Source organism: Vulpes vulpes, unplaced genomic scaffold, assembly GCF_048418805.1.
Source record: "Vulpes vulpes isolate BD-2025 unplaced genomic scaffold, VulVul3 Bu000000700, whole genome shotgun sequence".
Classification (NCBI taxonomy): domain Eukaryota; kingdom Metazoa; phylum Chordata; class Mammalia; order Carnivora; family Canidae; genus Vulpes; species Vulpes vulpes.
Window position 1 is genome coordinate 675,276 of NW_027325673.1, and position 72,089 is coordinate 747,364.

General features: G+C 43.0%; 3 pseudogenes; 2 read left to right on the plus strand and 1 right to left on the minus strand.

Annotated features, from left to right (window-relative positions):
* LOC140596494 (dnaJ homolog subfamily A member 1 pseudogene) overlaps positions 1-1,493 on the plus strand; it is a 13,330-nt pseudogene extending 11,837 nt beyond the window's left edge.
* Positions 1,494-2,482: 989 nt separating this feature from the next.
* Positions 2,483-3,518, plus strand: LOC140596500 (microtubule-associated protein RP/EB family member 1 pseudogene; annotated as a pseudogene).
* An 11,082-nt stretch (positions 3,519-14,600) lies between these two features.
* LOC140596495 (transmembrane protein 19 pseudogene) lies at positions 14,601-46,415 on the minus strand (annotated as a pseudogene).
* Positions 46,416-72,089: the final 25,674 nt, after the last annotated feature.

Consider the following 72,089-nt stretch of genomic DNA (forward strand, 5'->3'; position numbering starts at 1 on the left):
AAGTCACTCCTACTCCTTAATTGCCAAAGATGTAGAATCATCTGACTTAACAGATGTACAGTTGAATCCTAACCAGAATCTTTAAAGCATCATCCAACTCTAATACAAAGTTATTGGAAACAGAGCTTGTTAGTTCTTAGAGACCTAGTAGCCAGGGACCTAGGTTACTAAGTGCTATTCATGTTGAATACTGGTCCAAAAATACAGCTGGGTCAGTTCTAGAAAGCCAGGTGGTTTTTGTTTTTGACCTATTGACTTGTTCTTGACCATATTCTAGTTCCAGCAAGAAGCATTTGTACTAGCTCCAATTCCTCTTTACCCAACTAAGAACTAAGTATAATTGCTCAACTATAGCTAGTGAATTTATATTTTTGGGCCTCTAGACAAGAGCAGGTGTCACAAGTAGCTTTTTTTTTTTTGGAGGAGAGGAGTTACTGACCACCTTCCATTTGTATTATTCTTATCATGGGAATCCACGCTTGTGTATCATGCAGGAGGGAAGTATCGGTCTTAGAAGTTTTCCAGTAGCCCGTACTTGCCTTAATTTGGGGGCTTCTGGATATCCTTAGGGAAGGACAGTCTACTGGAGGGGAGAGCATTTTAAATATCTGGAAGTCTAACAATCAGCCCCAATAGAGGATTAGTAGGGAGCAGGGGGGCAGGCAGATTTAAGCCTGGTATCTGCATAGCAGTAGTACCCGATTTGGATACATCCTATTTTGAGAGTACAAGTATTGTTTATCACAGACTTAGCCTCAATCTTGACCTCTGCTTCCATGGTGAGGGAGACCAAGAACCAGGACTTGAACCAGGAGATATTATCATTGTTTTAGATCAGAAGGACCATGCTGTTTTTACTCGACGAGGAGAAGATCTTTTCATGTGTATGGATATACAGCTGGTTGAAGCCCTGTGTGGCTTTCAAAAGCCAATATCTACTCTTGACAACCGAACCATCGTCATCACCTCTCATCCAGGTCAGATTGTCAAGCATGGGGATATCAAGTGTGTGTTAAATGAAGGCATGCCAATTTATCATAGACCATATGAGAAGGGTCGCCTAATCATCGAATTTAAGGTAAACTTCCCCGAGAACGGCTTTCTCTCTCCTGATAAACTTTCTTTGCTGGAAAAACTCCTACCTGAGAGGAAGGAAGTAGAAGAGACTGATGAAATGGACCAGGTAGAACTTGTGGACTTTGATCCCAATCAGGAAAGACGGCACCATTACAATGGGGAAGCATATGAGGATGATGAACATCATCCTAGGGGTGGTGTTCAGTGTCAGACTTCTTAATGGGGCTGGTGAATAACACTGCTGCTGGCATTTTATATGCAGTAGTGGATGAGTGAAGGACTATAATCATAGCTCACTACTTGCTATTGTTTTTGTTTTAATATTCAACTATAGTAGTGTTTTAAAAGTTAAATGAAGAATAAACTCAAATATAAAAGCTCTGACTTTGCCCTGTATGTATGATGACTTCAGTGTGCAAGATTCTGAGTGGATTAGAGCATGTTGGAAAAAAAAATTCTTCCATTTCTGCAATGGTCTATTTGATTCCTTCGAACCTAGCCCACCACTAGCATATATTCCTGATGAACTGGCTTTGGCTGATAGGGTTGGAATGAAGTCAGCAGCAGTCCTGATTATTGCAAGAGGCTTAAAACTGGAGGTAGTATTAATGATAGGAGGGGAATTGGGGAATTGAAGTATTAGAGGAAATCTGTAGAAGGAAGTCTGCCTTCTGAAGTGTTTAGAGGTGGTACTAATTGGTCTGAAGCATAAGGGTAAAGACCATGGTTCTTCCAGAGTGGCTTAGGCCTAAAATAGAGACCCTGTGTTAAGAACTGTCTTGTTCCCTGGGGAAGATCAGAGGGCCTTGAATGGCCTTACAAGTTCCCCACTAGACTCTGCTCCTGTGGAGGAGGCCCCCCAGCTAGACAACCCTTCTTGTTAAGGGACTAGGCACAGCTTCTGCTTATCCCTAGGTGTCTGGTTTCCATTCCCTGCTAGCTTATAGAATTAGACAAAACTTAAGACATCTTCCATGGGAACCAGAGGACACCCACATCCTTGTCACTACAGAGCCAGCCTTTTACAACTCCTGGTTGTCCCTGTTCCATATGGCCCACATGGCATGTGTCCTCACCTAGGCTGTATGTAGGACAAGTTTCTGATATCTCATTATATCCCCGTACAGTGGTAATTGTTTACTTGCTCATCCATGGGTGAATAGGAGATTAAAACTGTTATATTCACAGCAGTAGTCATGGTCTGAGACAACATTCAGGATAGCTTTGTTTTTGCTTAAGTGTCAGAAGATGGGAATGGGGGCCAGAAGGATGAAGATAAGCAAACCAAAAGGTTTTTGTACTTTGATAATACTTAGCTGCCAACTATAGTTAGGAGTAAGGAGAGATTCTGGGAAGTATATATTAAAAAAACAAATTCAGGGGTCGGGCGGTTTGAACAAGACGAAGACGGAATCGAAGCCGGGCACAGGCAGTGGACGCGGTCCCGCCGAGAGCCGAAGATGGCAGTGAACGTATACTCAACGTCCGTCACCAGTGATAACCTAAGTCGACATGATATGCTGGCCTGCATCAATGAGTCTCTGCAGCTTAATCTGACAAAGATTGAATAGTTGTGCTCAGGGGCTGCCTATTGTCGGTTTATGGACATGCTATTCCCTGGCTCCATTGCCTTGAAGAAAGTGAAATTCCAGGCTACACTAGAGCATGAATACATCCAGAACTTCAAAATACTACAAGCAGGTTTTAAGAGAATGGGTGTTGACAAAATAATTCCTGTGGACAAATTATTAAAAGGAAAGTTTCAGGACAATTTTGAATTTGTTCAGTGGTTCAAGAAGTTTTTTGATGCAAACTATGATGGAAAAGACTATGACCCTGTAGCTGCCAGACAAGGTCAAGAAACTGCAGTGGCTCCCTCCCTTGTTGCTCCAGTTCTGAACAAACTGAAGAAACCTCTCAGCTCTAGCAGTGCAGCTCCACAGAGGCCCATTGCAACACACAGAACTAATGCAACCCCTAAGGCTGGCCCGGGTGTGGTGCGAAAGAATCCTGGTGTGGGCAACGGGGATGATGAAGCAGCTGAATTGATGCAGCAGGTCAATGTATTGAAACTTACCGTCGAAGACTTGGAGAAAGAGAGAGATTTCTACTTTGGAAAGCTAAGAAACATTGAATTGATTTGCCAGGAGAACGAAGGGGAAAACAACCCTGTATTGCAGAGGATCGTGGACATTCTCTATGCCACAGATGAAGGCTTTGTGATACCTGATGAAGGGGGCCCACAGGAGGAACAAGAAGAGTATTAACAGCCTGGACCAGCAAAGCAACATCCGAATTCTTCACTCCAAAACATGTGCTTAACTGTAAAATATCCCATTTTATTATTCTTAGAGGACTCACTGGTTTCTTTTCATGAGCAAACAGTACTTCTTCTTAAAGTGCACTTTGCAGAAGTTTCACCCCTTTTCCAATGAGTTTGAGTTGGGAGCTTTTACCCTGTAGCAGAGCAGTATTAACACCTAGTTGGGTCACCTGGAGAACAGAGAGGCTGACCATGGGGCTCACTGTGTGGATGCTGGTAACACTCACTGCTGGAGAAGGTGCTTTTTATGTTATACACTCAGGTGGAGTCCTCAGTAGAGAAATGTAAAGACTGATTTGAATTTTAAGCTAACGTGAAATCTTGGCAGAGAACGTTTTAATAAATAAATGCCTTAAGAGTATTTAAAATATGCTTCCATATTTCAAAATATAAAATGTACCATGACAGGAGATGTTACATGTTTGACAAGGTGTCTGGGAAGGAAGGGCCAGACCTCTGGACCTTTGGAATCTGCTGTTCACAGGCCTTGCAGGGCTGCTTGAATCCTCAAAGACCTAGACATTGGCTCAAAAGGGAAGTTTAAAACGTTGCTCTGTAAAGCCATTTGGTGTCCTTGACCAATCGTATCCCTCCTCTAAGAAGCAAGAGGCATTGTTGCCTGGATGAATAGAGGGCACGCTTCAGCCCTGAGATGTTGAAGAGCTTGAATTTCATTGAACATTTCTCTGACGATTTTTCCAGTTATCCCTGAAATTTCTATGTATTGTGTTTTTGGGAAAGGAGGTGTGTCCAGTTTCTAAATCTAACAACTACTTTTGGGGACTTGCCCACATGTCTGGGATTTGAATGGAGCTCATGTCCCATTTTACTGTCTTTTAAGTTTACATTGAACATGTTTCTCTTCTCGGCTCCCTGTGCCCACTGGGGACTCCTCTTTGGCTCCTTAAAGTTTGCTGCTTAGAGTGTAAGTTCAGCAGGCAGGTGGTCACGCTGCAAGTCTTTCTGGACCTCTGGCAAAGGGAGTGACTAGTGAAGGCCATTGCTACCTTAGGATCTGCAAGGCTGGGTGTTCTCGGTACCTGCTGTCCACCACCCTCCACTGTTATCGGAATACTTTGCCAGTGCACTAATCTCTTTGGAGATAAAATTCGTTAGCGTGTTGCTAAATGTTCATTTTCTTTTGCAGAAGATACAGTACCGTGTCTGAATTAATTATTAATATTTAAAATATTTCATTCCTTAACTCTTCCTCATTGCTTTGCCCCTAGCCTATTCAGTTCCTTTGTTTGGCAGAATTCTGCAAAATGTGTGTCACCCACTACTGAGATTGTTCAGCCCCCAATGTATTTGTGTTGATTTGTTCCTGGTGGTAGCTTGTCCTAAAATGTGTGTAGAAAGCAGATATTTTATGATAAAATTGTTGTGTAGTGCATGCTCTGTGTGGAATTCAGAGGACAACCCAGATTCAGTGATTAACAATGCCAAAAAAATGCAAGTAACTAGCCATTGTTCAAATAACAGTGGTGCTATTTCTCTTTTGTGGCCTTTTAGACTTTTGTTGCCCTAAAATACCATTTTATTGGGAACCCATTTTCCACCTGGTCTTTCTTGACAGGGTTTTTTTCTACTTTAAACAGTTTCTAGATAAAATTCTGTATTTCAAAAAAAAAAAAAACAAAATTCACTCTTCTTTCATGGTCTTGAGTAGTCCCTGTTGTCAGCAGCTTAATTTTAGAGTGGTGGCTGGAAGTGACCTATTCCCTGAAGAAGTCCCCTGCCAGAAGATTCTAGAATAGAGAAGTCAGCATACTTGCTAGGGATCTTGAGACATGAGCAACAAACCAGCAAAAAAAATTTCCTGGGTGATCTTCTAAGCTCCTAGATGCCCTTGCCTGGGCGCTGCAGATGTCTGCAGCCAGGAGATGCCAACAGGCACAGATAAGAAATAGCCCCAAGGAATAACTCCAGCCAGAAGCCTGAGGCAAGGACACCCAATGGGACAAGAGTGCTTTACTGGCACCTGCCCATTCTTGGTGAGAGGAAAACAACCCAAGCTCCTTTCTGACCATAATGAGCACTACCACAGCAGAGTTCACAGAAGAAGCTGTTCCCTTTACAGTTATTAGGAGAGGGACACCTCCTGGAGTCTGGGGCAGCAGCACACTTCCCCCTCCAGCTAACATGGAGGGAATGACTGGAGTCTTGCCATCTGGGCAACACACCTGGAGACCGACCAGGAGAGCTCTGCAGGTGCTTAACTGAATGGACATTTGTTTTTGTTTTTTTTTTGTTTGTTTGTTTGTTTGTTTGTTTGTTTGTTTTTTTTGAATGGACATTTGATCCACAGCTCGTGAAAGTGATGTACATTCTGGGCTGATTAACTACCTGCTCAAATGGGGACATAGGCCTGTTTTATAAGAACAGGATTTTAAGCCTGATTTCTCAATACAGCCGAAAATTACTCCTACTGAGAGCCAGGAAAATTTCAGCTTGAAGGGGGAAGACAGACAAGAAGTGAACACTGAGAACAGATTAGAACGATCAGAGAAGGGTTGTCAGATGCTCCAATGAACAGTTATGAACACTTGAAACAAATGGAAAATAGAAAATCTCGAAATAGAAGACGTGCATTTCAGTTGGAGAACTATTGGACTTTCCCAAGTTCTAACTCACTGGCTGGACTCGAATAGAGAGGACAGAAGAGAATTCATGAACTTGAGGTAGAGCAGAAGTAATCTGTTCAGATTGGGTCAATAGAACCAAGTGGTCTGCAGAACCAGGGCTCGCCTTGATATCATTGAGGTACCCCTAACTCTAGCAACATGCAGGAAATTGGGTCAGCCTTAAACTTCTAGGTCTATTCTCTAGTTCTACAGAGAATTTCATCTCCCAGGACGATTGTAGAACAGGCAGGTTAAGAAAGTCCCTTCAGGAGAGTTTGTCCTAGGAATACTGTAGTCAGAGCAGGATCATTGGAAAGAACATCTTCCCCAAGCTCCTGGCATCCTGTATCCCAGGATATCTTTGGTTACAGACCCAAAGACAAGCAGATGGACTTAGTACTGTATACCTCCTCTACTCAAGGACAGAACAGTGACAGACAGAAATAGCCACATCCTTAGAGGCCAGGGGTAGGCAGTAGGGAAGGAGTCCCAGAGGCAGCCCTGACCACTAAGCCCAGCTCTAGGCAAGGGCTTTCCCAAGCTGACCTAGTTCATGGAGCTAGCACCTCTGGCTGGTGAGAGGTCAGAGCTCTACTTGGTCCATGTCAAAAAGCCAAGGGACCTCTGATTTTTGGGATGGGGTGGTGGTGCTAAGAATCTGGCTGTGCTTCAAGCACATGCAAGGAGAATGCTCTAGGGAGAGATGTGCCTCAGGGTCACTACGGTGGTCAGGGATCTGGAACTGGTCAGGAGATACTTTCCAAGACAAGGGCAAGTTGCTGTCTCTGCACTAATGTGAAGAATTGGAAGACCCAGCACATTGGGTCTTGGAGGGCTCAGACCTGTGGAACAGTTCACCCTTACAGCTGCTATTTTGGAGTAGGATGCAGAGCCAAGGCGGCTTGGCTTCATGCAGGCCAGTATAGGGGTGGCCATGCCACGTAGTATACAACTTAACAGATAATATGGAAGGATCTAGGGCAGAGAGAATACAATATAGAGCTAACAAAAAGCCTCAGTTGATTGATCACAGATTCCTAGAGAAGCAGCATGCCTAGTCCTGCTAGTTTGATAGTCAATTCCTCTCATGCCAGGGTCCTGGGAGTGATACATGCCTAGAGAGGGGTCACTAAATGCCTGCAACTTTCCAGTGACTGAACTATCAAACTGGATGTCATCTGACACAAGTAATCACAAGCTCATACTGCATAGAAGGTCAGTACAACAAATTTGAGACCAAGCTAACTCCGAGGTCAAAAGACTCCAGTTTCACCAGGTTACCATCTTGCGTCTGAGGGTTATTCCCATTCAATCTCTGGTCCTGGTTTGAACCTTGATCCTAAGGCTCATGCTGACTTGACTTAGTTTGTGCATGAGGGTCAGGCCTGACTTGAAGTCAAGCTCAGCCTGACTTGAAGGCGTTTGAAGAACTTTGGCCAGACTCCATCCTCTGTACGTGTTGTGCTGAGGTCTATCACCTGGGGAGACCCATCACTGTCCTTCAAACCTCGGGGAGGTGGGAGTAAAGCGGTATTTGAGAGGATTCGGTCATTTGACCTAGGCCTGATGCATTCTTTAGAAGAACACAAGTTTGGCCTTGTGTGGCCCTGGAATCTCCTGTGTTCGATGCCTGTCTAGAGGCCCACGGAGAATCTGGTTTCACTGGACATCACCAGGGGTACCAGTGTCCTAGAAGTGGAGTCTATCCTGGTGGTAACTCTAGAGGAGGTGGGTGGTTTCAGACTAGAAGCCCCCCCGCCTTTTTTTTTTTTTTTAAACACCATACTTGGTTTGCAGACATGAACTTCCCAGCTTCTCTGGGCTTCTGGTTAAGATTTTTTTTTTTTAAATGGTATCAGCCAGCTTCCTTTCCTTCACTCCAGGGCTACAGGCTCTCCCTGAACAGAAGACTTCAGGTCACCTTTTTCTATTTCGCATTGGCTCAGCCTTCTTTGACTCTTCTTGCTACGGTCACTTGTCACCACAGATTGTTCTCTGGTTAACTTTCCCTTGTCTTGGTTCCCTGTAGGAACCTGTCAATGGTTTCTGGTGTGTGTGAATTTGTAAGAATATTCTTGTATAAACTACTAGTACCATGATCAAAACATGTGCCCAAACTCAAGGTATAACAAGCATGTGTAGTTTTTACATAAGATACACCTGAGGAAAAAAGCCCTCTTTATCCCTGACCCCTAAGACCCAACTATCTTGAATTCCAAGGTACTTCTCACCTTGTTAGCCAGTTAAAGACAGCATAGAGCTTAAGAAGCACACTTCTTGACCTTGCCAAGGAAACCAAGTGTTCTTGCAGAACACAAGACGTTGCTAGGTAGGATGCTCCTACTTCATCTACAGAGGATTCAAGCCGTGTCCTGTCCTAGTGAGCACAGTTATGATGTATGAAGGTCAAGGCCCACACTGTAGACCCAGAAGGGTTATTGGTCAGGTTCCTGAGTGAAAGCTGGCTCTCCACTCCATCTCCTTGATCTTTGGAGTGCTGTCATATTTGATTGTACCAGGAAACTGGGCATTTGTGGCCAAAGTTCTTGTTCCCTGATGGTACGTTGGGAGGTCCTTTGTTTGGAGTTGTGGTCCATGCTGGTGTTCTAGAACAAGACCACCTAGCATGAGGCGCAAGGAAAGGAGAAGCTCTGAGCAGAATTTAATGAGAATTTAAGCTTCAAGCAGTTCACTGTCAAAGCTATTTGCTCTTATTGATCAAGCTTGGTTCCTCACTCCACTTTCTTGAACTTTTTTCATACTGGCCTCCCTACCTCGAGTATCCAGCAATTGTTCATCCTTCCTGAAAAAAAGGTTTTTTGGGCCCATTCTCATTTCCACTGCCATGTACACCCTGGGCCAAACCACATCTTGATTTCTACATGGTGCTCTTAACTGGTCTCTTCCCTACCACCCGTCTTCTACAACAAGAACTTAAGGCTCTTAATGGCTATTTTTTCCGCATTGAGTGAAATGGGAATCTAGTGGTGAGCTTTAAGTAGAAGACCAAACACAAAGTCCTTGCAGGATCTATGACCTGAGACTTTCCTATACTCACTTGGCTATATGGTCTACACCACTGACTAGAGAAGGGGCTCCTTGCTGGTGGAGGCACATTTGCTCCCTTAGATTACCACTATACATTATAGGTACTCCATATTTGTTCATTTAAATTCGATTTGTCAACCTACTATAACAACCAGTGCTCATTCTATCAAATACCCTCCTCAGTGTCTGTCACAGCTACCCTATCCCCCCCACCTACCCCTCATTCTGCAACCCTTTGTTTCCCCAGAGTTAATCTCCCTCTAATTCCAACCCCCCTCAGATCCCCTCTTTTCAATCCCTTTCACTATTTCTTATATTCCATGTATGAGTGAAACCATAGGATTTGTCCTTCTGATGGACTTCACTCAGTATAATACCCTCCAGTTCCACCCACACTGAAGCAAATGGTGGTTGTCATTTTTAATGACTGAGTAATATTTCATTGCATATACAGACCACATCTTCATCCAGTCACCTGATGAAGTACATGGAGACTCCTTCCATAGTTCGGCTATTGTGGACATCACCGCTATCGTGGTGCAGGTGTCCTAGCATTTCACTACATATCTTTGGGGTAAGTGCTCAGTAGTGCAATTGTCGGGTTTTGGGTATTTGACTTTGAGGAACCTCCAGTTTTCCAGAGTAGCGGTACCAGTTTGCATTCCCACCAACAGTGCAAGAGGGTTCCCCTTTCTCCCACAACCTCTCCAATATTTGTTGTTTCCGGTCTTGTTCATTTTCGCCATTCTCGCTGGTGTCAGGCGGTCTCATTGTGGTTTTTGACTTGTGTTTCCCTGATGGCAAGTGATAGAGCATTTTTTCACATGCCCGTTGGCCATATGTAGGTCTTTGGAGACACTTCAGGTCTTCTGCCCCTTTAGTGACTGGATGGTTTACTTGGGTGTTGAGTTTGATAAGCTCTTTATAGATCTTGGATACTAGCCCTGTATCTGATAGGTCATTTGCAAGTATCTTCCCCCATTCTGTAGGTTGTCTTTTAGTTGGTTTCTTTTGCTGTTCAGAAGCTTTTAATCTCGAAGTTCCAAGTTCATTTTTGCTTTGGTTTCCCTCACCTTTATTAGATTGGTCTTGCAAGAGGCTGTGGACAAATTCAAGGTTTTTGTCCGTTCTCTAGGATGTTGTATTCTTGTCTCACATTTAGATACTTCAGCCATTTGGAGTTTATCTTTGTGTATGGTGTAAGAATGGTCCAGTAGCATTCTTCTGCATGTGGTGGTCCAATTCTCCCAGCACCATTTTTTTTTTGAAGAGTGTCATTTTTCCAGTGGATATTCTTTCCTGCTGTATCCAGTATTAGTTGACCAGAGTTGAGGGTCCATTTCTGGGTTCTGTTCCATTGATCTAGTGTCTGTGCCAGTGCTATAATGGTCTTAATGATCAGCTTTGTGATACAGCCTGAAATCAGGCATCATGATTCCCAAGCATTGGTTTTCTTCTAGATTGACTGATTTGTTGACATATGGTTGCTCATACTTTAAGAGTCTTGTATTTTTTCAGTATTGGTGATCTTTCATTCATGATTCAGTGTTTTTAAATAAGGCCAGACAAGAAAAAGGACCATTAAAGTGAAAATTTTTAAAATAGTAAAAGGGAAAAAAAAAAGGTGGAGTAGATAATAGAGTCTCCCAAAGGGGACCCTAGAGGGTGATCCTCCTGGTTTAGAATGGATTTCATTCTCTATGTTAGAAGATGCTCAAATCCAAATTTAAGTAAACCAGCAATACTCATCAACTACAAAAATGTAAAGATAGAAGAGGGGGGCAGACTGGGAAGAGACTGTAGTCTCACAGAATGAGCCAACATGGTGTTCCAATTGGTTTTGGGTGTATCTTGATCCAGGCGTTAGAAGGCATTAACTTTTATCATTGGAAAACAAAATGAGACAACCCGCCCCCCCATATCCCATGGGTCTACCAGAATTAAGCTGACTACATTGAAGGGAATCCAGAAGAGATCTATCTAAAACATGTAATTGTAGCAATATGAAAGTCCAAAAGGAAAAAGCTTAGAAACAAGTTGGTAAAATGTAGCTAAGGTGGGAAGAAAAAAATCTTGGGAATTTTTAACTTTATACAAAAAAAAGTTGTGATTAACGAAAGAGGGTGGGTTTTTTGTTCAAAATTTATTCGTGAGAGACACAAAGACACAGGCAGAGGGAGAAGCGGACTCCCTGCAAGGAGCCCAGTGTGGGACTTGATCCCAAATCCTGGGATCATGACCTGAGGTAAAGGCAGATGCTCAACTGCTGAGCCATCCAGGCATCTCCAACCCTCTTCTTTATGCTGTTTTCCCCTTCAGCCCTGGAGCTTTCCAGCGCTGCTTGTCCAGTGAGCTTGCTTTTCCTTTATTCTACTGGTAGTTCTGGGGAGGGGCCTGTTGCACGGATTCTCAGGTGTCTGTGCCTGAGAGGAGATGCCCTGCCTCTTGCCAGGTGCAGGACTCAGTATGAGCTGTTTGTCCTGTGAGGCCTTTGTTCCCTAGGTCTTGCCCCTTCCTTATGAAAGTCGAGGAGAAAAAAAAAAAATGGAGGCAGCCAGATCTCCAGAGCCAAGAGCTCCGTGTGAGTACTGAACCGGGGCCTCCTCGTCCACACTGGTCCAGATGCTCCCGGGGACAGGTGAGGATGCACCAATCTGTACAACTCGCAGGGTGCCCAGTGGCAGGAAAGCTCTTGTTTTCCTGTGCCCTCCGCATTTCCACCAGTCTCCCTGGGGGAACAGGATAGCCAGCTTTGTCCGCTTAGGTGTCCTCGGATCCAGGGCCTGTGCTCCTGGACCTACGCTCCCAGGGACCCCCTTCTCCTGAAGGGAATAGAGGACAGCCACCTCCATTGCTGGGCTCTAGGGCAAAGAGCTCTGGAGCAGGCCCATGTAACTGGCAGGCTTCTCCCAAATGTCCAGGAGGGTTGTGGTGCTCTGGCAGTATTAGAGATCAGGCCACGATTTGCTATGAGCTTTACCGAGATCAGGCCACGATTTGCTATGAGCTTTTCCTCCGGGTGCTCCTCTACTAGGGTCTTCAGGAATCTTGAAGCTTCACTGCCCCCTCCCCGAGTCTGCACTACTTCCCTGCTAAGCACTTTTCAGTCAGGGAAAGCTCAGGCATGGATTTTTTTTTTTAAGTTCCCATTTGCCCATGGCTGGGTTTTCATGCCTGGAAGCTTGTGGGGGCTTCACTTTCACCTAGGCTTGTCATGGTTCCCCCCCTTCCACTCCTTGTCAGGAGCAAAAACTGTAGCATTCCAGCTGTTCTCTTTACATCTCAGGTTGTATTCATAGGTGTTCAGGATGTTTTGAAAGTTATTTAGGGAAGTTTGTGGGAGCAGGAGTTGAGGACCCCTACACTTCCCCCATCTTGCCTTGACCACTCTAGGTACTCCATATTTGAATGGACTAGCATCCATTAGTTATAGGCCACATTGTTTCCCCCCCCCCACTAATGTTCTATAGGATACGAATGGGTTTTTCCCTTCTACTGAAAATACAAGCAGAAAAGTAGGTCAGTGGGAAACCCTGGTGGCTTTAGCTTTGCTGGTTTAGTGGTTTTACACTGGTAAATAAGTCTTAAGTTACCTGCCCAAACATGGTTAGGGCACCAAGCTGGGTTTAGACTTAAGAACCACATACAGAAACCCACTTGTATAGGTAGGAACAGCCATATTACTAGTTGAACTGGTTGGAAGCCCCACCTGGCCAGGCTTCCTAGAGCTCCAACATCAACCAAATAGGCAAGGACTTGAATGGAGACCTAGGAATTGCTTATTGGGCAATTCTTGAGTAGGTACCAGCCTCCAAGGGATTCTTTGAACCAGTGTAGGCCTAGGAGCCAGAGTCTGGGGAATGAGGTCTAGAGGAAAACAAGCTGAGTGAGTTGTACTGGCTGTGGCTTTCTCTGAACATTTTCAGCCTATTTCCTAGTGTCCTTGGAGGCCCAAGTCCCCTTCAGCTCTATACTTGTATAGACTTCTACAGAAGTCTAGAGACTTCTATAGTCTCTACCATGGTTGTCTTAAACTACACATAGTTCCGAGGATCCAGAGAGCCACTTGTGTTTTTACTACCCACGATGTGCCACACGGACAAGAGTCCTGCTCAGAAGACAGGAGAAAGCAGGATTCCATTTGCTGTTTCTGCAGCTGTAACAGAAGGTCACACGGCCTACTTTAGGACATCACCAGTGAAGCCTTTTCTTTCAGCCTCTCAACACCCGGGTCTTACCAGGCTGCAGACAAGATGAGAGAACACTTGCCATTATCTTGTTCTAGAGGCAGCAGGGATAATCATTAAGGAGTGAGGTGGTTAGGATAGTTGCCTTAGGCTCTTTGATCTTCACCTCCATCTTCAGAGGTGGGGACATGTTGAGGTGGAAGGAAAGGTGACCTCGTTTCCCTTGGAGTATCCCAGGAATCCCCCACTCCCACACCTATTTCTTAGCACGAAACACCTCCAATGCGTTTCCATCTTGAAAGATTGTACCAAGTCAACAGCAAGGCAGGGTTATAGATTTTACTAAGCCTCGGCAAATACATAGGAGTGTTCCAGTTGCTCTGTCAAAGTGAATTACTTTTTGGAAGGCCATTCCGATGTGTTCCCCTCACCACTTCACACTCTGAAGCCAGGCATGAAGCCTAGAACACGGGTTTTACTGCAGAGTGCATAGAGCGCATTTCTGTACACCAGTTGCCATATTCGACATGACAGCTTGGGGACGGTTACAGTTAGTGCAGCCCACTGAGTGTATGACACTAGAATGGATAAGCCATAGTAGGTTTATAATGAAATACCATACAGCGGTGGAGAACTGCTACAAATAATATGCAGAAGTTTCAGACAAGGGTGAAGAACTATATAGAAATGGAGTCCTGTGGTATATGAAGTTCAAAACCGTTTGTGTTTTCACTTTTTTTTTCATTTTAGTTGAGTCTGTATTGTACAGGAGAGCATAACTTAAGCTCAGAATAGAAGTCATAGCATCTTCCAATGAATTCTAGGTAGCAAACGAAAAAACTAATTACAATAGTTTTCCAGTGACTAACTATTCAGGATGCCAAAGTAAAACAGATTCCTATACAAATTTCAAAGAAAGCTAGAAAATACATTAACAAATATTGAATTCAGAATAATTTCTGCTCAGAAATCAACTAAAATGTAAGGTGCACTTTTTTAGATAGAAGATAAATCTCTTTCACTTAAAAATAATTTTTTCGTGCATTCCAATGGTCATATGAAAAAGACATATACTTTATTTTCATTCTAACCCTGAGGAAGGAAAAACAAATGTGGAGTAGCATACTAAGAACTTAAACTCCACACTTTTCACAACTGGAAATAGCAAGTAATGGAAGAAGTCCAGGACTACATTTATTCAGGCTTCCACACACATCAGTTTAAATTCCCCAAAACTAAAATTTGGGCAACTGGTACTAGTGGCATTATATTTTTAGTCCCTACACTGGTTTAAACAAAACAAAATTTGTATTTACCACGTAGGAACTTTCAGCTCAGCAATATATAGGGACATTATAGTTTCATTGCTTAAGAAGCTCTATTCAGAAGAAAAATATGAATAAGGTCTATGCACACATCTCTTTCACTACAAAGAGGTCAGCTGTTACAGGGGAGTTAATGAGAGGAAAAATGTGGAATTTCATCACAATGGAATATGGGAAGAGCTGGTATTTCCTCTTTGCCATTACAATTATTCTTCTTAGGATGAAACTTGGAATTGCAAATTTAGCTGACTTTGCCACAGTTTTCAACCTTTGTAAAGGAAAAAAAAAGTTCACTCCATGGGCCAGAAACCCCAAGCAGCAGTTGGGAGTAAGAGGGCAATAACAATGCAGTGAACCTGTTTTCTTCAGTTGTTATCAAGAATGGGTTTCCCCGCTATGTACTTCACCTCATTCGCTGGGCTGTTGACCACCATGCCTGTGCTTTCGTCTAAACCAGTAAATTGCATTGTAGCTCCTAAATATGAGTCCACAACTGATCCTAGTAATCCAGCCAGACCCCCAAATGCAATAATTGGCCACTGGGGAGCAGAAATGCCTAAATCATTAATGAAGACCAACTGTGTGAGGAAGTAGGTGATGCACACAAAGGTACCGCCAAGTAGACTGGAGACAAGGCCCACCACTGTGACCCCTCCATTGGTCCCAACTGGAACTTTTTCCCAGGTTGTTATTAGCCTCGGCGGGCTTTTACTCAGAACCGGGCCCACTTCTGAAGCCCAGGTGTCTCCAGCAGAGCAGGCCAGTGCAGCCAAGAGAGACAGACACATCCAGGAAGCGGTGTACTGCTTGGAAAAATCTATTGGGATCTCCCCGGGGCCATTTTCTATCATGTACAGCAGGGCCAGCTCTGTGGGCACAGCCCCATTGCAGAACACCTGAACCCAATTCCTCTGCCCACCTTCTTTGTATTCTGAATCTAGAGGCTTCTTTATTTCTCCCTTCCATTTAGTGAGTTTTGAAGAAGAAAGGAAAAACATCAGCAAAGAGGTAAAAGAGCTGAAATTTGCAATGCTTAGGATAAATCCAACCACAAGCCCTCCCAAGGCCCCACTGTGGTCTAGACTTTTCTTTTTAAAGCCATTGGAGACGATCAAATCAGGAACGACGACAGAGAACAGCCAACGCCAAGGAGAAATAGGGTGTAAGTTGCCGTAGTAGGTGCTGGCGGTCAGAGACACCACCCAGAAGGCCAGGGAGATGCAGAGCGCGAGGCTCAGCAGCTCAGCAGCGCGACGTGGGCATCATCCTCAGGCACCGCGTGCACGCGCGGCCGGCGGCGTCCGACATGGGCTCGGGCCCAGGGGCCCACTCACCGGGCGGGGTCGCCGGCCTGGGGCTCGCAGGGGCGCCAAGGCCAGGCCCGCATCGCCCGCGCCGCTCCCCTCCCTGTGTTTTCACTTCTATCACTTGATAAATCTTGCCTTTGATAAGGATCAGGGGCAGCGCAAGGAATGTGTCTGGGCTTGTCAGTAATGACTTCATCTTCCTGGATCAGTTATATGCAGGGGATTCACTTTAACACTTCACCAATGCAGTAGAGTAAGGTTAGAGGAACACCACTGGAAAGTACATAGAAGTTCAGGCTCAGTCCAAGCTTTGCAAATTTGCCTCTCAAGGTTTTTGCCCAGTTCCCGGTAATTGGGTCTTTGCAATGGGGCCCTGGAGATCCGGACTTCCCCCAGGAACCTGCTGGTTACAACGGAAAACACCCTTGGCTGGGCTGACCTCAGGGAAGTGGGGTGGAATTCCTAAGGCTGCCAGAACCATTTTGCAGTTGACTTCTTCAAGTTGTTGAAACCTGTAGTGCTAAGGAAGACTTGGCCTGTCTTCCGGGAAGAGAGGTCTTGTCTACTAGTTTGCTGAAATCTAGTATTTTTCAGCAGTATTAGGAGCTTGAAAAATTGCTACTAGTTGAAAGGACAGACATCCTGTGTGACCACACAGCCAGTCATTGACGTGGTGGGACTTTCCTGGACTCTTGTCTGCTTTGGACACTGGTGATGCACCAAGGAGCAACAGTGAGGACTTGTGTTATACCCACCTCCTCAGGCCTTGTGAGCCTGCTTTCTATGGTCCAGAAGGCCCTGCAGGAGGGGACTCCAAGTTGTTGGAACTCCAAGGTCTATTGGAGCTTGGAGTATAGAGAATGCTACCTCCATGGCCCCCATCCCGGTATAGCCAGCAAGTTGCACTCCCCTCTGCTCCTAGTCTGTGCAACACTAGCTCCTATCCACCATGCTCTTCAATTCTGCTACCTTCACACCTCCATCCTCTAGCGCAGATTCAAAGATCAGTTTTATGTCTGGAACACCCTTCCTTACCTCCTCAGCCCCTTGTTTTGTGTGCTTTTGGGTCTTTGAGCTTCTGCTCCTTGCATGGATCACGGTAACAGTGTGAAGGCAGGTCTGTGTGGACCAAAGCCTGGTCACATACAAAGGAGCTCAAGAGGTTCTCCAACCAAGGCCCCCTCAACATATTAGGTTTGAATTTGAAAAAACTACTCCATATTCTTAGGGCAGAATATTCAGGGAGATACCATAATAGTGGTTAGGTCATTTGTCTAAGCTCATTAGCCATGTACACGAAGAATTAACCCCAATATTAGCTATGGGCTTTGTGGGAGAGGTTTGGTCCATGTAGGTCCATTGGTGGACAGATGTACCATCTGGTGGTATATATTCACAGCAAGGGAGGGACACTGCATGTGAGGGAGGCAGAGGGCATGTATGGAAGTCTATAGTTCTGCTCAAGTCCTGTGAACTAAAACTGCTTAAGGTTTAAAAAAAAAAAAAAAAGAAAAAAAAAGCAATGCCTAAACTACATTCACAGAATCAGGTGTCTAGAAGACTGATCAAACTTTGACAGGCCTCACAGCATTTTCTAGGTTAGTCACATTCAACCATCATTGGTCATTTCAGTAGAGGGTTCTCCGGAGACCATGTTGGAGAAGTGTCTTGAGCCAGGATTGCCTTGAAGTCTAGTAATAAAGATCGTCAACATCTCCAGTTTTGATCAAGGGTAGTGCCTATCCTCTCCACTATTCAGTCATTCAACCAGGTGAAGTCCAGAACTGAAGGCTCCTGCCCTATGTGCTGGGACAACTTCCTCCTCGATTAGACCCCAGTCCTGTGGCAGGTAGCCACCAAGCCATCCCCTAGTCTCTCCTATGTACTGGGTACATGAGTATGAGACTCTAAGGCATCCAGATATCTAAGGTGGGAGCCCTTTTGCTGACAAGAGTTGGCTCTTTCTAAAGCCACGTGGCAGTAGTTCTACAGAGACTTTTACCAAGACAGCATTAAGTTTGGTTATCTGATAGTCCCTTGCTAAAGTTAGAAACATGGAGAACGTTTTGTAGGGAGGATGACTGGAAATGTTAAGTTTCAGTAGCAAAGTTGGTACTCAGGAAAGCCCCCTGGGGAACATCTAGGTACCACTGAATGGCTGCTGGCAGTGCCCTTTGACATGTGGAGCTTCAGTCAGGATGCCAAGGTAATTCTTTCCTAGCACCAAAAAACCCTGGTTTCTACTCCAATCTTGGGTTTCACATTTTAAGTGCTTTGGGGCATCCAGATTTTAAGTAAAATGTAATAGCCAAGAAGCTAGCATATCTCAAAGATGGTCCTCCTTACAGGTCAGTATCAGGAGTACCATTTGCCAGGCTTGTTCATCTGATACAAGTCACCATGGGCTTAATTTCACACATGGGCCTAGCTTTCAACCCCCTAAGCTCCTTCCCAGGATTCCCCATCAGACATGGATTTTGGAGGATTTGTGGAAGGGGTGGGGGGCCTGCTAGGAGATGCCACTGTATTTAGAAACCATGGCGGCAGCACCATTGCCCAATTTATAACCCAACAGGAAGGGGACACCAGCTCTCCCTCAGCCCCTTCTAAACTTCCGAATAGCTCCTAAACACCAAGATACCAAGAAAACCATCAGTGCAAGGACAGCAGGAACCTGAAGCAGCATCAGTTTTAGGCTTTCTAAAAATAAGTGTGGGATGGGGAATTGTGGAGATCTAGCTGGTTTAAGGAAGATGGTGAATCACAGAATCCTCCATGTTTGGAGCACCTAGGAAATTCTAGTAGGGACCAGTAGTAGGCATTACAACACACTGAATGGCAGCTCAGAAGAGTGCTACTGGAGGAGAGCGGGGGGCGGAGGGCAGGGAGAGCAAGCACCTAGCTGCTAGTTGAAGCTATGACGTCCTGAGACCAAACCTAGAGCAGGATAGGGACCAGCTAAAGAACAGCTTGCAAAGGAGACCTGAACAAAATAGCTGGAGACTTGTCAGTCCCTGGGCCAGGTGTCAGCTGGGCCAGAAGCGCTTTAGACCTAGATCTGTCAGGGAGATTTGAAGAGGTTGAAGTCTGTTTGGGAACATTCAGACCCCAGACATTTAGGAAGGTCTTGCAAACGTGGTAAGGCACTAGTGTTAGTGGGGAAATGGTTTTCAGGATAGAGATCCTGGTTTTGTGATAAGCTCAAGGTCTAGAAGGAGTTGAAATCCCTCCAGAAGATGGTGGGGGTGAGGGGTTAGAGAGAATCCTAGAAAATAGATACATTTTTCCAGGGCAGATAACCCCCAGGGAGTGACAGATCCCTTACAGGCTTTCTACAACCGAGAAGCCCCCCCTTGAGGGACCAGGAGGACCACCAAGGTATTGGCAGAACAGATATGGCGTCCTGGCAGGACTCCCTGAACTCCCAGGTAGGCAACCAAGGGATAGTTATTCATCCAACCCAGAAAACTACCGTTTGGAGCACCAGGCACAAGATGGTTTCCAGGTTCACCATGACCTGTACAATCAGAAGCCCTGTCAGCAACATTGGACACGTTTCTCTAGGCACACTAGTATGTGAAGTCCCCAGCGAGCCGCTGGTTTCCTGACCTAGTTCTCTGGAGGCAGAGAAGAGAGAACCCAAGAAGATACTAATAAGGAAAGAAGATCCAAGATTTGTCTGGGTCCCTAAGGTAGAAACTACGGCTCCCCCAGAGCCCTGAAGACCCCAGCCTTGATAGAGACTATAGCACAGATTCACCTGGATTTCACCTCTGGAGAACAGGGAGGCCCCGGCATAGAGTGGTGTCCGGTCCTCCATTCACAGGAAACGGCACAGAATTTAGGGTAGGAGGCAGCCAGCCCTGTTCTTCGGCAGTTGTGCTCCAAACCCTTACTTCAGGCATGTTGCCTAGGAGGATAATCCCTCCATGCTTTTGATCCCCTGAAAGGGATTGCAGATAGGATCTGCTTCTCGATCCTGGAAGAGGGAAAGTTACAAATGGAATGTATTAGGAAGACGAGGGCTTGACCTTTGCAGACTGATCTACAAGGTTAGGGCAATAAGTTTAGACTTTTTGCTTCTCACCACCAGGATTTTTTTTTTTTCTTTGAGCTCAAGTGACTGATGGAGATACTGCTTTTGACTCATTCAGGTTGAGCAATTCCCCTAATACTTTTCATCCCTTCATTCCTTAAGACCTTAAAGCCACCTGTGGCTCGTAAAAGCCAAGAAGGCTACTTCACCAGCTGTGCTAAGAATGGAGGAATCCGTTAGAATAGGGAGTCGGCTTTGTAGGTTTTTCCTGTCCCCCCCCCCCATTTGTAGCTTTAATACAGTCCATGCTGCACAACTTCAGCGGCAGTACTTCCAGCCCATGTTAGTGGGACCACCTCCCCTCGGAGGTCCCTAGTGTTGGGGTCTACTCTTGGACTCCATTCTCAGTACAAGCAGATCTTGTGAAGCTATTTTTTCCCCCTGACTGCTTGGCCATAGGCAGTTTGGGTTTTGTAGTTTCAAGAAGCAGGTACTTAAAACTCATCCCAAGAATGGAACAGCAGTCCATCTGTACGTTCCTGATCAGCACTTGTGAGGTAACCTGGTTGATGAAAACCTTGCTGCTCACTCCCTCACCCCCTAGAAGAGCTCCTGGCCTAAAATCTTTTATTCTGATTTCCTCACCCCACCTTCCTGCCTAGAAGACCATCCCAATTTTGTACAGATCCTCGGAGCAGCTCTCTACTTGTGTGGAATAGCTGCCTATTCATGAATGGGTTAGTAAAGCCAGTTAGAGCAAACAAAAAGTGTGGTCTGTGTATACTGCAGAATATTTCTCAGTCACTAGAGACGACAAATACCATTTGCTTCGATGTGGTTGGAACTGGAGGGTATTATGCCGAGTGAAATAAGTCAATCGGAGAAGGACAGACATTACATGGTATCATTCATTTGGGGGAATAGTGAAAGGGAATAAAGGGGAAAGGAGGGGGAAAAAAAAAGGAAATATCAGAAAGGGAGACAACATGAGACTCCTAACTCTGGGAAACAAACTAGGGGTTGTAGAAAGGGAGGTGGGCAGGGAGTGGGGTGACTGGATGACGGGCACTGAGGGGGCAACTTGATGGGACGAGCACTGGGTGTTATGCTAGATGTTGGCAAGTTGAACTCCAATAGAAGACAAACAAAAACAAAAACCCACCAGAAGCTGGGTGAGTCACTCTCAACTAAAGCCCTCATTTGAGGAAGAGCCACAGCTGGGCTCCGGAAGTTAGCTATCAGGATAGAGGGTTGAACAAGATCCTTTCATTTTAAAGCCTGGTCCTGATAACCCTCCATCACAAAAGGTACGCTCCTAGTACTATACAGGAGGATACTATGCTCACAAAGAGCCTCATTTTCAGAGCTGTCCTGGGATGGCACTGGAGATCTCTTGGGCTCAAGTTCTTGAAAGGAACTTGCTGCCTTGAAAGGAAGCTTCAAGGGAAGGCATAGTCACCTCCAAAATCCAGTCACAGGGCTAGGCTTTGATGGATGCCAGGTCATCTGGGACCCAAGCTAAATGCCTGTAGGGATCTTCTATCCATTTAAGTAGATCTTAATTCAAAAGTATCCTCCAAAGCACAGCTGGTACAAATATGGCCACATGCAGTATTTGTCAGACTGTCCCCTAATTGACATTAGGCCTTAGGGCTATAGTAGAAAGGCCAGCTAGACGTCAGCGCTCTGGACCCTGATATTAGGGAAAATGCTCTGAATGTGGTTACTCCGTGAAAGCACCCAGGATTCAGAGCTGTTATTTTTAAGCAGGCAGTTGCCTACTGGGCACACACGCTGGTCACATTTAACTCCATGTTCAATTTAGTCAACACCTAGAGCTTCATACCAGTGTCCTGTCCTGTTGTGCATGTTATGGGAATACTACATTTTTCAGGTCAGGAATCTGGGAGAGCTCCCCACCGCTCCTCTTCACAAGTAGCAGAGGTAGGGGGCAAGTGTAGTGTCTTGATATAGATGACAGAACCTGTTTCCTTAGCTCGGGTCTTTAAGTCTGGTCAAGTTCATTAGGCATGGACCAAGACCGACCGCAGGATTTGGTAGTGTACAGCTGATAGCCACCCCAACTTCCACAGCTCACCAGGGGACTTTAGGATTGGCTAGGACGAACCCCGTAAGACCTGGAAGTTCAGTGGTCCTTACTTGGCTTTAAACTTCATTGCCAATCTCCAACCACACCTGTCAGGAAGAACATGGATGCTCTTATCTGGAGGCTTTTCAATAGGCCCTTGCCTTCTTAGGAAGGCTTAAATAGGCTTATTCATGAGAAGGAGGCAGAGACAAGCAGAGGGAGAAGCAGGCTCCTTGCAAGGAGCCTGATGCAGGGCTCAATCCCTGGATCTGGGACACAGGATCACACCCAGAGCTGAAGGCAGATGCCCAACTACTGAGCCACCCAGTCACCCCCTAACGGAGCCCTCTGTCTCGCTGAAAGTAGACTAGAAGTTGCTAACCTTTTCTGCAATCAGCTGTTCATTTTATTGCTGCAGTATAGTCCGAGCCCAGGGTCCAACACTGGGTATTTGGGCCAACCTTTGCTAGTTTTTACCACTTGAATTCAGTAAAGACTTTCCCTTTACAAAGCGAATTCTTATTAGATACTAGGCTACACTCAAGCCCAGAACTGTAGAGCCAGAGGAACAGTTCTTGGGAGTCCCTGAAGGTCTTCAAACAGCAGTTAAAGAAAACTCAAGACCAGACAAACCACGGGTAAGGAAAGCAGAAACAAGGGAGCCTGAAACTTCAGGCAAACCCAATCCGTGGAGATCTGAGAACATCTAAGGGGGTACCCTGAGTGCAAACTTGAGTGCAAACTTGCTCAGTCCAGTATTCTGCTCCTGTTTGGAGGCCTTCTAAACTTTGCCAGGAGTATAGTCTAGCTGTGACTCATTCATCTGGAGCCCGACCAGATGGATTCATCTTAGAAGCAACCACTATTCTGAAACTGAACATAGTTCAGGGCAGATCCCCATGTCAGAGGCCCTCAACAAAACCCTGTGCTTAGGAGATCTGGTTTTGTACTCCAGGATCTGGAAAAGCACTCAGTTGAGTTTCAGAGTATTCTTATGGACCTAATACTCAAGTATTTTGAGAAGCTCCCCACACCCCCGCTTGGGAGGAGACGGCACAAGCTGCTCTACATCTGAGCCTGTACAAGCGTACCTTGGGTCCTTACACGCTTAAGAAAAAGTTTGTGGCAACCCTGCACGGAGTGCATTTCCACGTGCCATTTCCACGGGAAGCACGGAGACTGCTCAAGCCATTCCAGTTTTCAACTCCGTGATATTATACAGGATTCCAAAAAGTGTATGTTTGTCCAGCCAGGTAGCCTCTCCTGTATGAATGCAAAAAAAAAAAAAAAAAAAAAAGAAAGAAAAAGAAAAAAAAGCTTAATTCTTTGCAAAAACATAAAACAAAAGAAAACAAAACAAAAAACCCACAAACCAGTCTCTCACAAATATTTTTATTATTGAATTTATTGCTTCTTTGAAAACCTAGAGGGGGAAAAAAAAAAAAAACCCTTACCTTCCAGGCACGCTTCCTGCTTTTGCTATTAGTCAAGTATAGATGCTGCAGTGTTATTAATTTTAACAATATTTCAGCCTGGCTTAATTTGGCTGCCTTTTTGGTTCAAGGTGAGACCCCGGAGGGGGCGGGGGTTGGGAATCATCAAGCCAGTCCCAAAGCCTGTTTCTGGAGGCCGGCATTTGATCTGTTACAAGCCTCTCCTACCCTCCTGTGGCTTTGCTTTATACTCTCTCAGAACAATGCCTTCTCTGTGGCCCACTTTTGCTGCCCATTCTCAGGTCTGGGTCATTTGGCGCCTCCGATGGGTCAGGGTGTTGGGGTCCTGAGAGTCCCTGGTGACTCGCAAAAGTAAGACCTCATCCGAGCCTTTCCTCAGAACGAGAGTCCCAAATGGCCTAAGTTTTGTCAGCACACAGGAAGCTTCTGTTCTTTTAGGATTTGTGCCCAGATCAGGTCTACCATCTTGAATACTGTGCCTTCAGGGAGATTCTTAACCTCCAGGCAGGTTACCCCCAAGGAGGGTGTAATTGAGCCTTGTTCCATGAGGCGGACAGTGTGGAGCCACAACAAAGCGGCTCTCCTCCAGGCCGCTGCCCCTCGGTGCCTTAGGCCTGCTCCTCAGACCTCTCTACTGTGGTGTGGCTAACTGGTGACTGGAAGCAATTCGGCTCCGCTTCTCACTTGTTCTTAATCTTAGTGCCCCTGACTGCTGCAAGGCCATATTATCAGTGTTTACTTTTTTGGGGTAGTATAGAAGCTTTTTGCCACCCCCAAGCTCGAGGGAGCAACAGGTGCTAATGAGCAGTGCCCCCACCTCACCCCCTGCCCTCCAACAACACACACCCACACAGAGTCATATACACAAGACATTTAAAGGATTCTGAAACAAAACCAGAGGAGCAGTGTGAGTTCGAGGAGCCCTAACAGAGTATATACAATTTTCATGAAAACCTGCCAGAGGCTAAGAAGCAGCAGAGCATTGTGAACCAACACTAGACTGTCGTAGCCAGCTTTCAAAGGAATTGCAATGCTTCACCCTGGATCTGTTCCTCGGCAGCAGGTTCGAGAACCCAAAATGTGGCCTCCTCTAGCATGTAATCAGTATTTCTGCTGCATCTGAATACAAAGTGGTTGGCTTTGTCTCAGACCGAACTTAATGTAGCCTCACATGATTCTCCCCCACCTGGCTCCGGGAAGACTGCTCCTGGCTTAATAGAAAATGAAGATAAAATAATGCTCCAGATGTCTCCAAATAAAAATGTTCCATTTAAAAAAAACAAAACAAAACGGGAGTCTATCTGTGCCATTTCCACTCCCTCCTATACCATTCGTCTCTGCAGCACATTTTGATAGTTCATGAGATTTCATAATTATGATCTGTGATCAGTGACCTTTGAGATTATAATTATGGTTTCAGGTCACCATGAACCACAACATAGGATCGGAAACGGACAGGAGTGTTCTGACTGGTCCACCCACCTGGTACTCTTGTCTCGTCTGTTCAAGCCTCCCTGAGACAAGAGTAAGCCAGTTAATATACAGTGATCTCCGTGTGAGAGATGGAACTCTTCCTTTGCATTCACAACTTGTATAACTATCACAAGGCCCAGATTTGGGCCTATCAGCATTCAGTGTACCTTCTCTGCTAAGCTTGTTTTTTGACTTGAAGCGTTCAAGTGGAAGGAAAAGTTCTTGAAGTTGGTACTTCACCAGGGACCACAGGAAGGTTAAAGCCAGCAGCCTTAATGCAGACATGGATATAAAGTTCGAGTGATGGAGCTAGAGGGTCAAGTCTGGCTCAAAATTCCCTCAAACTAAAGCTTAATCCAGAGCAAGGCCAACTCTCCAATTTTGTGTGAGTGGAGGGACCCGGGGATGCTCAAGTTTGAGGCCGGCAGAGGTCCGTTCTTGAGGTTCAAGAAGTGGTCTCCATAATAGAAGCACAAGTGGATACAGCAAGTTCTCTAGAAGATCTAGCTAAGATAGTGAAGATTTCCACTATAGTGAGAACAGCTTTGTATCGTAGGACGCCATCTAGGGACTTCTAGTAGACTGGGGCAGGAGTTCTGAGAAACAAGCTGCCACTCTTGTCAGGGGCAAATGCAGCTGGTGACTAAATTGAAGCCTGTGTTCCTTGGCCATTCCAAAAATCCTAGGGCCCTTAGGAATTATGCTAAATTGACCCTGCCTGTGCTCCAAAAATGGAGCAACAAAGCCTGGATAGCCGATAACATGGCTTAGAGTATTTCAAGCTTACTGCTGAGACCTGCTACTCAAAAGATCCTTTTCTAGTTAACTGCTCATTGACAATGCATCTGGTCACCCAAGAGCTGAGGGGGGCCTACAGAGCGATTGAGGTGTTCACGCTAACCACCTCTATTCTGCAGCCCACAGTTGGAGTATTTCTGACTTAAGTCCTCTTAGGAGACAGTTTGTAAGGATATAGCTTCTGTAGACAGGGAGCCTGCAGGTGGATCTGGGCAGAGGAAGTTCAAAACCTGGGAAAGGATTCACTGTTCCAGAGGCCATTAACATTCATGATTCCTGGAAAGAGGTCAAAATGTCAACAGGAACAAGAGTTCAGAAGTGGATCCAACCCCCATGGATGATTGAGGGGCTCAGGACATCCGTGGAGGAAGCCCCCTCAGATGTGGTAGAGACAGAATTAGAAGTGGAGCCTGAACGTGGGACCACACAGCCATGATCTCATGCTAGAGCTAGTGGGAGAATAGATGCGGCTCGGGGAGGAGTAAAGAACATGGTTTTTGAGATGGAATCTACTCCTGGCGAGGATGCTGTGAAGCCTGTTGAAATGGCAGTTTGAACTCTTCCATAAGCCTACTTGATAAGGTAATAGCAGGGTTCAAGAGGACCGACTCCAGTTTTGGAAGCTCCGTGGGTAAAATGCTGTGGAACAGCAGCACATAGCCACAGAGCAATCGTGTGGGAGGAGAGTCCGTTCATGCGGCTAAGTTCATTGTCGTCCCAAGAACTCAATCAGTCGGCAGCTGTCAGCACTGGGGCAGACACTGCACCAGCAGAAAGACCAGCTGAAGGTTCAGGGGACAGCATTTTGGGGAGATTTAGTTCAGGCATTTTAGGACTATTGTACACTTAGTAGGCTATGGTGTAGTATAAACGTAGCTCTTACGTGCTCCAGGCAACCAAGAAGTTCATTTAGCCGCTTTATGGTGGTGTGCAAGAAACCGTGGTATCTGAGGCCTGCCTGTCTGAACAGACTTTTCATCTAGGATAAGTCGTACCTCACCGGAGACTAAGGGGGCTGTACGGCAGGCACCTAGAGCCTCTCAAGGCCCACCAGAGGCCACCTGCCCTTTATAGGGTGGCATCTAGAGCCCCAGCACAGATCTCAGGGGACAGCGTGCAAGTTGCCAGAGAAGCTCACCTCCCAGCTGCACATGACTTCAGAGAGCAGCCTCAACACCTATACTTTACATGCACTTAATTGTTGTATGAGTGGAGGGTGTAGTATGGCTGAGAAGATCCTTAGGATTGGATCTTAAGGATCCATCTAAGATGGATATATAGCGAATAGAACCAAGCACCTTCTACTCCACATTTCCGAAGGCAAGGTTAAGGCCAAACCACAAAGGCACTTAGGGGCTTAGCTTTGTAGTAGGATCCTCCCTAGAGGAACACCATGAAGACTAAGTGGTCACCCACCCACCCACCTCCTACTGTTTGGGAAGGATTACTTCAGCATGAAGCTAAGGACCACTTTTCTGCACAATGATGGATGGGGGAAATGGCAGCTTGGACACACTATAGGAGGACACCGGGCTGGGAGCAAGGCAAGAGAATCCATAGTGGCTTCCTCTAAGCTCATGAGCAGGACTGCGGCGTTCTGTGCACCATAAGGGGGACCTAAAGACCCCTTATGGTAGGACGGCTAAGCCAGACTATGCTCCATGCAATTTCACTCCCTGAGCTGCAGGCTTACAAAGGCTTCTGCATCCTCTGCATTTCCCCCTTTCCCACAAGGAACGCCAACATCACCTGCATTTAGAACGAGCCTCATCTGCTGGCCGCCTGTGGCGGTGTTGGCTGCTGCCTCACACAATCCAGCTAGCACGCCACTTCCAGCCGGAGGCCCACGCCAGTACCCACAGAAGTGTTGCAGCTAGCGCCCGGACACTTTGGGCACACTCCATGTTGAAGTGGGGTCTGTGAAGACCTCAAGAGCTAGCTAGTCCCTAACTCCTTGTTTTACAGGGGAGGGCAGCAGCACCAAAGCAGACAAGAAAGCTCAGCTTCACAGGCATAGGAAGGAGTCAGGCTACAACTAGATTCAGGTAGTTCCCAGCATCATGAAGCAAGATCTAATGAGTTGATTAGAACCGGGCCCAAATGCCTTTTCAAACAGGGACTTGTGCTTTGAGAAAGCCCCAGCTGATAAGACTTTCCCTCCCTCCCGAGGTGAGGATTAGGGGTTCTGTAGGAGAGAGTAAGTGTACAAACAGATCCTAGTTCCTCTCTTTTCTAGTGATCAGGTCACTTCATCCTTGGGGAATGAAACCTGACTAGAGAAGCAGAACTAGCAAGGAATGTTGAACCCTTGCCAGGTTAGAGGGGCTGGGGGAGAGCTTTGGTTTATTTAGTTCTAATGAACTAGTAGCCAGATAACCCTTCAGGGAGAGGAGCGGAGGTCCCTATCCCTCACGAGTTAGAGATGGCCTTAAGGTTTTCTGGAGGACAGCTACACCCCCCCCATCACTGCAGGACTAATCCCTCTGACAGCGTTGACAAGATTTGAGGAAGAAAGCCTATTTTAGTCACAGCCCAGAAAAGGAACCAGCTTCCTGAACCTCAAAGATCTTTGCCCGTCTCCATTCTGCTGAGCACCTCCTTAATCTGGTGCCGTGCGGAGCCAGCCCGCAAAAGGGTTGAGGGGTCCCTATCATCACAAATTCAGATCTAAGAAGCCACCTAGACCTCCAGGACCACAGAAGTAAATGAAGAAGCATCTAGAAGACCATGTCTAGTGCCCAGGGCAGCCAGTCCTGGTGCTGGGGAGGGAAGATGCCTGCTGCTCGTGGGTTGGGAGCTCAGGTTCACCTGCTCCACCATCACTAGCGCTTTGTTCTGACCTAGTTAATAATTCCGCTCATGAACGACAGGCACGGAGAGCTGCAGACTGCTGTACCGCAGACTCCAGGCTTCCCAACTTCTGATTCAGAGGCTTTGTGAGGCCCTGCCTATGGTTCCCCCACCAACATCGGCTTCCGCGTACCAGGGGGCTGCTCTTGAAAGGCTGCTTTAGCATTCCCTCCCAGGCTGGGCCCTTAGGGACCCAGCAGGCTCCTTCCCACCCTGTTCTGCTGGATGAAAGAGAACTTCGCCTTAGCCCAGGAGCCAAGGAATTGCTCCTACGATCCTCTTTAGAAAAGGAAAGAAAGGTCTTAGAGCAAAGGAGGCCTCAGACATGCCGGTGGAGGTGCGTTCGAACAGGCTTATTGCGGGCTGGAACCTCCTTAGGCTTCAGCAGAGTGAAAGAGAGCAAGAGAAAACAGGAGCTTTCTCAGGAGGAAGGAACCCAGAGGAAGAGCCAACCTTGCCAGCTTGAAAACAAAGGCCCAGCAACCCCCACCCCCCTCCCTCGTATCAGAGAGCTCCGGCAGCCCCGCTGGGACCACCAGGATCTGACCGCCCAGGGCTGGACCAACAGCTCACACCAGCCAAGATACCCACGGGAGGGAGGAGGCCGCAACCTGCCTCTTTATAGGCCTGCCTTCTCCCCACCCCCTCTATTAGCTGGAAGGACAGCCACCTGCGCCAGCAGCCTCTCACCTGCCCTGCCCCCGCCAACCTCCTGTTGGGTTTTGGGGGCTACTGAGGGGCAGCTGGGGTCTTCAGGGTCAGAGACGTGAACACTGTTAAAGCAGTCGGAGAGACTTGGCAACAGTTCTCTGCAGCTCAGCAGCTTACTGTGAACGAGGAAACCACTTTTGGGAGGTCCTCCCTGGCCCTGGGGACAGCCACGGTGGGGCAGGGGTGGGGTGGATTTTCCTTGGAGAGCTGAGGGTTCAGGTAGGGCAACCAACGCATCCCTGTCTGCCTGTGACTGTCCCACTTTTACCACTGGAAGTTCTGTGTGTCCTGGGACATCTCCTAACCTGGGCAAATTGGGGGTTGGTCATCCTTTTTTTTTTTTAATATGTATATTTATATTTTTTATTGAAGCTCAATTTGCCAACATACAGTCTAATGCCCAGTGCTCATCTTGTCAAGTGGTCATCCCTGCAGAGGAAGGTACAGTGACTTTCCAGGGTCTGGACTCCCGTGGCTGGTAGGGCTTGGGCTGGGAGCTGTAAGGGAGGGAACACTTTGCTTTATTTAAATGCCCTTGAGTGTTTCTAAACCACTTAGATTTACAAATCACCCTAGACATATTCCAACTCTGCCTATTTAAAGACCCGAAGCATTTCCTATTACTCTTAATTCACATTGTTTTAATTTGGGGGTAGAAAGGCTAAGAGTTTTGTGAGATTTGTTAAATGTGTACCTCTGTGTCTTAATTATGAACAAGCTCACCAGCTAGGCCCGCGGAAACTTTTTTTAGAAGTCTGATTACCTCCTATTTAAGGAGTTAAATGTCAGGTTTTTACTGTTAGGACCCCTTAAAAGATGGCAGGTAGTTCCAAAGGTGAAAACTGTAATCATACATTGTTTGTAGGGTTAAGAATTTGGAATCCAATCACTCTATGGTGGTGGTAGGTTTATCTCATTGTATTTATCCTCAGGACTGGCCAACGCAATGAGTTCAGTGGATTACACGGTTTGGGGTTCGGTTGCCAGTTTTGATGGGAGATCGAAGCTTCTTGAAATTATTTCATTTGTGATGCCTTAATTGATACATGTGCTGATGATTTTCGCTAACACGTTTTAAAGTTAATATGTAGACATGTGGTAAATTGTCTATATGTAGTTTAAATAAAAATATTTCAGTATAAATAGCATAAGGTGTTTGTATACCTCTAGTCTACACCCTTGGGGCCTCTAGGTAACTGCAGTCACTTTAACGAGATTCTACTCTCTAGAGAGGACCACCAAGCTCTTTAAATGCCTTCATCTGTTTCTAAGGGACGTTAGAAGTGACTTCAGCACCGTGAGCAATGGCTAAGCCACGTGGCCGGCTTGAAATACTATGTGGATGCCACTGCTGTTGGAGGAACAGGGTCTGAGGACCTCAGGACCGAGTGGCCCATCAGCCCAGCATCTTCCCTGCCCGCTGTGTGGAGAGCAGATTGCGGGGCTAGGTTCTCCTTCCTCAGCCTCTCTGCTTTTAAGGAGGTCTCAAATCCCCTGAAGAGATGAAAGGCTTGGCTCATCCTGCCTTCAAGAGACTGCATTTACTCAGTGAAAATTACACGCCGTTTCTGCAATGCTCGGGGACAAAGTGTAGGGAACTCTCTGAACTTGCAAAAATAGAGTATAGGGCTGCTTGGTGCTGATTGCTAATGCACGCGTGTGTGCTTTGTCAGAATGGGCTCTGAGCCTCATCTTTGCGACACTATTGGGTGCGGGTTGTGGGGGATGGGACGTACCTCCCACCTGTCGCTATTGCCTGATTATTCATTCAGAAACAACAATAAGTAGCTGGCCATCGTGGACTAATCGGATTGCTTAGAGTCATTTCGCAGCAGCATTTTCAAAGTCCTGTTCCCCTTCCCCACACACGTGGACGCTCTACACATTTGCAAAAGAGATGCTTTCTGCAGATGGTTCCTTGTGCCTAGGGCTCAGGGCGATTTAATTCCAGCATTTGCAGAATGAACGAATGGTGCTGCGCCCGGTGGGTGGTGTCTGGTTAGGGCAGCTCCCTGTCTGTAAACTCCTATCCCACACATTGGTTGAGCACCTCTTGAGTGCTGGCAGAGGATAGTCCCACTGTGAATAGAAGTGGGTCTGATCAACGCCAATCTCCGTGCTCATGGAACTGCCAGTTCAGTGGTAGGAGGTAGACAATAAGCGATGATTTATTTTCTTGCTTGTCTGATGGAGACGGTGCTGCAGAGCAGGTCAGCGGGGATGTGGGGGGGGGGTGCATGGTGCAATTTAAAATCGGGTCAAATGTAGAATTATGCGATGGTGGAAGGAGGGGTGTCTCGGCCCTGCATCTATTTAGGGGATAATCATTTAACGGAGGAGGAACTATTGGTGCAAAGGTCCTGGGCTTGGACCCTGCCTGGTTCAAGAAAGAGCCCTGCAGCCAGTTTCTGTACAGAGCTCAAGGGAAGCAATTAGGAGGCGTGGCAAGAGAGGTTATTGCCAGGGGGCCTGGGCCCTTGCAAGCCTTTGTCAGGACTTTGGGTTTTCCTTAACGGTGATGGAGAGCCCTAGAAGTGTTTGAGCAACACTTAAACATTCTTAGACGACAAAAGGCATTTTGAGCATGTTTGAGGTCCCCCAATCAGCAGAATCAGCTAAACCTGGGAGGTTCATAGAAGGGCATATGCACAGACCTCATCCCTGATCTCCGGAATCTGGGACAACCTGCTTTCACTGAGCCCCTCCAAGGGAGAGACAAAATACAGCATGCCCAGGTAAATTTGAATATGTTTGACAAACAATGAATAATTTTTTATGTAACTATGTCCTCTGCAATGTTGCACACTTATACGAAGAAAGTACTTAATTATCTGAAATTCAAATTTACCTGAGTGGCCTCTATTTTTATTTGCTAAACCTGGCAACCCTCCCTCAGATGATTCTGATGCATGCTGATGTCTGAAAAGCGCTGTTCTATTAGCTGTAGCTGACCCACCCAGGTGCCCTCCGCCTGGGAGGCAGGGTGTCTCCCACCCAGTGAGTGCTGATGGCTGAGGGCCCTCGGCTGCCACCTTCTTTGGGGTATCGCCCCATGGTTGACCAGATCTACGCTTGGTCCCTAGCACATGACCGAGACCGCTCTTGTGTCGAGGGCTGATGGCTCTGTTCATGGCTTATTCTTCAGTCCTCCCTGCTGTGGGTCAAGCTAAGGCCAGACTTCACTGAGACCCCATCCTGGCTCTGCTCTGTCTCCTTGTTATTCTGTGTCCCCTACTTCCCTACGGATTTCTTTTCCCCCCTGAGAGAACTCCTTCAGTATTTTGTGAACATCCAAATCTCTTTTGTAGGCTCTACTTATGGGGGCCATGTCTGAGCTCAAGGGTCACTCTGTCTGCTACTTTGAGGATAGCCTCTTGAAGCAAGCGTGAAGCAGGGAGACGTTAACATATTATTGCACAATCCAGTGGTCTAGAAGGGTGCTGGCAGCAGAGGAGTCAGTTTGGGTTAAGTTTGCAGGTACAGTCAACTGGACCTGCTGGTGAGTTGGAGGGAGGATGAGAGAAAGAAGCCAAGGTTGACTCCAGGGATTTTTTCCACTTACCACTTCCCCAAGGTGGGTAAGATCAGGAGTGGGGATTTCTGGGAAGAAAGATCCTGATTTTAGCTTTTTTTTTTTTTCTTTTATATGGCAAGTTTCAAATACCTTCAGCTCAGGCGAGCAGGTGTATTGAGTCAGATGGGATCACCGGGTTGAGGCCAGGAGAATTTGAGCATTTTCAGTGGGCAAACAGCCATGAATGCCAGCCATATTGTGGGTCAAGGTCACCCATGGCGAAGGGAGGAGGTGTGGTTAGGGAAGTCCAAATCGAGAAGGTGATAACAGATGAAAGGACACGGAGGAGGAGCTGAGAAGGAGGCAGGAGGACAAACCAGGGAAGTGCGCGCTCGTGCTGGATGGCAGGTGAAGCAGCTTTGTCTGGCGGAGAGAAGAGTCTGGGTAGGTGGCTTCTTACTGTGTGGAGACCACACGTGCTGAAGTCGGCTCGCTCCACCATGTGCACTAGGATGCACTGCCCACCTGCAGGCTTGCACCACCCTCACTCTCACACACTACTCATGTACTCACATGCTCTCACATCCACATACCACACTACACACGCCGTTTACACACTCATGCCCCCATGCCACTTACTCATGCTCTCACATATGGTATATCCTTACACTCACATGCTCTCACACACCATAATTACACATTCTCGCCACTTACTCATGCTTTCACTCACCCACATACCACACTACACACTCACACCCTCACATGCCACACACTCATGTTCTCACCACAGTTACCCGTGCTTTCACATTTGGCCACATTACACACACTGCTTACATGCTCACACATTATACTATACACATTGTCTCACACGCACACTCACACATTTCTCACACTCTCAATGCTGATGCCCATGCCATGCCCAAGAGCACCTCCTCAGGTGGCAGTGGCAGAAGAGGAGCAGTAACAGGACATCTGGGGGAGAGAGGAGAAAAGAGGTGGGGGGCTGGAAGGGGAGAGAGATTTGGAGACGCTCTGCTGCTGCCTTGAAGGCCAAGGAAGGAGCCACAAGCTGAGAAATGCCAATGGCTTCCCAAATCTGAAAGAGACAAGGACATGGACTTGACCCTAAAGCCTCCCAAGGGAGGACAGCAGGTGGATCAGTCCGAGAAGAAATTTGCTGTCAGAAGTGCAGATTAGAGTGTTGGGGCCAGGAGCCAAGGAAGGCAGGTGCCTTGGAAAGCTGATAAAGGCAAGGGAGCCCCCAGAAGGAAGGCAGCCTGGCCACACCACAATTCCTGCCCCCAGAGGGTGCTAATGGGATTTCTGCCCTCCCCCCCCCCAGAACTGTAGGAGCATAATTTTGTTTTGTCTTAAGGAACTAAATTTGGAGTTGTTACAATAACAAAAGGAAGCTGATCCAGGAGGAACAAGATGCATCTCAGAATGTCTTTTCCATCTGAGGGGACAATGGAACAGGAACCCAGAGTCGGGGCGTGAGGCCCATCTCCTGCTCTGCTCCACTGGCTCTGTTCAGAGGTGAGGGCCTCTCCACCGTCTCTAACTGGAGGTACTGCTCCTCCGTGTGTGGACGGGTTGGCAATCTGCCTGAGCCAGGAGCTGTCCTGGACTTTCCCTCCGGAGAGGGCATGAGCATGGTTTGCTTTGTTGTCTTACAAGGTTGGGCCCCAGCTTCTAAGTGGATGCCCTTTGGTGGCTGTTTGATGATTCCCTGTGCTCATAACATAAATTATTTCTGCTTCAGGTATTGCAAAGTTGCACTGCTTCACCTCTGAGGAATTCAGCCTTGGAAAAATAGCCAGAATGCTAATTATCGCCAATTTCTGAGGAGGATTGTCTGTAAAATAACCCAAGAAGACTTTGCCTTCATTAACACATTGTTTCCTCAAGTTTCCAGAGCTCCACAGCATGCAGAGGAATGTGTTTAGGGGCAGACCCGTTTCCTCACTGGTACATGTCTACAGTGATAAAGGGCCTGACTTGGAGCCCACGAGGATTCAGGACACCATGGATATCCTGCAGATGGCAAGGAAGTCAAGATGGGACCCAAGAGGATCTAGGCTGGAATTCTGCATCCATAAGACCCACCAGTTTGGGGCCTGTGTGTGTTTCCCTTGTCTCTAAGTCAGACTTTTCTCCTCTACAAGGGAGGGATACTGAGTCTCCAAGCACCTCTGCACACTTGTGCAAGGGCAGCACTGCGCCCAGTGGTGTCTGGTAAGGGCAGCTCCCTGTCTGTGTGTGGGAGCTTGCGACGCGGTATTCGGGTGGTAGGTAATTAGTGGCTGAGAGCAAAGCTGCTTTCCCTTTTCACCGACCTTGCTCTTATTCTGGTGTGTGATGCGTTTGCATCGATTGCTGCTCAGCTGGTTGGAGCCGCTACGTTCAGAATCAAGTCACTAGAGAGGTGATGCAGCTTCCCAAGTCGTGTGGTAGGGAAGCAGTCTTAGGGATTTGGGGTGTGTGTGTGTGTGTGTATGTGTGTGTGTGTGTTTCCAACAAAGATCAGCTACTTCCAGAATGCCTAAAGTTGTGCTGAGATGTACACGGAGGGAAGTGAAGGGTGTGGAAACACAGAAAAAAGAGGAGCAGGTTGTGATTCCAAGCTGTTTTGTTCCCCTTGTGTGCTTGGGTTGATCTGATCTGATTTGCTTTGGCCCTGAAAGGTGCTGTTAACATGCATGCCTAATGTCATCAAGCAAAGATGTTGGTGGAGAAAAGGGACATGTTACAAGCATACTGTGGGGCCTGACATGCGTAGATTTTCACTTTTCGGAGCTATATGACCAATATTTAAGGTGCTTGCAATTTTCTGCACCGACTTCGATGAAAATAGGGAGCTGGTCACACTACCCAGGAGTTGTCTCATTGTGCATCTTTCCATCAGCTCGGCTGCGTCCGGTGGTAGACCAGTTCCTCTCTTGGCAGTTAGTAATTCACCTCCAGGATTAAAAGGCATTCTGGCTGCACCGCTTCTAAAATCCCACGGAGGAGTGTTTGATAAGACTTAGGTTGAATTACAAGGATGAACCTGGGCATGACATGGGGAGCTCGGTCCCTGAGAAGTATGACATGTAGGGGCGGGCATCCTCCAGTGTGGACTGGATGCTTTAAACTGCCCTAAATTCTCTTTGCCACATGCAGAATCCATTTTCAATGTTTTGGGGAAAATGTTAAGTGGCGTCCTCACTGCCCTGTGGGTCACAGGATCTCAGGACTTGGATGAAGATGCTTGCGTTTGGAGTTAGATGGTGAGATTTGGGAGGCCTGTAATTACACAGCTAGCAAGTCTCAGTGTTGCAGGAAGGCTAGCAAGCTCCATACGGCTTGAGTTAACTGAACAGTGCGATTGATTAGCTCTACCTATATTGTGTTAGTTTCAGCTTGTTCACATCTAGAAAACTTTACAAGAGCACTTTGAACACACTGTTGTACTTGCTGCCTTGTTTTAATATAAAATTTCTTTCAAAAAGAAGCAATAAATGGGGTAGACGTTCATTTTTCTTTATTCCTTTTGAGTCTACTGTTGAGTTTTAAACACGATACTTAAAGGACTAGTAGACACTGTTCTGTGCTTATGTGTGTATGCAGAGAGCAGCTGATGAGCATGAGCAGCACTATACGTGTTGTATATGTGAGTTTTATGTCATGTTGTGGATTGAAAATGATAGTACCTGATTGAATGGCAATTGTAGTAAGTACATGAGGTTGTTGCCCTAATAAAATTGTCATAGTCTTGCAGAAAGGAGTTATTTAATTTGGTGAATGTTTGTGTAGTTGTACAACCTAATCATTATAGATGTCACTAATGTTTTCATTGTTTGTAATAAAAGTCATGCACTGTCAAATTATAATATTTCCGGGATCCCTGGGTGGCGCAGTGGTTTGGCGCTTGCCTTTGGCCCAGGGCACGATCCTGGAGGCCCGGGATCGAATCCCACGTCGGGTTCCCAGTGCATGGAGCCTGCTTCTCCCTCTGCCTGTGTCTCTGCCTCTCTCTCTCTCTCTCTCTCTCTCTCTCTGTGACTATCATAAATAAATAAAAATTAAAAAAAATAATAATACCCTATTAAAAAAAAAATATTTCCATCAACTTCACATCCTCCACAGTAGAATACAAGCCAAGTCTTTCTCCCAGTGAAATGGTTCATCAGGGAGAAAATGAAATTCAAATGAAATTAGTTGGAAAATGCAATTTATAGTTTTGTTAAATAATTTCTAAGGATAATGTCACTTTCATAATGACCTTTAAAATTAAAAATGAAGTTACCATATTCTCAAATATAACATTACTTTTGACATATAATTATAAAGGTGGTGCTCTCCTGAACATAAGCTTTGTCAAAAGTGTTATGTGAATGTAGGTGAAAAGTTAATTTGAGTGGGAACAGTTCATGATACTTGTTGCTGGCTTCAAGTTTATCTGATTATATGCCAGAGCAACAGCTTTTTGTATTAATGTAAAATATTAAATGTGTCATAGATAAATAGTTTCTATCCCATTGTCTGCCAATCTAGCCTACTGATTAATAAGCTGCCTGGTTGGGTTTAATGAATCTAATTATGTTCAAAAACAGTACCTCAATTGAACACCAATAAAAAATAAATTTATTATTAAAAAAAAACAGTACCTCTTAACACAGGAAAGTCACAGAAGTATTTTATCCTACTGTGCTTTTAGTCCATTAAAAATGTGAAGACTCGTAACAAAAATGTGTAGTTATGACACTTCCAGTTGTTTATCTTTTGATCACTGAGCTGTTAAGTATGATCTCAAGCTCCATATCTCGGATAACTGTTTTGTAGGAAATGTCTTAGCTATATTAGGATATTGAAGTTATATTCTGTATCAATTAGTTTTTGATAAATTACAAACAGTGCTTCCTAGAAGCTTTTCATCTTAGAGACATATTCACATGTATCCCTTGGTGAGGTTCCTGAAAGTGATCTGTAAAATGAATTACATCTATTGAAACTTATTATTCCATTAATTGTCATTTCCTGTCACAAATATATTTCTAGAGAAAAAAGTTGGGTTCTGACCCACAATGAATATATATATATATATTCAAAGCCAGAGTGCTGGCTTTGGGTGGATCCCAGCTCTGTCTCTTCTTTAGCTGTGACGTTGGCCATTTATGTGTTACTTAGACCTTAGTTTTTTGTTGGTTGGTTTTCAGCAGTAAAATGGGTACAAAAGGATAGAATATCTGAGGAGATTTATTTCAGGATTAATTGAAAGTGTAAGTGGCTTGTAAATTATAAACATTTGCGTAGACACAAGAGATCTGTATCTGCATGTTAAGATGGGTACTTATTTATTTATTTATTTATTTTTATAAATTTATTTTTATTGGTGTTCAATTTGCCAACATTTAGAATAACACCTGGTGCTCATCCCATCAAGTGTCCCCCTCAGTGTCCGTCACCCGGTCACCCCCCCCAGAGTCCCCACCTCCCCTTCCACCACCCCTAGTTCGTTTCTCACAGTTAGGAGTCTCTCATGTTCTGCCTTCCTTTCTGATATTTCCCACTCATTTTTTCTCCTTTCCCCTTTATTCCCTTTCACTATTTTTTATATTCCCCAAATGAATGAGACCATATAATGTTTGTCCTTCTCTGATTGACTTATTTCCCTCAGCATAATATCCTCCAGTTCCACATCGAAGCAAATGGTGGGTATTTGTTATTTCTAATGGCTGAGTAATATTCCATTGTATACATAAACCACACCTTCTTTATCCATTCTTCATCTTTCGATGGACACCGAGGCTCCTTCCACAGTTTGGCTATTGTGGACACTGCTGCTATAAACATCAGGGTGCAGGTGTCCCGGCGTTTCATTGCGAGATGGATACTTATGCTTCATTTGTGTATTATTAAATATGTTATATAGGCCTCTCTCTAACAAAGGCTATTAAATGTATATATTCTCTCCCTACTCCTATTGTAATGTTACTTTATTGTGCAGATTTTCATATGAGGTATATTAAGTTCTCTAATCTACAACATACCAGTCCTTTACATATTAAAATATATATTAGTTAAGCTAAAAGAGAAGTAAATTATATCTCCCAGCACCATTATTTTTAAAAAAGATGCCAATCAAAGAGTCAGAAATTATAAAATTTTGATATTCTCTATTAGTGTTGTGTACTATTCATCTGGTTAATATCAAGTTTTCTACAAGATTCATACAAAAAATATTATAGATAGTTGAAGAAACACGGCCTCCCTTTCTGTGAGGTCACATATTAAATCTGTCCTCTGTTTGGAACCACAGGGCATGAATCCCAGCATAATAGCAATGTAACAAAAAGGAAAGAAACCTTAAAAGGTTGAATTTATTCTTTAAAGAGAAGACCCACTCCCCCCATTAAAAATCAACTTTTTGAAGTGAAAGTGTGTGTACTGGTACCTTTTTTGACAATAAATAGTAATTTTCACTTGTTTTCTTACTCTGGGTACCTTTAGTAAAGAGCTTAGCTCCTGTGGGTTTGATTATGCCCAGCTCCTTCAAAGAAAAAACATGATCTTTAGCAGCATAATTTTTATAATAATGTTTAGATATACCTTAAAATTTGTTAATGGAATGTGACCTGTGTAACAAGAGACTAATTTATCTTAAGTCAAAAAAAAAACATTTTGACAATAAATACGGTTATTTATATTCAAATTTATGTGTTGTTGTGGGAACTCTAATTGTAAGTTACCAGAGTAAAATACGTGTTATAATAAGACCTTCCTGTTTTTTGGCTCAACGTAAGCAGTGATCCAAGTATGTTTGGTTAAATATAAGTGTCAAAATTTCCACAAATTTTGTATCATACAGATATATTACTAAGTGAGATGCTTAATTTCTAGCATTAGATGATGAAGAATAGATATAATTTAATTCTGTCATCACAGGACCTTGGCCTTCCTCTCTTCCTGCAGGACAGAGCTGATCTGAGCCCTAGAGCCTAGCCTTGTCTCTCTGTAGGCAGAAAGATCTCTAGAGGAAGAAGCAAGGAACTAGCCAAGGTGCTTCCTTTATTTTTCAGAAACAGAGAAAGTGAAGGGTTGGAGGGAGGCCAGAATATCACATGAATTAAGTTCCCTTTACCTGGAAAAAATATCAGAAGTAGGCAAGAAGTGTGCCTCACTGACATGGTTTATAAAGAATTCTGGTTGTAGAATTCTTAATATAATAGCTTCCATAGTATTTTGCTTAGAAGTTGAGCTCTTTAAATATTTTATGGTATTTTGACACTGTATCAGAAATTATCAGGGGAGTGTCCAATGCCTTGGCTGATTTATAGAGAGTACGGTCCATGAAATTCAGCTGATTTATGTATTGCCAACTTTAAAATAACTCATTCTCGGTGTTTCCTCCCTACTCTCCATGTTAGACTTTTGACTACCAATAATTGGATGGCCTTGTAAGTGGTAGGAATTGGGTATAAAAGGGACAATGTCAAAATCTGACTTCCCAAACTATATATAAATAATGATCTCATGCGAACTGTTATCTATAAGGTACTTTCTATCCCAGTGTAGATAATTTGAGTTTGGTTGGCATTTAATGTTTTAACTTTTAATAGGAGCAATAACAGACTCTGTCAAGAAAGAAGAAAAAAGTGAATTTCTAAGTTTTATTTGAATCCGAGCATGACTACTCAACCTTATAAAAGCTTACTTCTTAAAATAAATGTTATTCTTCTTTCTCAAATATTTTGTTTGGACTTTCAAACATTAGAGTAACCTAGCAGTCATTACTTTCAGTAATGCAATAATTTAATTTCCAAGAATAGCAACGTTTTTGGCAGCAAACCAACTCTCCCAAATACAAAAAAGCCAAAATTCAGTGTCTTGTCTCTAACACCGCCCTCATTGGTGCTGATTCTGGTGTGGATTTTTTCTTTTGTTTTGAGTCACTGTATAAGGAGGTAGAGATTTCCAGAAAAGCAGAAAGGTGAAATGGGCATCATCTGAAAAGTCTCAGAGACAGTAGAAATCATGTCATGTTTACCCAGGTCATGGAAGGTGTCACAGGAAGCCTGGGGCTGGTAGTGTGTGGATCAGACTGTTTGGCTTGAGTTGGGTTCCAAAAGAGTAATAATGTTACATCCACCATAAATGCATAAATATATTATGACACCTCTATCCAAAGGAACATGATAACAGTTAGGAATTATCTCTTCCAAGAAACTGGGGAGTGTTTTTAACACTAAGGGTTAAGAAGAAAAGCAAGGCAGTGAATTATATTGAATATGATACCCAGCACACATACCCGTATATACACCTATACAAACACAACATAGCGCTTATGACAGGGTTTCAAGTGTTTTGCTCTTTGTATATTATCTGCCCACCAAATATATAATAGTTGTTATGTATTACATCATTACACAGAAAAAAAAGAAAAGCATGCCTTTAAATTTGAGAAGAATACTATATTTTTGCTTTGGGATAAATTTCATTAATTAGTTGAATGCTTGACTGAAATCAACAACATGCGTTCTTTATTGAGTGTCTATTACATGTATCCTCTTCAGTGCTACAGCTAGATTTTCTCCATTCTTAAATTCAAGAGATGTATTGAGTAGTTTTAGCAAGTTGGTGTCTTCTTGAGAATGTGCAGCATATTAATGAAATATTTTTCTCTTTTTTGAATATTGTTTTCTTCTTTTATTGTTTTCAAAAGTAATGCATGATCATAAAAAATTGAAAATGCAGGAGTGATGAAAGGAAGCTAAAGTTCATACATGATGTGAAGCCACAGAAATGACTGTTTTTAGTAGAAATGCTGATCCATATACATTTTTAAATTTAGAAGAGTCCTCATATTCTGTCTTGTTACTGTTTAACATGTAAAGCAGCCTTTTTCATATAATTTGTATTCATTTTTAGTGTCTGTTTTCCATACCTTTATGTAACATCATTTACTTAAATAACTTCCTATTTTGCGACATTGGTGGCATTTTCATTTTTTGGTAGTATATATGATACCGTGATTAAAGCTAAATAGTTTTCATCAGGCTATTTTCTGTAGATTACTTCATAGAACTGAGTGTTTTCAAGGCTGTTGATACATGTTGTCAATGTGTCCTGCAGAAAGGTTATATAATTTACATTTCCTTTGGCAAGACAGAAGTGTGCCAGTTTTCCCATGATTTTAACAACTGAGTATTATAATTAAAGACAAAACAAACAAACAAACAAAAACAACCCCCCAAAACAACAAAACAAAAACCCAGGCGGCACATTCCAATTAGGGGGAAAATTGTGTTTTCCTGAGATTTAATTTTCTTTGCTGTGACTATGGCTGAGGTTAAATATTACATAAGTTTATGATGCATTTGTAATTCTACTGTAAATTTTCTTTTTGTATCTTTTGCATATTTCTCAACTGGTTTATGCTCCATTTCATATTAATTTATATTATTTTTCTAAAGTAGTTATATTACGCTTTGCTGTATTTTATCAGTTTATTCCTCATTTTATTCTTACTTTTGAAGAATAATTCTAAAACTTAATAGTTAAATCTGTTCCCTTTTCCTCTTTAAGGGAGCATTCTCTTGGTCGCTGATTTTGTGGGTTTCAGTAGTAACTATGGCAATGGAGCAAATGGTGGAGGGAGCATTTAATAGTCGTATCCTGACTTGACTGAGTTCATATCTCAACTTTTCCTTTTTTTTTTTTTTTTTTTTTTTAGCAAGTGGTTACGTTACTGTTGAGTGCCAATGTTGATAGAGGGGAGATAATCCCTGTGTTTTCAGGTTGTTTTGAAGGCAGATTAAGAGACTGTGGACCCTGGGGTGTCCAGGTAGCTCAGTCAGTTAAGCCTCCAACTCTTGGTTTCAGCTCAGATCGTGATCTCAGGATCGTGAGACTGAGCCCTGTGTCAGGCTCCATGCTTCATGCAGCGTCAGCTTGATATTCTTTCCCTCTCCCTCCACTTCCACCCCTTCCCCCACTTGCTTGGGTGTGCGCTTGCTCTCTCTCGCATAAATAAAACCTTAAAAAAAAAAAAGAAACTATGGACCTCATATACATAGCAGAGAACCTAGTATATTTGTGAACCTCCAACATCTTAGCAATCTCTACTGTTAAATAATAAAGATAACATATTTTTTCTCTAATTCTGGCCTTTGCTTTCTCCCCATGAAGCATAATTACTCTCCTGTACTGTCTCAGGACCTGTGTGCGACAGGTCAGGTGTTTGCCGCAGCTGGGGCTCACAGGTGGAAGCTCTGCATATGTGCCATAGTCATCCTCTGTGTGGCTGCTGAAGCAGTGTTTCAGGATGTTTGGGAAAAGCAAGTTAGGATGTCATTCTTAAGCAAATATATGATTTTCTACCTCACAGATCTGATATAGATACATATATATATTTCTTTTTTCTAAAGATTTATTTTAAAGAGAGAGCAAGTGGGGGGGGTGTGGTCAGAGGGAGAGGAGAGACGATTCTCAGGCAGACTCTGCGCTGAGCATGGAGCTCCATGGGGACTGGATCCCAGGACCCTGAGATCACAACCTGAGTCAAAGTCAAGTCAGAGGGCTAACCGACTGAGCCCCCCAGCTGTCCCCATACATGTATTACACCTATCATATTCTGTGTGTACCCACTGGGTACATGTACCTTTCTCTCTGGTCACCTAGGACTATGTATCTCTCCACCCCCATTCCATACTGATCATCTGTCTTTTTATCATTGATTCTCAAATCCTAGGACCAATAACTGGCACATAGTAAATACTCCATTAATCATGATGGGCTATGTGTAGTCTTGTTCTCATTGTCAAAAGTGGTTCATGAACTAGGATTGGTTTGGTTGCTTTTTGTGGATTTTGGGAACTGGGCACTTCTGAAGGGAATACTGAATTAGGGTTCTGGATTCTGGGATCCACATAATGAAATTGTTTGCTTTCTCCTGTGACCTTGCATGTGTCCCTATTTGGTCACTTGCTCATTAGGATCAACATTTACAGTGTTTTCATGATTGTGATATGATAATAAATGTAAAAATGCTTTGGGAAGCATTATCATGACAAGCAGTTCAGTATAAAATGTATTCCCTGAAATTTGTGATGTGCTTCAAAAGCAGGGTTTTGGCTTTCTTTTTTTGATGAGCTGGAGTCAAAAGATTTTCTTGTCTGTAAAACTTTCTTGTCTGACCTCCATTATTAATATGATTATGAAATGCTCATTCCCCTACTGGTTGTAAAGATACTGCTATATTCCATGCCATTGGGTATCACTTAGAGGATACCATCACTGGAAGTAATTCCTGTTATTTCTTTATATCACTTCAAAAATTGTTTCATATCAAATTGGCTCCCAAAAAAGTTCTATTTTTTTCTTTTTGCAAAGATATGTGCTGCTTAAAAGAGTAGTAAAAACGAAGCCCTATTGTTCCTCACGGATTGAAGTCTATAGAAATGTCCCCAGAATATTATTTTTTCTCATAGTGGGCTGCTGAGTCTGGCGCCTGGAAGGCTTTATCAGAACAGTTTTAGAAGTGTGAACTGTAGCTGGCTTCTGTTTTTTGAACATATTTCCTTAAATATTTGAAGAAGTTTTCAGAGAATTCTTATCACTCTAACTGTAGGCTTCCAATAGGATGAAGTCGTGTGTAAAGTTATGAAAAAAACTTTAATTTGTCCCCTATTCTCAAAACTTTTGAAGGAAGTTCAGAAGGCAAGTTCATATCCTCTCAGTGGGTATGTTATTTAGTCAGTAGTGAAGTTTTAGGTACTCGAGTGGATATGCTAATCATGGTTTTGCTTATGCTTGTAGCACTTTCAGAGACAGCCCCCCCCCTTTTTTAAATTTAGCTGGAAGATTGTGTGATGAATTATATAGTGATTCTGTGTTTCTCATTGCAACAGTTGAGCGGTTCCTGGGGTGCTGGTAGCTTGTACATGTGAATCCCCCAAACCAAAGAGAGTGTAAGAGGTTATGGGGCAAAGGGAAACTGACCTTTGGGGAAACTGACATCCCTCCTCCCTCCACGAATATGGATGGTAGAGACAGAAGACTGTGTTCTGGTGACCTCTGATAGAGAGCTGAGGGGCTTGTAACACCCGAGAAGTGTGGAAATTTTAAGAAGTGAGAGGGAACAGGAAGCTTAAACTAGTTTGGCAACACAATTTTTTGATGTGCTGGTCAATTTTTCATTGATCAGTCCATTCAGTCAACAAACTAGGCTGAGGATGAATTTTGAAGAAGCAATATAAAGAGTAGCAAATGACAGGATATTCCAGGCCCAGATCATCTGCCCCCCTCTGAGTGGTTGAGCCATTTTCTCTAGTTGAAGAGTAGCTGTATCTATCCTGTCCAAACTTGGATTTCAAGCTCAGGGTGCCATGCTACCTTACTTCAAGTCACTTATATGAAATCCTTCCTTTCCTTCCATGTGCCAACTCTGTTAAAATGCATTCTATGATTGCGACTAAGACTCAAGATCTTCCAGTACTAAACGTAAATACTTTACAGTTACACAGTTAAATCATATGAGTTTATGTGGTTTCCTAGTGGCTTGTCAGAATATGCATTTTTTGAGATTTGTTTATTCTTGAGACACACAGAGAGAGGCAGAGACACAGGCAGAGGGAGAAGCAGGCTCCCTGCGGAGAGCCCAATGCAGGACTTGATCCCGGGACCCCGGGGTCATGCCCTGAGCTGAAGGCAGGCGCTCAACCACTGAGCCACCCAGGCGTCCCAGAATATGTATTTTCTACCAGGATGGCGGGTGATAGAGCTGCAGGTGGGAGAGAGAAGGGTGACAGCCTGATGAAGTTCTGTCTTGAGTTGAACAGGGTGTAGGAGGAGATACAAGCAAAGCTATTCCTTTGAGCTTTATAGCATCTTAGTCATTACAAACGCTTCCCCATATTTTATCTTTTGAAAGTGAGGATGAGAGTTTTGAAAACAATTGAACAGATTTTTGAACCAATAGTAGATGTCATTTTTGCTTGTTCTCTGAAGCTCCTTAGCAGATATTCATCTGAATTTGAATATACATGTTGTTCCTTGTAGGTATTCATCATCTGAGCTAAATGAATGTGTGGCGGATACAGTATTTGTTGACTATAGAAATTTTAAAAATTATTTATTTATTTATCTTTTAGCTCTGACCCAAAGAAGATGCTTTTGAACTCAGAGTTATTTTCAGTTTCTCTCTCTGTCCTTTGTGCTTACACAGCTTGTGTTTTGTGCCCTTGTTTTTTCCTCTTACTTTCTAGAAGGAATCGCTTTGTGGACTGGGAGGGATTATTCTGTTTCCTGTTTGTTGTACCTTATTAGTTTGCAATATGCATGCCCACGATTTACATTAAAAAGCTGCCCGTGTACCGTAGGAGTAATGTCAGATTTTCTGCTTCGTAGTTTTCCTGTAGACAGAGCATTGTTACCTGTGTGTTTAACGCTCATGTATCTCTGAAGATGGATATCATTAGGCATTTGGGAAAAGGTAGAACTGCTTGTACCCCCGTTATAAGGCAGGACGGTGCAGGCAGGTGGGTTGTCCTGCTGTATGCCTGTGGTGCCCAACACTTTGCAGTGATCCTGGCAGCACGTGGAAAAGTTTGCCATCATCGTGTGAAGAAGCTAAGCTGCACGTGCATATTAAGCTAAAAAATACAGATACAGTGTGAGGTTTCAGGTGTTGAGATATGCAGACGTACTGTAGTGTGATGTCGGAATTTGCAGAGCTGTTTGTGCTTCACCAGGGGAAGATGGTAGAACATTTTGACAGCTAGTCTTGTAGGATGCTGTGAGGCACTGAGTAGGTAATCGGGTGCCGTGCTCAGTGGCACAAATATTCCTAAATCCAAATGTAAGAACATGCCATGATCCCCTCAGTCACGGAAATGAGGGAATGCCTGGTGGCTTGTGTGTTGTGCTGGTGGAAGTACTTCACTAAGTGAAAACACTGCATGGGAGTCTTAGCTCAGGCTTCCATAACAAAATACCAGGGACATTTATTTGTTTCTCACAGTTCTGGGGGCCGGGGTATCCAAGATCAAGATGCCTGCTGATTCAGTTCCTGCGAGAGCTCTCTTCCTGGCTTGCAGATGACCGCGGTCTTTCTGTGTTTTCACATGGCATTTCCTTGTGCATGTATCTTTCTCTCTTCCTCTTCTTTTTTATTTTATTTTCAAATATTGTATTTATTTATTTGAGAGAGTGAGCACATGAGCAGAGGGGAGAGACAGAGAGAGAAGCAAAATCCCTGCTGAGCAGGGAGCCCAACCCAGGGGCTCTATCCAAGGACGCTGAGATCATGACCTCAGTCAAAGGCAGATGCTTGACTACCTGAGTAACCCAGTGTCCTCTCTCTTCCTCTTCTTATAAGATCTCTAATCCCCTCATGAGGACTTCATCTCATGACCTAATCTAACCCTAATTACCTCCAAAGCCCCCACTCCAAATATCATCATGTTAAAGGAAGTAGGGCTTCAACACATGCAACTTGTGGGGATCCAAACTTTACATCCATAACAGAGACCACAGGTTAAAACCAGCAAGGTCCCAATGCCCAGGAAGGCCCACTCTGGTGGCAGATTTGGGGTGTTTGGTATTGTCGTGGTCCTTAAGGGAATGGGAATCACTGATTATAATCTGGGTCATTATTTAAGGTATTTTAAATTACTTTTTAGTTTACTTTAAACGATTTGCTTTGATTTATAAAAGAGAATGTGACACACAAAGCAATATGATAGAATACCTAGGTACAGATTTCCGTATTTATTAACATCTGGTATTCCAAAATTCTTTTTTATAATAGTTAAAAAAAATTACATGGATGCTCCTCATCTTGATTGAACCTTTCACATCTTATAACCCTCACTCTTAAAAATACTGATCCCAGCCCCCATCACCTCTCACCAAGATTTCTGTAGCAGGCTCCTAGCCAGCCAGCCTGCCTTTCCTGAGCTTCTTTGAAGTTTATCTCCACAGCAGCCAGAGAGCTCTCTCTGTATCCACTCATATCTTTCCTTTATTTAGGACCCTGACAATGACACAAAGAAATAAATTCAACTCCTCCCTGTCTTATCTCACCTGCACCCTCTCCCACCGATTTATTAGGTGGCAGCCACTTTGGCCATCTTGTCTCTTGTACACATCTCCCTGAAGTTGATCCTCTCTTGGTTTTTCACCTAATAATTACTCCCTGTTCTATTTTCCTTACAACATGTGAAAGAACTGGAAATCATCTAATTTATTTATTGGTTTGCAAGCTTATTTTCCTGTCTTCCCACAGTAGAATGCAACCCCTTTGAAGGCTGGTCATTAAAAAGACTTTAAAATACCTGTTCTGATGTAGAAAAAGTAGGAATGCACAAGGATGAATGCCTACCTGGCTTCAAGTAAATATCTTATATAGGATAATTTTTAAATGTACTAACCATTGAATCATATCACAGATATATGTTGAAATGGGAAGATAGAAGACAGATCATCTATCACTGAATGAATGTCAGAGACCAGTATGATGATTAGTTAGGAAGAGCTGATGCGTTGCCACATGCAGATCTAATATAATGCTTTTACCTACCAGGTCAGCTCTCTTGTATTTCCTGGCATTCTCAAGTATTGCAGGCTGTTTTTCAAGGGGAGATTATCTTATAGTAAATAGAATATAAATATGCCAGGAATTTTGTGGCAGGAGGACATTAAACTTACTTTTAGAACAATAAATTAGAACTGTACAAAGTTTACTTTTTCATGGAACAATATTCATCATCTTAAAGAAAGCAGGGAATATGAAACACTGGGAGATATTGATTTAGAGAACTTTCAGGATATTCATTTGTCAAGACATTATCTTAAGAGAAAGTATTGAATGTTGGCAAATATAGGAAATATGATCATATGTGATTTTCAGAAGTAGGTTTGTTTTGTCAAAGTGAATTTATATTATGTTCTCCGTTATATTTAAATTGAAGATACCATCTAAGTTTTGGAATATTGTCAACTGAAAGGAAAACAAATTATTTTAAATTAGAGCAGTATTATCTAGATGTTACTCTTGGCATAAGTCCTTGAATGATATATGTTGGAAATTTTGTGACTTGTTTATAAAGAATGCATGTTAATGTGTCAGGGATATGAATTTTTTTTTTAAACAGCTACATATTAAAATATCAGAAGCCAATTTATGTGACTTCTAGGTGATATTTTCATAATGGCATATTTACTTTCATTTCATCTCATACAGGAAATATCTGTAACTTGGAATTAATATTAACAGAAAAATAAGTTTTTGCTTATAAACTTTTACATCTCACATTTGGATTCTGCTATCACAAAATCCCCTTTCTATTTAAATTAGCTGTGCCTTTAGTCAAATGACATCTTTGAAAAATATAAAGCCTCCGTGTAGAAAATTAGCTTAAAGCTATTAAACTAGGGGAGCCTGGGAGGCTCAGTTGGTTGGGTGTCTGCCTTCAGCTCATGTCATGATCTCGGGTTCTTGGGGTTCCAGCCCTGTATCCGGATCCCTGCTGAGCAGGGAGTCTGCTTCTCCCTCTGCCTCTGCCCCTCCCCTACTTGTGTTTTCTCTCTCTCTTTCTCTCTCAAATAAATAAATAAAATCTTTAAAAAAGTTATTTAGTGTTACTAGATTGAGGAGGTTTCCTTTTAACTATCAGGACTATTTTGAGTTGTTTTTTTTTTTTTTTTTTTTTTTGATGCTTAACTTGTTGCTACACTTAAGCAAAAATGTGGATTAAAATGTTTCTCTCCTATTGTATTGGCTACATATATGTGCACCTTTAGCTTTTGAATCTGTCTGTAAATCGTGTCTGACAGTAAGTGACACAGTTTAGTTTTGGAGAGCAGTTTGGGAGTTTGTAGTAACGGAATAGGTGTCATCTGCCTTCTTGCCCAGATGCTGGTGTCCTCAGGAGCTGAGTGGAAGTGGCATTCTGGTTCCTTCTCACTGTTTAACTGTTGACATTCAGCATGCTAACAATTTCAGCTTTTGGTTTTGAGTCTTATTCAAGGATAGAAATGGTACCTTCGCCTAATTGTTTACCAAGGGCAGTACATGCCTTGGGAAGGTTTTTATTTATGAGTCATTCTGGGAAATCCAGGCCTCCATTGCTGTATCCTTGAGAGTGTTAGGTAGAACCATGTGAAATTGCTGACATGCAACTTCCTTTAACCTACAAAAATGTCAGTTTAAATCTAATCGTTAATCTCATTAATTGAGCTAATTAGTAATCACAAAATAACATGTATACTTTTTTCCAATGCAGTTCACCATTTAGTAGTTTAATAACAAATACGAGATTCAAATTCTCTTGTGCTTTCAAGTACAAAGGGAGATGTGCCAACTCTTGGGTCATGGGGGAAACCACTGATTGGATTAAGGTTGGCCAAGCTGGAAAGAATTAACTTAAATCCCTGAGAAACCTAGAGACCTGTCAGCTGGTGTGTTTGGCCCTCAGGAAGTGGGATGCAGGCTGTCACTTTCTGCCATAGACAGTTACTGTTATCTTCATCAATGATTCTATCTCCTTTGTTTTTTGTTGTTGCTGTTTTTTGTTGTTGTTTTGTTTTGTTTACCCTAGCTCTAAGCTTGTAATTTTGGTTTTTAAGCTATATAGGATTTATTTATTTATTATTTATTTATTTAAAGGACAATGTAAATTAATGTTCTAATGTTTTCATGAGACTCTTTTCTAAGTTTTAATTGATTTTTTGTTCTTGCACTTTAAAATGTCATATGATCATTCTAAATGATGTTAGAATTCATATAAAAATGCCATTGATTTATATAATTGAAACTCCTGAGTCTTGTCCAAATGTTTACTTCAAACTGGATAGGCTGGTAATACTAAATTGAGGGCATTAAAATATAATTTAGTTTCCAAGAATGTAAGTAAGCAATTTATAAAAAATTGTCAATTAAAAAAATCCATCTTATATGATAGGTTGAAAATGGCACTTGACTTTTGTGACTTCTTCCCTAAAACCTCTAGTCGCAGTCTAATCCTAGGAAAAATATCAGGGAAATCCCATGTGAGGGACATTGTACAAAATATCTAGTTCAGTATTCCTTAGAACTTTCAAGGTCATCAAAAACAGGAAAAATCTGAGATCTAGTCGGAGCCAAGAGGAGCCCAAGGAGACATTAAGACTACATTTGGTATGATGTCTTAGATAGGATCTTGGAATAGTAAAAGGACATTAGGGAAAAATTAGGTAAATCTGAATAAAGTATGGGCTTTAGTTAATGATAATATATCAGTACTGGTTCATTAGTTGTAACAAATATACTAATGTAAGATGTTCATAAAAGGGGAAACCAGGTATGAGATATATGATAATTCTCTCTACCATCTTTGCAATCTTTCTGTAAACCTAAAATGATCCTAAAACATAATGGTTGCTTTTCAAACTTTTTTTTTTAATTTTTATTTATTTATGATAGTCATCAAAGAGAGAGAGAGAGAGAGAGAGAGAGAGAGGCAGAGACAGAGGGAGAAGCAGGCTCCATGCACCGGGAGCCTGACGTGGGATTCGATCCCGGGTCTCCAGAATCACGCCCTGGGCCAAAGGCAGGCGCTAAACCGCTGCACCACCCAGGGATCCCAATGGTTGCTTTTCAAATTTTATTTTTAACACTGTAAGTTTTTAAAATGCCTGCTCAAAGATTCCAGTAAGGAATTCAGTAAAGGAAACGATGTTTTTATTTGATTTTAATAGGCTTGGATGATGTCCTAATATTTTGAAATTGTTCTTCAAATTGACTTATTAATTATTCACTAGCAAATCAGCATAAAATATTTTTTATCATCTATGTTGTGGATTTATGGTAAGGTGAGGGAAGAGAGGGAATTTCTCAAAATTACATAAACAATAAAAAAGAAAACTAATGACTTATAAGATACAGATAATGCAAAATTGGCAAAACTTGCTTAAACTATTTTGTTTAGTTTATGTCTTTTATAGAAGCAAAGGGCATTGTTATCATTTGTTTAGAAAATAATTTAACAAATGAAGATATTTTAACAAGTATTTTAGTATGGAATGTTTGCTTCTTTCCTTTACAAAACCCAGAAACAAATGTAATTAGTATTCATTTTGTGAATTGTCTTACTGATAACTTTAATGCCTTGTCCCTGGCCCTCTTATACAACCTATATAATACCCGGGAAATACCTATGAATCCAGAGTTAGAGTTGCCAGATTAGCAAGTAAAAATACAGGATGCCTAGTAAAATATGAATTGCAGATAATCAATAGTTTTACTTTTTTTTTTTTTTTTTTTAGTATAAGCATCTAAATATTGCGTGGTACACACTTATACTAAAAAAAAAATAGTTTTTTCTACAATTCAGATTCTACTAGACCTCCACATGCAGAATCTGCTAGGTATGATAAAATTTGCAATTCTCTTTAATAATATTAACAATAAGAATTCTAATAGTTGAGCCTTTAGTATATGTTTCAGACTCTAACCCTTTCCTTGTGATAGAAGACCTTCTTTTGGGTTTACTAATTCTTCAAAGTCACTGTCTTTTTTTTTTTTTTGAGAGAGCAAGAGAGAGAGAGAGAGAGAGAGAGAGAGAGAGTTTGTACCCACAAGTTGAGTGGAGGGGCATAGGGAGAGGGAGAGAGAGAGAACCCTAAGCAGGCTCCATGCTCAGCGTAGAGCCTGACATGGGACTGGATCTCCAGATCTTCAATCATGACCTGAGCTGAACTCAAGAGTTGGATGCTTAACTGACTGAGCCACCCAGGCATCCCTCTATGTTACTATCTTAAATCCACTTTCTAGTGCTAAGACTTTTAGTTTTAACCTCAACCCAAAGTGAATTCTTACAGAATTTTTGCTTTTCATTTACTATGGAATGTTTCATATTTTGTTTTTTATGGTAATCACCAGCTATGGTCTTGTCACATCATAATCTTGAAGAGAGACTCTCTCGTAATCTTCTGCACACCTCATACAAATGAGCATAATGTGTTGAAATTTTTACGATTGAATAAGAAGTTTGTGTATTCGTTGGGGTAGATTCAGTTATGCTTAAACAAACAGCACCCCCATTTCAGCAGCTTAAAAAGAGTGAGAGTTGGCACATCTTTAGCATGGGGTTGGCAAAAGGTGGGAACAGAGGCTCGGGCAATTCTAGGCGTTTGGGGAGCCAGGCCAATGGACCTGGCACCGTAGTGAATTCCTCATGGTCATTGAGGTGGGGAAAAAAGAGTGAAAAGTTGAGTCATGTGTCACTCAGGCCTGCATCATCAGGCACGGTGAGTTACGTGGACATGCTCAACTTTAAATGCTGAAGGAAGCCAGTCTTACCACATGTCTTGGGGTCAGGGAGAGCCAAGATACTGGTGAGCAGCCTTAAATACAGAATAGAAAAAGAATATTGGTGGAGTCTTTGAAGGAGAGTTGGACAGCTTAGAAATATTTTAACTCTAGGAGGTATTTGTGAGCCTATAGCTTTTATTAGTAAAACAAAATTTTCTTTGGAATTCTTGTAAATAAAACAAAAATTGAGGAATTTGAATAAAAGTAAGAAAAAAATAAATGTCAAAGCCTCATGAAGGGCCCAGAACAGGGCATGATCCATGATCGGGAGTCAATATTATGATAATGTGCTCCAGTGAAATGGTAGCACACTCCAGAGTGGCCTTGCTGTTTTTCAAGATTTCCATGAAAATGAACTTTTCTGGAAATGCTATTCCCAGGTGTTAAGAGAAGGCAGATCAAACTTTTCCTGTATATACGGACATGCACATGCGTGTATGTGTGCACATATGTACCTATATGTGTATGTATGCATATATAGTTTTTAAAAAATAAACTCACAGACCTGATTTTTACGTTTCATTTTGGTGGGAACGTCCGAGACACTTGGCGGTTCTAATGCCTCTCATTCTCATCTCAGGTTGTTTTCTGCTTTGCCCCCGCCCTGTCTTCTCCGGGCCCTCTTGTCCTGGCTGGCGCGTCTGTGTGTCCCGGGGACCCCAGGGACCCAGGAGCGGGCGGCGCTGCTTCCCTGTGGTGCCCCCTCTGCGCGCCCCGTCGCCATCGAAACTGCAGGCTGCAGGCGCCTGTGACTGGGGGGCGGCTGGGGGGGTGCAGGGCGCGGCTGCGGGGGGGGGGATGCTGGGGGGATGCTGCGGGACTGCTGTGGGGGGGCTGCTGCGGGGGTACGGGGCGGGTGTGGGCTGCTGCGGGGGGGCATGCGGGGCTGCTGCGGGGGGGCGTGCGGGACTGCTGCGGGGGGGATGCAGAGCTGCTGCTTGGGGGGCGCGGGGTGTGGGGCTGTCTCTGGCAGGACGCTGTGGGGGTTGCGGGCTGCTGCGGGGGCGGGGCGGCTGCGGGGGTTGCGGGGTTGCTGCAGGGGGAGGGGATGTGGGGCTGCTGTGGGGGGGCTCGGGGCTGCTGGGGGGGCCGCTGGGGGTGCAGGGCAGCAGGAGCTGGCAGAGACAATCAAAGAGCGAGACGGCCTTGAGCTCTGCAAAAAGCTTCCAGTGCAGTTGCGGAGACAGGCCCGACAAGTCATTAATTTGAGCAGCCAGGCTCGTGGCGAAGCGCCCAGGCCCGTCTGTGCTCCCACCTCGTGGAAGGGCGCTGCCACGGCCCCCGCTGCCCTGTGCTGGGGCCCAGGGAGATTGGAGGGGGACTGAGGAGGGCTCCAGGGCAGGGCAGCAGCTCCCGCGGAGCACCCCGTGGTTCGGGAGGATGTGGCCCCCGACCCTCCTGGGCAGCGCTGGCCAGGCTGCGGCTCAGGGCCCTGGGTCCGTGTGGCCCCGCCTGCAGGTGTCTACGCGGCGGCGCGCCGGGGTGGGGTTCCGGGCCCACAGTACTGCGGGAGCTGCGGGCGGTAGAACAGAGCCAACGTTGGCTGCTTCTGTCTTCTCTGAGCATCGCTCTGCCCTGAAGATGGGAGGTAAACGGAGGCACTAATACCGTCTGTGTCTTGGGTGGCAATGAATCCTGCCTTCCTTGGACCTGACCTTTTCTCAGGTAGCTCATCCCAGAGACAAATGGGCGACCTTTTACAAGAAACACACGTAGTGGTGAGGAGACAGAACACAGAAGCCAGAGAGGGAATTCTTGATGGAAGAGAACTGAGGGAAATATGTAATATTGATGATGATTTTTATGACGCTCTTACACCATGTTTATTAATAGACGCTGATGTAGTTTTTCAAGTATAAAATGCAAAACAATTCAGAAAAAACATAATTGCATTTTCAAGTGTCTCTTATTACTTCCAAAATTTGTTCCTCTGTGTGTGCCTCTGTGTGTGTATAAAATCGTTAAGCTATTCTGTAAGGCACTCTTAAAAGAAGAAAGCTTGGATAGAAGTTAATTTTCTTTTCTTATATGCAAGATTCATTTATTTGATTCCACCACTCAGAAAGACTCAAGTTTACGTGCTGCTCTTTGGTGCTTACATATTTTTAGTTATTAGGTGGATTTATATGTAGTTTTACTCGAATTTGATGTTTGTAATTGTATATTTTTTCTTGCCTTTGGTCATAGCATTTTCCCCCCAAATGCATTAGTCTTTCTCATTTGATTCTCTTGTCTTTGTCTTAAAGATCAGTGATACTCTTTCATTTTTTTTTAAATTAACTTTTATTGGTGTTCAATTTACCTCTTAAGAGAATATAATGATAATAATAATGATCAAGATCATTATTATTGAAAGTGAGAATTTTTTCCCAAACCTTTTATTTTCCAGCTATGGATTGAGAAGTAATGTGAAATAAAAGCTTCTCAATAATAGATACTTTAAATATTGGAGATTAGCTACAAACGTATTCAAATATTGGTGATACAGTTTAAAAGCTATTTCTTCCTCTTTTGAAATCTGCTTCTTATACAAATTAAATATGGTTTATTTCTTATATGCATGATTTATAATGATAATTCAACATTACTTTCAAATGTTAACATTGAGACATCATAATAAATTGCAGAAAATGTAACTGGATGCCAATTAAAACAGCAAATAGCGAAATTCAAAGTGTGTAGCTAGTGTAGTACATGCATTTAATGCATTTATTAGAAAAGAAGAGTAATTGATAATGAGCTAAATGTTCGTCTTAAAGGCAACAGAGTAAAATGAAAGAAAGCAGATAAAAGCCAGCTATTGTAGAAGTTTGTACTACAGTCATTCCTAAGTATGCTTTAATGTTAAGAATTTGTTTTATCAGTTACGCACCACTTCTGTATTTACAGCAGAGGGGATTTAATATAGGAGCATAGTTACAAATTTGAAAGAAAAGCTAAGAGTCAAGCAAGGAGGCAGAGAAGTAACTCAGAGATTAGCTTCAAGGAGATGACTTCCATTAGCCCAGATCAGTGGTTCTCAACCAGGGCCTGTGTGGTCCCTCTCACCCCTACCAGAAGACAAGTAGCAGTCTTTGGAGACTGGGTGGGAGGTGCTAGTGGAATCTAGTATAGAGAGGCCAGGGACGCTGCTAAACATTCTCTGATGCACAAGCCAGCCCACATAACAAAGCACAATCTATCTGGTCCCAAAAAGTCAGTAGTACTCAGATGGAGAACCAGTGGTCTTGAGAGAGAGGAGAAGGCAGTGCCACCGGAATCCAAGGCCTGGATTTCCCAGGGGGAGAGGATGATCCAGCAGGATGTAGAGCCATGTGGGTGGGGAGAGGGGGAAACGCAGTCACTTTCAGAAAGGCTACTGGAGGCCAAGAGGAAGGAAGAGTGATATTCTGTATCTTCCCTCCTTCCTTCCATCCAGCCTCTTGGCAGGGACTCCCTGTTGTGAAACTTAGCTGGAAGCCTTCTGTTACAGGTGTACAGAACACGGGCTGCAGGGCAGCCCGGTGATGCTGAGTGGAATCAGGAAGGTAGAGGGGTAATTCTGAGGGGAGGCACCAGCCAGGAATTATTGTAATCCCCAATATCAACAGATGGAGGAGAGGTTTGGGATTATTTTAATCAATCTTAAAGAAGTACCACATTCCAAAACTAGGTTGCAATTAATAATTGCAGTACGCTAAGAATTTGTGAATATTCTTAATCTAACTAATACTGAAATCCTAGATTGATGCTATCCTTCTAATCACAAAAACCAAAAGAATATTTGCTCTCACCATTTCTTAGACCTCAGATATCACAATAAGACAAGAAAAGACAAAAAAAAAAAAAGACAAGAAAAGACAAAAGCATGGGAAAAGAAGAGGAAACATTTAAAAGTTATTTGCAGATAAAACAAATGTTTACATACAAAATCCAAAGGAATCTGAGAATTAACTAACAAAACTACGAAGAGATTTCAGCAAGGTTTCTGGGTAAAATATCAGCATGTTAAATACAGCTTATTTCTTTCATGCTTGATATCTATATTGATGATTCAGATTACCTTTAAAAGCTAACATTGAGACATCATAATAAACCTTAGAAAATGTTTGTACCTCGGTGCCATTTAAAATGGCAGAAGTGCACGGTAAACCAGTGGAGCTTTGAACACTTGTTCAATCCATAGCATTATTAAATGCTCATTGAATGTATGGTGTGTTTTTAAGCTAACCTTTTAACCAAATCAGGCTTTTGGACTATTTCTCTTGGTTTTACTTTCTATGCAAAGTTATCTTTCTATTTTGTTTAAGTATTTATATGCATTTAAATATATATATGTGTGTATGTATGTACATACACATGCACACATGGTTTGTTGAAGGAGTATGATTATATTGATTTTAGCGCTATGACTAAATGTTAGCCTTTTAAATGGAATTCTTCCCTATGAAATGCATTTGTAATCCATGTTACCTTGTTGAAAGATTATGTATGCAATCTATAATTTCATAAATCCATATAATTATACATGTGACATAGTCTTCCTATTCTTTCAGGGGAAATGGAAAGAATGGAAATAGTAAACTCTTGTCTATCTTGTTTTCTATTTCTTTATATGTGAATAGTACCTGGTTAAATATTTTATATAATGTTATTCATGATATGGCTGTTATTAAAAATGGAGAGTTTATATACTTTAAGATTTGGTCTGTCTGGGGATCCCTGGGTGGCTCAGTGGTTTGGCGCCTGCCTTTGGCCCAGGGCGATCCTGGAGCCCCGGACAGAGTCCCGCGTCTGGAGTCCCGCATCGGGCTCCCAGCATGGAGCCTGCTTCTCCCTCTGCCTGTGTCTCTGCCTCTCTCTCTCTCTGTGACTATCATAAATAAATAAAAATTTTAAAAAATGTGTTTAATCCGAAGTGCTGAGGTGCTTTTGCAGCAGTTTTTCTTTGCAAAGCTTTGAGGATTTTTGATTGAGTTATGTATTCCTAGAGTAACAGACAAAAGAAGCAGTGCCCTTGCACAAATTCAATAGTGAGTTAGGGGGTTAGGAAGTGAAAATTGAGGCTTCAGGGGAAAGGAGATATTTGTGAAGACTGAGAACTGGATACACAATAGGCTAATAGCTAGTCTCTATCGAATGTTTGAAACTCAGTAGAACATAATTTTCTATGAGAATGATTTAACAGTGTAGAAACTTGTTCCTTAATGGGTAAGGACTTAGCGGCTCTATAGGAAAATTATTTCCAAGTTATTGAAATGAAAGATAAAGTCATGGGTAGTGTAAGAGGTTAACAGTATTTTGTTTTCCACTTATGCAAACCTCTTTGGGATTGGATAATTTATAATTTTTTCAAATTTGTTTGAAAGTATCTACTTAAAACATCAATGCATATGTATTTTTTCATGTCTAACTTAAAAGGTATTTAGGTTATACTTTCCTTTGAAAATTAATGGTGGGGTTTACCTTGGTTTAGTACAGGTTATCTGGGTGAGGAGATGTGATGCTAACTTCCTAAAGTAATTGTTGCTACCTTTCACTGACTCAATGACATTTGATATTAATGCCATGTTTCTGTGCGTTGCTGAGGTTATGATAAGTTTATCACAAAGTGGTCATAACAATGAGAGAATTTTAACATTAAAGGTTGTTGTGTTAACTTAGAAATAGGATAAGGCTTCAGTGTATGGTTAATGAATTCCAAAGTCTGTTTCCTTTCCTATCCACTTAAAGCAAGTCTATATCAGTGCTCAACATTGTATTCACCACTGACTAGTAGAGCTTGAAAATCTATGTCAGTCATGATATGACTGTCATGAAAATGGACAATTTATACCTTTGTACACAAAGTGACAGGTTAACCAAACTTGTGCTACTTTTCCCACAAGGAGGGAAAAAATACCAAAGTTCTCTTTGGGACCCAGATATCGTCAGCAAAAATGAAAATGCAAGAAGTCTGTTTTTTTATATTTAGAAGAAAATAGCACTGTCAGAGGAAATGACAAATGTGGGATCTTTTATGTCATTCTTAAATGTTGGCTATGAAAGTGTTTCCCTGCAAAGAGAAGAGTCTTGTGTCATCACAAAATGATGGGGAGTGCAGAGGAAGGGTAGGATATAAGATAACCAACCTGGATAATGGTATGCACCTTGGATGTTAGCAAAAATGAAGCTAATAGCTTATAAAAAAAACACGTGAGATATAGAAAAAATGATTTTGTATACATCATAATTTGACACAATTAATGCATTAAATTCCTGTTTAATAATTTAATCTGAACAACAAATTTAACACTAGTTAAGACTATCAAATTTAAGACCAGTTACTATTACCTGAATATGAAATTTAACCTGAATATCAAATTTAAGACCAGTTACTTTTACCATATTTTTTTCCTACATATAACACACACAGCCTTAAAAATAATATAACACATTTATATTCTTAAATCTAAATTAGTGAAATATTCTCTAGAAATATACAAGTGAGTAGCTTTAAAAAAGAAAGAATAGTTTTTTTTACATTTGTTTTTATTTAAGTTCAATTTGCCTACATATAGTATAACAGCCAGTGCTCATCCTGTCAAGTGCCCCCCTCAGTGCCCATCACCCAGTCACCCCAAACCCCTGTCCACCTCCCCTTCCACTACCCCTTGTGTGTTTCCCAGTTAGGAGTCTCTCATGGTTTGTCTTCCTCTCTGATTTTTCCCACTCAGTTCCCCTCCTTTCCCTTATGGTCCCTTTCACTATTTCTTATATTCCCCATATGAGTGACACCATTATGATGATTGTCCTTCTCCATTTCACTTATTTCACTCAGCATAACCTCCAGTTCCATCCATGTTGAAGCAAATGGTGGGTATCATCCTTTTTTTTTTTCAAAGACAGATTTTTTTAATGATTTTTTAAATTCAATGATATATATACATATATATATATATATATATATATATATATATATATATATATACACATAGAGAGAGAGAGAGAGAGAGAGAGAGAGAGAGGCAGAGACATGGGCAGAGGGAGAAGCAGGCTTTATGGAAGGAGCCTGATATGGGACTCGATCCTGGGACTCCAGGATCACGCCCTGGGCTGAAGGCAGGCACTAAACTGCTGAGCACCCAGGCGCCCTTATCCATTCTTTCTGATGGCTGAGTATTATTCCATTGTATACATATACCACATCTTCTTTATCCATTCATCTGTCGATGGACACTGAGACTCCTTCTACAGTTTGGCTATTGTGGACATTGCTGCTATAAACATCAGGGTGCAGGTGTCCCAGCGTTTCACTGCATCTGTATCTTTGGGGTAAATCCCCAGCAGTGCAATTGCTGGGTTGTAGGGTCACTCTATTTTGAACTCTTTGAGGAACCTCACACAGTTTTCCAGAGTGGCTGAACCAGTTCACATTCCCACCAAGAGGGCAAGAGGGTTCCCCTTTCTCTGCATCTTCTCCAACATTTGTGGTTTCCTGCCTTATTAATTTTCCCCATTCTCACTGGTGTGAGGTGGGATCTCATGGTGGTTTTGATTTGTATTTCCCTGATGGAAAGGATGCGGAGCATTTTCTCATGTGCTTGTTGGCCATGTCTGTCTTCCTCTGTGAGATTCCTGTTCATGTCTTCTGTTCATTTCATGATTGGATTTTTTTGTTTCTTGGGTGTTGACTTTGACAATTTAAAAAAGAAAGAATATCTTAAATCTATGTTAGTTTTCCTGTCTCCTACACTTCCTGGAGGCAGTAATGGTAGATGTTCTATGGGCGCTCTACTGTCTGTACTTCTTCCCTTGCTACCAGTGGGGGCATCTCACGTGCTGTTCATTCCAAGGGTGGAACAAGTTTGTTGAAGGTAAGTCCCCCACAGAAGGCTGCTGTCAAACTGCTCATGTTCTCCTTCTCCTCACCTTCTTCTTGAGCAGATGTCACAGGGTAAGCCCCTCTACAGGTCCTTGCCCAGTTGCTGGAAGTTGTGGAGTGGCTTGTGAGGCCTCCAATCCAGGCAGATGGGTCAGCTCTGGCAGCAGTGAAGCAGGGGCTATATTTTCAATTCAGTCCATTTTTTCTTAATTAGTTCACAATGGAGAAGTGACTTATTTGCAACCTGTTTGTGTTGATTTTAACTTTATGATAAAGTGGTAAATTCATATGTAGTCAGTAAAATCTCCTGTAACCTAATTTGCCTTGAAAGATAAACAGATAGGCTCTAGTGAGAGGAAGCCTCAGTCCCCACCCAGGGTACATCTTTGTCCATGCCTTGGCAGTGGGAGCAGATACACTATAGTTCAACTCCTGCTGGCTGCTCATTTGTTTGGTTTAGAAAAGATGGCCACTTTTTAGAGCGAGTGTTTCTATCTTTAAGTGTCAATTCAGGGCATTTCAGGTGGTACCATGACACTGATTAAGTTTTAATAGTTTTTTTTTTTTTTTAAGTTTTAATAGTTGTGCATGAGTGTCCTCAGCTTCAGACACTGTTAACATCTTAAAACTACCTTTTGCTTTTTTGTTGTTGTTGTTACTGCCTAGTGGTTTTGGACAGATATGGAAGACTGTTGATTCGAATAACTATTTGGGAATGAATAGGTTTCTGCAGGAAATATCCAGAAATTATCAAATCAGACTGTACTGCTTCCCACCCTCCCCCAAAATGTTTGATAATTTCTCCTTCCCAATAATAGAATGGTAATTTTCCAGTGAAAACTCTTACTTAGCATAATTGTCTCCTATTTTTAGCTAATCTTAGTGCTCAGAATGAATTGTGAAGACTTGCTTCATTTTAAATTATTAAGATGTTAACAAGAAAGAACCACATTGTCTGTGAAGATCATGTAGACACACAAGTAAAGCCTCTAGAGGGTGCCAGAAAGTCTGTCTTTGGTAGAGTTTATAGGATAAACTGCCAGTTAAATATCTAAAGATTGCACCATCATTCCCTTTTTTTGTTAAAAAACTACAGCTAGTTGTAAATCTGATAGTTCTGAAAGAAATGAAACAGTAAACAGAAAGAAGGGAATCCATGAAATGAGACCATAGTGCATGCGTTTTGTGTAGGTTTTCTTCAAAGTGATAAAGAGAATGAGCTACTTGGAGATTTTTTTAAATTATTTATTTATTCATGATAGACACAGAGAGATAGAGAGAGAGAGAAAGAGAGAGAGAGAGACAGAGACACAGGCAGAGGGAGAAGCAGGCTCCATGCACCGGGAGCCCGACATGGGATTCGATCCCGGGTCTCCAGGATCGCGCCCTGGGCCAAAGTCAGGCGCCAAACCGCTGAGCCACCCAGGGATCCCTACTTGGAGATTTTGAATGTAAATGTCACAGTCATGAAACCAACACTACAGTCAAATGACTTAGTCTAGTCCTAATTACTTTACAGTGTCACATCCACTTTACTTGTGGGATTGAGAATAAAGGCTGTTATTTGGCCATAAAACTTTAGAGATATTTATTGGACAGTGACAAGTTTAGTTAATTATTTCAAATTACTGTGGGCTTAACTCTCTTTGCATATTACACACACTGTTAATATTTTTGATGCAGAGTGAAGAACATTTTTAATGTTAAAATATTTCTTTCCCCCAGGTTTTCAAATATTCTTTTTCTTCTTGGCAAGAACACTTTGAATGTGGTGTTGAATGTTCAGTTTCTGGCTACCCAACATTTTCATTTTCATATTGGCTACAAAGAATCTGTGGGTACTTGCACATCCCATTCAAGTTTTTTGAGCCTCACATGCCTTTTCTTTAAAATAGTGCTGTTGGCTGCCTCCAACCTTAAGTGATATTCAATCTTTATTGTGTTATTACAATTGTAGGACTTTTGATATGCCAGGCATTATTTGTAGTCATTTACATAAATAACTTCTTGAATCCTCCCAATAGGCACTATTTTTATCCATTGTGCAGATGAAGAATGTGAGGCACGGGCCATAGAAACACAAGAGGTTTTGTTTCAGTTTGAGCTGCTATGACAAACCACCATGGACTCTCACAGTCCTGGAGGCTGGGAGGTTGAAGGTCCGGGCGCCAGCCGATCTGGTGCGTGAGAAGAGCCAGTTCCCTGGCTCACAGATGGCTGACTTTTGCTGTGTCCTCACCTGGCAGAAGGTGAGGGAGCTCTCTGGGGTTTCTTTATAAGCCTCCTCTAGGAGGGCTCCACCTTTATGACCTAGTCACCTCCCAAAGTCCCCACCTCCAAATAACATTACATTGAGGCTGGTAGTTTCAATATATGCATTTTGGGGGGACACAGACTTTCAGGGCATTTTTGGTGATTTAGATAGAAACCTCTTTCTTGAGTCTCCTCCGAGGATTAATTTCCCACTAATTGATGTTAGAAGTTCTGTCTTGATCAGCCAATAGTAAATCCTACCTGTGTACCTGACTTGGAATTTGTGGGCTTGCCTCTTAGCACCAAGTGCTGTTTCTGGGCAGCTCTGGAGTGTGGCCTGGGGCCAGCTCTGCATGACTGCATTGAGTCAGCAGGGCGGTGCGCAGCAACAGGCAGGGAACAGCATCCTCTGCTCCTCCACAGACGTGGAGGTGACAGATTTTTCTTGCTTTGCCTTGTGAAGCAAGCACTTCACACATTTTTAGCACTTCCTTTTTTACAGGGAATTGAGCTCTGGGAACTTTTTGTTTATCATCAAATTTATTTAAGTCAGGGACCTTTGCAAAAGCCCGTTCCCGGTTAGCAGCTCTGGGGCTCCAGCATTGTTGTGTGCATACGTGGGCCATGAGCAGCGCTCTCTTTCCATCTTCGTGGAGAGAAATGGGCACCAAGGAGGGGCAGCTTTCTTGTGAGGGGGTGTCCCTGCCTCAGTGCCGTTGTTGCTGTGAGCTGGGTAGCTAGCTCTTCGTTGTGTGGGCTGTCCTGGGCCCACACAGAACCTTAGCAGCAGCCTGGCCTCTACCTGCTAGATGCCAGTGGCACCCCACCCTGCATCTGTGACCAACGGTACTACCTCTGGGGATTGCTGAATGTCTTCAGGGGTGGACGCTCCACCCAAGAGGAGAGCCAAGGTGCAGATTAACGGGGCTCCCGTGGACCCATCTCCGCAGGAGCCCATGCTCTCCCCCTGGCCCTCGCCAGCAGGCTTGCAGAGTGGCTGCAGCCGATTCCAGAGTTCTGTTGGCTTTTCCCGTCACAGCCCCCCACCCCATTGGCCAGGTGGTGTTTGTGGGCCATCAGGGCCTCCCCAGTGTCCTCATACCGCTGCCATCTTGAGGTTCACATCCCGAAAATGGTTACCTGTTCTGCCAGAGAATCAAACCAGTTTCCTGCTTCCTTATTACTATTGTTTTTTCTCATTTTGTTCCTCATACCCCCACACCCGTGTTAAGGCCCTAGAAGAGGGAATATGCTTGTATTTGGCACAAATTGCTTTGTCACTTCAGCTGCCGGTATACCTCTGGGGCAAGATACTTTATTAAAATACTTTTTTATTGTGGCAAAATATATGTAATATAAAATCGTTCTTTTTAAGAAAAGATTCTGTGTATTTAATTGTCAGAGAGTGTGCGCAAGCCAGGGAAGTAGCAGAGGGAGAGGCAGGCTCCTCACTGAACAGGGAGCCTCACGTGGGGTTCGGTCCCAGGACTCCGGGATCATGATCTGCACCGAAGGCAGTCGCCCAATCGACTGAGCTACCCAGGCGCCCCTAAAATCTACCTTTTCAACTCTTTTTAAGTGTATATGTAGTTCAGTGGCATCATGTCTATTCACAATGTGGTAGGATTATCGTAACTATCCATTTCTGGAACTTTTCATCCTTCCAAGTGGAAGCCGTGTACCCATTAATCTAACATAACTCTCTCTGCCCTCCTCCTACTTCCCTCTCCCTGCCAACCACAGGCAGTCATCATTCAACCTTCGGTCTCCAGTTTGGCTGTTCTGGATACCTCATGTAAGTGGAATCATACACTGTCCTATTGCGTCTGACTTATTTCATTTCACATGATGCTTTACAGGTTCATCCATGTTGTGGCATGCATCAGAAATCCAGGCCTTGGTGTAGGTGAATAATATCCCGTTGTGCATATAGATCACATTTTGTTTATGCCTTCATGTGTGGATGGACACTTGGGTTGTTCTCAGCTTTTGGCTGTTAGGAATAATGCTAATGAACATGGATATCTCTTCTTGAGTCCTTGCTTTTAATTACTTTGGATATATACCAGGGGTGGAATTGCTGGATCACATAACAATTTTAACTTTTTGAGGAACTGCTGTACTGCTTAACGTCATAGCTGTACCACTTTACAGTCACGTCAGTATTGTATGAGAATTACAACTCTCACCAGCACTTATTTCCCGTGTTTTAAAATTATAGCCATCTTAATGGATATGAAGTGGTATCTCATTGTGGTTTTGATTTGCATTTCCCTAATAACTAATGATGTTGACCATCTTTTCATGTGCTTATTGGCCATTTGTATATCTTCTTTAAGAGAAATGTTTGTTCAAGTCTTTTCCCATCTTTGGATTTTGTTGTCATTTTTATTAGATTCAATACTTTTAAGAACAGATAAATTCCATGATCTTTTTCTGAGTATATAGTCATTTACCATCAGAGGCCATTAGTTTGCTTCATTTAGTTTATGTGGATTTCATCTTGTATTGGAAGGTATCATAACACTCAGACTGGTAGCTCTGTCCCATTGTTAGTGTTTCCCACCTGAGGCTGCTCTGAGGTGGGAATCCCCACCAAAACCAGATCATGGTGGGACATGCGAGGGCCTGACAAGCAGCCCAGCTTGAGGTCTTAGTGGCGGCCAACGTGATCATAAAGCAGCACTGAAGAGAGAGTGGCTACAGGTCAGGGACACCTGCTGCTCATACTTCACTTCTTACTATGGCTGCAGTTGGCATGGCCTTCGTTTAAGAGTGAGGAGTGTATGCCTACATTCCCACACCCCTTGAACCCAGTTGTCTGTGATGGTGTACACAACAGCATGGTAAATCTTGGTATGAATCATACTTTCCATTTTATAGTGAAAACTGAACTAAAACAGGAGTCACCCTCATCATTTCTCATAAATGTGAGGGTGGCAGGGTTTTCAAATGTAGGAACCCATAAAACTGAGAATCCTGTGAGAATGGAGGCAGCCCTTACGCTATTGATGAGAAGAAAAGGATAATGATGGCAAAGAGACTCATGAGAGGTCACATGTGATTGTGAGTCTCAGAACCAGTCCCCACCTTGGGACTGTGTGTGTGCTGCTCCTTCTTCTACCTGGTTGGTTTTTCTGGGTTGATTATAGATGGTACTGAGGCCCTGTGTATGGCAGCCAGTCCATGGTAGTTAGGCAAAGAATCTGATTAGGGTAGATCATGAAATGAGAAATTTTAGATGTCTAGCACTGTGTAGATTCAACCTCTGTTTTTAATATTTTCTTAACTTTATAGAGAATAGGTTATCCTCTGTAGCCACAATATAAGTGGGCATTTTAATGGGTATATTGATTGATCTGTGAAAGTTCATGTCTTAAGATCATAGCTCTGCTGCTGACTTGCTGGGGCATTTGGGGGTCTGTGCCTGACTCTTTGAGACCTGTGCAGGTACTATTGTTGAGTGAATGAATATATGAGGAGTCTTTCTGTTTGTCACTAAGTGGGAAGGTGGTTGGTCTTTCAAGTTACCCTCAGCTCTAATACATAGTAATTCTAAAAGTAATGATTGTTCATCTATCTAGACAGTGACCTTCATGTTTCTGCCGGTGTGACAGAGCATCCTGTTAATGGAACGGAATTGGCATCTCCATGAAGGAGAGAGAGAAGATCTTCTTTTATTTTTTAAAGATTTATTTGAGAGAGCAAGAGCACGAGCAAGGGGAGGGATGGAAGGAGACAGAGAGAGAGAATGCAGATTCCTCAGTGAGTGCAGAGCTTAACACAGGGCTTGATCCCCTGACCCTGAGATTATGACTAGAGCCAAACTAAGAGTTGGATGCTCAAACAACTGAGCCACCCAGGCACCCTGGAGAGATTGAAAATCTTAAACAACTCATTAAAGTTCTCATTGGTTGATTATAATAATCTGAGATGTTCTTCTTCACCTTTAATGTTTTCTCTGATTTTGTATTTTCTTTCCCCAAATAAAAACAAAAACAGCAATCATTTCTTGCCTCAAATAATTATTGGACTTTTTCCTGAAATCAGTACTAAGTCTGAGCAAAGGGCAATTTTCCTGGCTAGAATCAACATGATATAAAATTAGCACTACAGTCTCTAGCAAGTTCATTCTTCTCCAGAATAACTCAATTTGTTCAAACTATCCCTGGCCTTGCCATATATTTTACATGAGCCAACCAGCTGGGTATTCTAGGCAAAGTCATTATGCCTTGGCAGTCCAGAAGGCATTAAAATGAGAGCTTGAATCTGAATCATGTGATATTACATACTAACTTGTGATATTAAAACGAAGCTGAGTAGAGAAAATATAATGCCATATCATCCATTTGTCACAATGATAGATGGCGCTTGCAGATATCCAGAAAAATTGTTACAGCTTATCTACTGCTCCTGATAAGGTGTCAAGGAGGCAGAGACTCCGAGTGAGTTCATGATGACTGGAATCATGTATTGATTGGGACCATACAGAATAGCACGCAGTTATTGATCATCCTAAAGATTTTTTTTTAATTTGTTTTTTAATTTATGATAGTCACACAGAGAGAGAGAGAGGCAGAGACACAGGCAGAGGGAGAAGCAGGCTCCATGCACTGGGAGCCCGATGTGGGATTCAATCCCGGGTCTCCAGGATCGCGCCCTGGGCCAAAGACAGGCGCCAAACCGCTGCGCCACCCAGGGATCCCTATCCTAAAGATTTTAAGAGAGGCCTAACGGCACGTGATTTCTCTCTCTCCCTGTGCATTTTTCATGAGTGGTAGTATAACTTGCAATTAGGCCAACACAGGAAATATTATTCCATTTTGGCAAAAGCTTTTCTATTTGTCCACAGGGAAAACACAGTAGAATGTCCACAGTAAACGAACTAGGGGTGGTGGAAGGGGAGGAGGGCGGGTGTTGGAGGGGAATGGGTGACGGGCACTGAGGTGGACACTTGACGGGATGAGCACTGGGTGTTTTTCTGTATGTTGGTAAATTGAACACCAATAAAAGTTAATTAAAAAAAAAAAAAGAATGTCCACAGTAAACATGTATTTAGCACTTGGGATGTGCCAAGTACTGTGCTGGACACTTATATACAACACCTCCTTAAATTTTCCCAATGGGTCTCTGAGATGGTTTTGTCTTTTAATTTCATGTGTCCTAGAGGTCAGCTAGGGCCTCCTGATTCTCATCTCTGATTTCCTTTGGTCCATAGCCCCATTTATACAGCCATTGAGACATAGGCATCTTCCACTGTACAGTTTCTGTAGATTCCTAATAGGTCACTGGCTCAGGCATCCCTGTAAGCCAAGCCTGGTGTCCTCCTGTGCTGTATCCCTTACAGCTGTTAGTTTTCTGTTGCTCTTGTAGCAAATTACCATAACTTTAGTGGCTTAATGCAACACAAATCCATTCTCTCTCTCTCTCTCTTTTTTTTTTTTCTTCAAATCCATTCTCCTATAGTTCCAGAGGTTAGAAGTCCAACATGGGTCTCACCGGGCTAAAACAAAGGTGTCAGCAGGGCTTTGTTTCTCTCTGGAGGCTCTAGGGGAGAATCCGTTTCTTGCTTCTCCTGGCTTTTCAAGGCCGCCCACATTCCTTGGCTCACGGCCTTTGCTCCAGCCTCAGAGCCAGTGACAGCAGGCTGAGTCCTCACGACACAAACCTTCCTCTTCCTTTGCTGCTATGTTGTTCCTTTTTCAGCACCCTTGTGATCACTTTGAGGATCACTTTCATCCTGGATAATTGCTTTATTTCAAGGTCAGCTGATTAGCAACCTTAATTCTGTCTTTAACCGTAACTCTTCTTTGCATGCGACATAGAATACTCGCAGGTTCCAGGATGTATACGTTTCTGAGGGATATTGTTCTATCTCTCACAGTGATTTAACCTGTTAGTGAAAATTGAACTCCTTTGCTGATCTCTATTAATAAGCCATCTATCTTAAGTATATCAGGAGTTTATTCAGTTTGTTGAAGGCTAAAGAAGTTGATGATTATACTCCTTCTTTAACTCTTTCTCTCTTTTCCCTTTCTGGTTTTATTGATAAATTTCCCTCCTTTTTCAAACCTGATAGTTCTTCCCATCTCAGCTCCTGGAAATCTCTTTCTCCTAGTAGCCAATGAGCTACCTCAAAAAAATCAATCAATAAAAAATAAAGGAAGTTCAGAACAATAGAGAATCTGTCTTGACAGAAACATTATGAATATGTTTTTTTGCCATCTCATATTCACCCATTTTTCAGATTAACAACAACAACTGGGACTGGAGAGATCAGTGATGCACCGTAGACCATTGGTTCTCATCTGGGGATGATTTTGCACCCAGGGAATGCTTGGTATTGACTGGAGACATTTTGCTTGTCACAACTAGGGGAAGTGGGGTGGTCTGATTTGTAGAGTCAAGGGATGCTACTAGATCTTTCAACCCACAGGAGAGCCACTCAACAGAGAGTCATCTGATCCATAATGTTAGCAGTCCTGTGGTCGAGAAACTCTGCTGGAGACTATATGGCTACATGGTGGATCTGGGTAAGGCCCCCCCGGTGCCAGTCAGTCCCGGGTCTGACAGGTAGCTGTGGTTCCAGAGAAGAAAGAGGACACTGTGTAAACTTTTAACTTTTCTTAGTTGTAAGATTATTGTATTTATTTGAAATGAATTGTGTTCAGGAGATTTGTAAATATCCAGAATGCAATGTTTTGCCCATGTTTGGTGTGACTTCCAGATTTCTTGGTAGTACAATGATTATTTCTATGAAATAGCTGCAATACATGTTTCTTAGAAGAGCAGCATAATTTGTATGCCTTTAAGATTAAATGTCTATTTTCCTCTCTGAATTAAACCTTTTTTCCTTGAATTGGAGGTCAATGAAGGCCCTCATTGGTGGTGTCCCTGGGTCAGCTCTTGGAGCCGTACCTCTCATTTGGGAGGAGTGTCTTTCTGGAAATGGTGAAGACAAATGAAGTCAAAAAATAATTAGGAAGCGGAAATGCTGACCTGAACAGTGCAATAAAAAATAGCCAATATTCATGATCCATTTATAGTGAACCAGAGGGAAGGCCCAAAGCATGGAAAGAACTGAGAATTGTTTTAGGTGGGTCATAGAGTAAACCTTAGGTAAGTAGATATTAGCTGTAGGTATACTTCTGCTGATTTCAAATACCTTTCATACCCATTTTGAAGAGAATGTTGAAGGGAAGTCTAGAATTTAGAGGTGCAAGACCATCCCTTTGTCTCAGACAAGCATAAATCTCACTATCCTTAATTGTGTATTATCTTTTATATAATATAGTACACTTCAAAAATGCGATTATGATATTCTCATACTTAGTTCAGACAGAAGTGGTGCTTTGATAGAAGCAAAGTGTGGATGGAGATTATGATTTTATGCTGATTATGTATTTACAGCACATTAGTATTTACCTAGCAATTGGTGAGTGCTTAGATTTTGTTATTTTTCTAAAAATCATCACTAAAAAGAAAAAGCCTTTCTTTCCTCCTGCTTTGCCCATGTAACACATACACAAGCACCTATTGTGCCAATAATTGAATTTACTGCTGGAAGTTATTAATGATTTCATTGTCTTAGTAGCATCCTTCCATGTCATGTTCTTACCAATCAAAAATAATTGGTTTGGAAGCTAGGGAAGCTATTGTGTGGGGGATCCTGTTGTGTGATATATCTGGCCCCATAATTTGACTTATTCCCATTGAGTAAAATCCTTTGAGATCTATAATACACAAGTTGTGAAAGAGAATGTTTTCCAAGATATATTATTAATGCTAGGAAACAGCAGTTGTTTGGCAATCAGGAGTTTTATTGAATGTCTCTTTGCATAACAATGTGCTGAGTACTTTGGAGAACATGTGTGAGCATCAGTATATGATTTGTTCTGTTTAAGAGAATGTTTTCAACTCTAGGAAGACATTTAAACATGAACATTTTCATATAAGTTTAAGGGTTAAATTAAATATGAGAAAATAGTTGTGATCAGGTCTCATTGCTGGGCACTCGGAGTCTCCTAGTCACATCTGAGCTGTCCCACAGAGTCTCAAAGTCCTACTAGTTTTTATGCTTTATTTTAGCCCTAATCTTCTATTGAATGGATACAGAAGACCTTTTACTTTTATCTTACGCATATTAACTCTATGTCATTTGTATTTCATTTTGTTATTCTATACTGCCCTTGCTTGTATCACCTTATATTTATTCAAAAATGAATTGCCAGTAAGTAGAAAGGAGTTTGAGAATCATCACAAAGTAAAAAGTGAAAGAGTTGGTTACCTGTCAAAGGAAATAGGTTGAAGTATAAACAAGATACAGAGTTCTAATGATCATGATAAAAATGAAGAATCCTTTTTGAGGGAAGGATGGGGAGTGAGAAAGGAGAGGAGGTAGCAGTAACATGATTCTTATATTTTTAGTGACTCTTCAAAATGTCAGCTTTTTAGGATTAAAAGGTAGCATGCCAGAACTTCTCTTTTGTGCCAGTTTTTTAAAGATTTATTTATTGAGAAAGAGTGGCAGGTAGGGGAAGGAGCAGAGGAAGATGGAGAAGCAGGCTATCCATAGAGCAGGGAGCCTCATGTGGGGCTTGATCCCAGGACCCAGGTCAACCAAACTCCCCACTGAGCAGGGGGGCCAGTGTGGCCGGATCCCAGGATCTGAGATCATGACCTGAGCTGAAGTTAGATGCTTAAGTGACTGAGCCACCCAGGCACCCCTCTTCTGTCCTAATGTTCAGAAATTTCTTCAGTTTTCTAATGCTCTACTTTACCAATGTGCTTTCAGGGTGAGCTCTTTGAAGAGATGGAATAGAAGTGTATTTCAAAACTATAG